Source organism: Gallinula chloropus, assembly GCF_964237585.1.
Source record: "Gallinula chloropus genome assembly, chromosome: 1".
Classification (NCBI taxonomy): domain Eukaryota; kingdom Metazoa; phylum Chordata; class Aves; order Gruiformes; family Rallidae; genus Gallinula; species Gallinula chloropus.
The window spans coordinates 85007802-85076968 of NC_140085.1; the positions used below are offsets into that span (position 1 = coordinate 85007802).

The 69167-nt window shown below is 52.0% G+C and overlaps 5 protein-coding genes across 5 annotated transcripts in view; all 5 read right to left on the reverse strand.

Annotated features, from left to right (window-relative positions):
• Nucleotides 1-595: 595 nt before the first annotated feature.
• On the reverse strand, nt 596-17025 carry PTPN6 (protein tyrosine phosphatase non-receptor type 6; the record flags this gene model as incomplete). Its single annotated transcript, XM_084272767.1, has 16 exons — nt 596-704; nt 824-921; nt 1650-1801; nt 2192-2259; nt 2554-2708; nt 2965-3096; nt 3214-3363; nt 3456-3535; nt 3909-4005; nt 4381-4494; nt 4659-4775; nt 5481-5703; nt 10861-11055; nt 11346-11468; nt 16803-16902; nt 17010-17025. The coding sequence occupies 16 exons, from the start codon at nt 17023-17025 to the stop codon at nt 596-598; spliced, it is 1929 nt and encodes a 642-aa protein (XP_084128893.1).
• A 1118-nt stretch (nt 17026-18143) lies between these two features.
• LOC311205076 (protein C10) lies at nt 18144-19011 on the reverse strand. The gene is made up of 3 exons (XM_084279370.1): nt 18822-19011; nt 18560-18736; nt 18144-18485 (listed from the first exon to the last, which is right to left on the reverse strand). Exons 1-3 carry the CDS (start codon nt 18874-18876, stop codon nt 18337-18339), a joined length of 381 nt encoding a protein of 126 aa, XP_084135496.1. The 5' UTR covers nt 18877-19011; the 3' UTR covers nt 18144-18336.
• Nucleotides 19012-19671: 660 nt separating this feature from the next.
• ATN1 (atrophin 1) lies at nt 19672-28623 on the reverse strand. Its single transcript, XM_084275120.1, has 9 exons — nt 28582-28623; nt 28260-28397; nt 27805-27918; nt 24503-26526; nt 24062-24284; nt 23235-23952; nt 21925-22068; nt 21471-21651; nt 19672-20905 (listed from the first exon to the last, which is right to left on the reverse strand). The coding sequence occupies exons 1-9, from the start codon at nt 28606-28608 to the stop codon at nt 20872-20874; spliced, it is 3603 nt and encodes a 1200-aa protein (XP_084131246.1). The 5' UTR covers nt 28609-28623; the 3' UTR covers nt 19672-20871.
• Nucleotides 28624-59133: 30510 nt separating this feature from the next.
• ENO2 (enolase 2) lies at nt 59134-64732 on the reverse strand (the record flags this gene model as incomplete). Its single annotated transcript, XM_084272880.1, has 11 exons — nt 59134-59203; nt 59555-59613; nt 59751-59859; nt 60058-60259; nt 60400-60597; nt 61046-61268; nt 61948-62081; nt 62255-62324; nt 63361-63419; nt 63688-63783; nt 64648-64732. 11 exons carry the CDS (start codon nt 64730-64732, stop codon nt 59134-59136), a joined length of 1305 nt encoding a protein of 434 aa, XP_084129006.1.
• A 3579-nt stretch (nt 64733-68311) lies between these two features.
• Nucleotides 68312-69167, reverse strand: part of LRRC23 (leucine rich repeat containing 23) — a gene marked incomplete at both ends in the record, with an annotated part of 5808 nt that continues 4952 nt past the window's right edge. Inside the window, 2 exons of the mRNA XM_084272999.1 lie at nt 68312-68350; nt 68636-68858. Coding sequence (XP_084129125.1) covers nt 68312-68350; nt 68636-68858 — 262 coding nt within the window. The remainder of the gene's footprint in view (nt 68351-68635; nt 68859-69167) is intronic.

Below are 69167 nucleotides of genomic sequence, written 5' to 3' on the forward strand. Positions count from 1 at the left end.
GCTGTGCCAGGGCAGGGTCAGGTTAGATGTTAGGAAAAAATGTTTCACTGCAAGAATTGTCAGGAACAGGCTGCCCAGGGAGGGGGTTGAGTCACCATCCCTGGATATGGTAGATCAAGTACTTAGGGATATGGTTTAGCATAGGACAGGAACAGTTGGACTTGATGCTCTTAAAGGTCTTTTCCAAGCTTGTGATTCTGAGATTCTGTGATTCTCTAAGTGACAGCAGAGGGCAGAGGTGCAGCTCTTGTAAAAAGCTTCCTTAGCACTTCCTCAAGAAAGCTGCAGCTGACACAGCAGAGATGAGTTTGGGCCCCAGTGCTCAGAGTGTAATGGAAAGAAGGGGTGTGATTTGGGGTTTTTTTCCTCCTGTTAATGACTGATGAAGGGGTAGCAGGAGATCTCTCTGGCCTGCACAGGCAAGGGACAATGAACCGGCAGTCTGGTTCAGGACACTGAAAGGTGGCATGGGAAGAGAAGGGGAAGGCCTAGATCCATTCCAAGAGCAAGGAATGCAAGACAGGCCAAGCTGGATGTGAGCTCCAGTCATGCACCCCAGGTTGAAACCCCCCATGGGGCTACTTGCAATGTATGCTTATTTTTTCTTCAGTGAGCCCTTCAGCTTCTTCTCCGAGGAGCGCTGTTTCCGCACCTTATCCTCCTTTTTCCCCAAGTTCTCATAAACTGTTGACTCCTCTTTCTGCCTGTAAAATCAGGGAAAAACAAGGGAAAAGTGAGCAAGAGGGAAAAGCCTCCCATGGCAGCAGGGAGACTACTGCCAGGGGCAGGCACAGCTTGGCCTCTGGTTTAGGTGAGCTCTTACTTGGAGGATTTTCGCGAAGCCTTGGCGTGCACGTTCCTCACTGCAGGGGGGTAGGCAATGTTCCCATACTCAGACTCATTTGGCTTGCCTTTCTGAGACTGCAGGAGAGAAGAAACAAGCTAAGAAGAGTGCGGTCTGGGAGAAGCACGTGAGGCATCATATAGAGTTCTGGCTGCTTAATCATGCTTCATGCTAGGATCTCAGTGGATTGCTGAAGTCCTTCAGCTCAGCGAATGCTGCCCACTGCTGTCACAGAGGTGAGCAGCAGGGATGCCAATGTATCCTTGTACAGGGGTGAACAGTGGGGCAACAAGTTTCTGGAGGTACTGAAATGCCTGGGAATGCTGTGTGTCAGCAAAAGTATATTAAAAAAGGTAGCAGCAGCTAGTGGATGCTGCCAGAAGCTAAAAGGAGAGAGAAAAGATGCCACTTATCAGATAGCAGAAGAAAATGCTTTCCACAAGGGCTTGGGAGGCAACTGCAGAACCAGGATGGGGAAGACAATAAGGAAGGGAGAGGGCCAAGTCTTGCCTGTCTTAGATTCAGCTTGTAACTAAAGAGCACTTGGTGCAGACATGATATAAAACGTAGCTGAAACAACAGCATTAAAACTTAGTTCTGTTTAACAAGTGGTTCAGAAGGGGTTGCTACGTAGGCTGCTAATATTGTCCTCTGAATTTTAAAGGGAGGAACAGGGACCTAAATCTTGGTGCACTGTCATACTCCATGCAGATCCCAGTGCTAGTCTAATGTTTGGGAAACAGAATGCTCAGAGCCAGCACCACGCAGGGCCTGGACAACAGGAAAGTAGAGTCCCATTTCTCACCTGGATAACTTCCAGCTTCTTCTTCATTGACTCTATGAACTGGCAGATGGCCATGTAGATGAACTTGTACTGGGCCTCCGTCTGCACCATACCTGAGCGCTGGGCCCTCACCATCTGGATGGTCTTCTGGATGTCAATGTCACAGTCCAGCCCTAGCAAGGGGCACCAGAAAATCTTACGGACCCGCTCACTGACCACCTCCCCCCACACAGTTCTCCACCAAAACCAGTCACAGTGTCAGTCATTCAAGAAGTTTCCACCTCCCTCCATGCTCTTATACTATCCTTCCTTCCCACTCAGCATCTTCCAAGTCCATTCCTGGAGGAAAAGCCCAAGCTGAGGGAAGGTGAAGCCAATGAAAGTGGAGAGGGTGCAGAGATCCAGCAGCTGCCGCATAGCAAGGGGCAGCACAACCTTCTCAGGGCTATGGCAGCATCTCTCCCACTGATACCCAACAGATTCCATCCCTTTGCAGCTGAACTTAAGGGCACAGCCCCACTGGGAAATCCAATTCACTTCAAGACGCTTTGGGGTCCTCTTACCCTTGGTGGAGATGGCTTCCACTATCATATCAATGACGATGATAGTCCCAGTGCGGCCAATCCCAGCGCTACAAGGAGAGGACAAGCAGAGGTCAGAGCGATGCAGCTCTTGGAACAAGAGGCAGCTGCTCCTGGGGAAGGAAGCACCCTTGAAACGGCTGTTTCAGCGGTGCCGCGACAGAGCCAGGGGTCCGAAAGCAGAGTTTGGTCTGAAGGCATCAGAGAGGAAAAAGCAAATGCCAGGGCTGTCATGAGCTTCACTCCCAAGTCCCAGGGAAGAGCTGGTGCAGCAGGACAGACATTCTAGACCTCCCCCTATATAGAGGATGGAGAACACTTCAAACCCCAGCCCCTGTACCAACCTGCAATGCACCAGAATAGGGCCTGCACCTGGGATGCTCTCCTGCTTCTGGTTTATTTGGTCGAGGAAGCTGAGCACTCCTCCGGGCTCACTGGGTACACCGTGGTCAGGCCAGCTCAGGTACTGGTAGTGCCAGATCTCACGCACAGCCTTAACCTGATAATAACAAAACACCCTACTAGTAAAGCTGCAACCCAGTCCTACCCCTGGCCTCTATCCCAGGTAGTGGTGAGTCTGCCCATAGTGAGAATCTCTGTCTCTTGGACACTTCTTAGTGATTCCAGCCCAAAACCAGGTGGGAACAGCAACCCCAAGAATGATACACCCAGCAGCGTCACCACAGCACCCAGCAATTCCCAGTAACCGTTAGACCCCATGGGTTCCATGACAGCCCTCAAGCAGGCACACTCACGTTATCCTTCGGGAACACACAGAGGTACCGGAGTTTGTACTCCAACGCATCGTGCTCCCCGGTGTTCTCCACGATGTAGGGACCGTATTCCTTCATGCTGCCCACTTGTGGCCAGTAAGGCACACATTTGTTCTGTGTGAGCAGAGAGGGCAGGGTGAGGATGGGCAACACGCAGGAGAGGCAAAGAGCAGAGCAGTGGTTGGAAGGGGAAAGGGGGCAGCTCCAAGACACCTCCAAGCTGTAACTTACCCGCCCTTTTTCTACCTCCCGCGTGGTCATCACGATAACGCGTGTGTTCTCCTGCCACACCATCTGCCAGAAGTCGTTGACTGTGGCATCCAGGCAGCCCTGGCTAGCAATGTAGGTCTTGGTGCACTCATCTGGGCTGATCAGGTTGTTCTGAGTGCAAGACAGGGAAAGATCAGGAGGACTGCAGGAGCAGGCAGTCCCTCACCCACTTTTGGCATAGAGCCAACCTTCGAGAGTCTCACCTTGACAAAGTTGGCATTGATATAGTCAGACCCAGGGGTATTTGGGTCCCTTCCTTGGAGGATAACTCTGGAGTGATCAACTGGGGATGCAGCAAAAGAATAAACAGAATGAGATACACTGTGCTCAGCCACATGAAGCTCCTCAGTGCCCCACTTCATTCATGTTACCCAGTGCATTCATCATGCCCCAGATTTTCACCTCTCCTTCTCTGGGGTCAGACCCATCTCACCCCATCCTCCAATCTCTCTACCCCCCAATGGACCATCAGTAGCTATCAGGTCTCATGCAATCCTCCCTTCTTCCTTCAAGGACAGGAAAAGGCTGTGACCTCTCTCATCAGCTCAATGTCACGCATCTTGTAACCTGCTCTGGAGGACAGAGCTGGCTGAGGCAGGGCCAGGGACGACTCCTGTTTGGTTTGGGTTTTTTTATAGAAGAGAAGCAAGACTCACAGGGCAAAATGTTCTTGTATCGGTTCTTGCTCTTGTTTTCAGGTCTCTGACCCTCATGGCGATCAAACAGGGTCTTGGCTTCCTGTTTTTGCAGACTCTGAGAGCAGAAGAGAGAACAGTCATGGCAACATCACAATGTATGACGGGGAGGTGGGCACTCAAAGGAACAGTGGTGACTCTGGGGGGCACATGGATATGCTTGTGTAGGAGCAGAGATGTGAAAAGCAAACCTAGACTCGCAAAGTCCAAGGTTCATGCCCTTACTGACTTGGTGACTTTCCCAACCACCAGAAAGCACATTTCAGCCTCTCTGGGTTCACTTATGACACTCACTCCTTAGAGGAGCAGGTTCCAAAGAGACTTCTTTCAGAGATAAACTGACAAGAAGTTTGCATCCAGAAAGAAATCAGGGATTGTGAATGAGGTGGTTCACAGAGATTTCCCAAACAGTCAGGCCCCAGCAGTTTCTTACATCAAATTCCTCCCAGAACCCAGCCTTGGTTGTCTCCTCAGATAGACTCTTCTTGTTGAGTTCCTGTACTCTGTTCTCAATGTCAGCAGCGTTCACCCTCGTAGCGTAGTAGGGCTGGGGACGGCAAAACACAATGGGTTAGCGTGAGAGAGACACGATGCTGGAGAGAAAAGTCCCCTCTGTGTGCTGTGGAGAAAAGAAGTGGGACACAGGACAGAAACAAACAGCAAGTGCACCCCTCCAAATGATCCCTAAGAAACAGAGGAAATGGAATTCACCTGCTTCAGGTACACAAAGGTGCCAGACGCCTCCTCAATTCCAGTCTTCTTGAAGTGTTCCACCAGATCTGCCAGGCTGTCAAACTTTTCAGAGCCTCCCACTGTGTAGCATCCATTCTACATGGAAGAAGAATGTGCAATGCCCCACTCACAACATTCCTATAAATAAAGCTGATCATGCTCAGGGGAAACGTAACGCTGGGGTATAAAGCCACAGGCACCACCCTCTGCCACCTAGAGAGGCATCTCCTCTGGCAGGGAGGCCAAAGGGTAAAACGGTCATTTTCCCTGAGAAGGCCAATTTTGCAGCATGGTGAACTGACTCCTGTTCTCAGGGGATGGAAGCTCTCAGCTCTTATTTAAGGCCAGTTGCTTTCTGACTTTGACCCCCCCCCCCCCCTTCCACTCTCTACAGCATCCCACATGAAAGAAATAGGAGAACTGGTGACAGGCAGGTTATAACATCTGTCAGACTAAGTGTGCAGGCCTTGCAGATGCCCCTCCTCTTCCTCCAAGAGCTTTCAACTCTTTTATGAAGTCCAATTAGATTGTGAATCCTCTTTTCTCTTTCGCCACAAACTCCCTGGAGTTCTCAATCACACTGAATCCTGCTTCCTCACAGGTCTGAGCACCCAGCACTGCCCATGTTCACCGAGGCTGGGGTGAGAACATAAAGAAGCTGCATGATGACAGCACCCTGACCCAAATTCAGAACACTCCTGGTGGTAATCAAGCTGACAGGACCCCTGCTTTTGAGGACATGATCAGTAGAAAACGTCAGAGACTTCCCCCCCCCCGCCTTTTGCTCTCCCAAACGCTCACCTCACACATGATCTTGATATGGGTGACTTTGAGCAAGGCCCCAGAGGCACTAGTTGCCCCGGCTGGTGGAGCATCAGCCCCAGGTTTAGGCTGGTCAGTGAGGACAGACAAGACGAAATCCCCAGGTTTGCTGAAGCTCTCCCGCACCAAGAAGGTCCAAGGGGTGGCTTTGGCCTGGAGAAGTGACTCAGCTGCAGAACCTGACAAATGCCCATGGTACCACCTAGGAATAAAAAACCAAAAGAGGGTCAGAAGAGAGGTGGAGACACCTTTGAGCTGAAGGACAGCAACTGTGAGGAATGGCGAGAAAGAAAGGAAGGGGAAGACAGAGGAGAGGGAAAGAGAGAAGGAAGGAAACTAAGGGAGGAGCAGAATCTTGGGAAAAGTAAATGAGACAGAAAGAAGTAGAGAGCTGGCAGGAAAAGGAAAGGGGCAAGGCGGAGGTAGATCACAGAATCACAGAATCACTAGGTTGGAAAAGACCTCTGAGCTCCTTGAGTCCAACCATACCTATTCTCTACTAAACAATACCCCTAAGCACCTTGTCTACCAATCTTTTAAATACATCTGGGGATGGTGACTCAACCACCTCCCTGGGCACTCTGTTCCAATGCCCAATAATCCTTTCAGTGAAGATGGTACCCAGGAAGCAGAATCATGGAATCATATAATGGTCTGGGTTGGAAGGGACCCCAAGGATCACAGAGCTCCAACCCCCCTGCCACAGGCAGGGCCACCAACCTCAGGCCTGGATCTACACAAGGTTGCCCAGGGCCTCATCCAACCTGGCCCTGAACACCTCCAAGGACGGGGCATCCACCACCTCTCTGGGCAGCCTGTTCCAGCACCTCACCACTCTCTCTGTAAAAAAAACTACCCCCTAATATCTAATCTAAACCTTCCCTCCTTTAGCTTTAATCCATTCCCCCTTGTCCTGCCACTATCTACCCTTTTAAAAAGTTGAATCCTCTCCTGTTTCTCTGCTCCCTTCAGGTACTGGAAGGCTGCAGTGAGGTCCCCCCGCAGCCTTCTTTTCTCCAGGCTGAACAAGCCCAGCTCCCTCTGCCTCTCTTCATAGGGGAGGCTGTTGCAGTTTTGTGTAGCTGGGTGCTGGGAGAGAACGAGGGGGCTGCAGAGATGGCTGCTGTAAGGAGCAGCTAGAAGCTCTCTGCAGGCCCAAAGAGTAAACTTTGGCTGATTAAAGGCCAGAGTTGCTGCTGACCGAGGCCAAGCCAATCGGTGATGGTCACGGCACCTCTGGGAATCACATTTAGGAGAAAAAAAACACAAGCAACTGCACTTTGCCACCAGAGAAGGGAGTGAGAAGATGTGATATAACGAGCTGTGCAGACACTAAGGTCAATTAAGGGGGGGAAGAGGTGCCCCAGGTGCCAGAAAGAAAGATGCCCCACGCTGGAGCAGGTGGAGACATACAGGAGATGCTGTGACCTGCATTGGAGCAGCCCCCTGCCAGCACTTGCAGCCTGTGAAAAGAGACAGAGACACAGAGAATGAGCAAGAGAGAGATTTGTGCTGGAGCAGGTTTGCTGGGGGAGGCTTGTGACCCTGTGGAGTCCTGGGACTGAGAGACATTTTATGATTTATGACTGCACCCCATAGCAGTGACCCACACCAGGGCAGCTGGTGAAGAGCTGAAGCCCTGTGGGAAAGGACTCACATTGGAGAAGTTCATGGAGGATGGTTTCTCATGGGTGAGATCCCATGGTGCAGCAGGGGAAGGGTGTGAGGAATGAATGCCCCCCCGGCTAAGAAGGAAACCAACTCATGAGGAACTGACCAAAGCCCCCATTTTCCCATTCCCTGTGCCTCCCTGTGCCACAATGTGGGGGAAGAAGGGAGCAAAATCATGACTAAAGGGAACTCTGCTAAGAAGGGTGGGGTAGGGGAAGGTACTTTGAGATCTGGTCACACTTCTCATTACCTAACTCTGGTTTCACTGTGTGTGAACTGCAGTGTAATACATTAGAGAGTTTTCTGTCCTTCACTCTGTGTTGAGTCTGTTTTGCCCGTGACGTTGGTGACAGGATGATCTCTCCCTGTCCTTACACTGACTCCTGAGCCTCTCAATATTTATTTTCTCCCCTGTCCAACTAAAAAAGGGAGTGACAGACCGACTTTGGTGGGCATCTGGCCTCCAGCCAGGGCTAAACCACCACAGAGGTGCTCCAGCCCTCTAATCATCTTTGTGGCCTCCTCTGAACCCTCTCCAACAGTTCCACATCCTTCTTGTATTGGGGGCCCCAGATCTGGACACAGTACTCCAGGTGGGGCCTCACGAGGGCAGAGTAGAGAGGCCAGCAGGGACAATCACTTCCCTGTCCCTGCTGGCCACCCCTCTTCTAATGGAGCCCAGGATACCATTGGCCTTGCGAGCTGCTAGAGCACACTGCTGGCTCGTGTTAAGTATCTCATCCACCATGACACCCAGGTCCTTCTCATCAGGGCTACTCTCAAGGAGCTCTTCTCCCAGTCTGTATCTATGTCTGGGATTCTTCTGGCCCAAGTGCAACACCTTACACTTTGCAGTGTTGAACCTCATTAGGTTCACCCAGGCCCACCTTTCTGGCCTGTCAAGATCCCTCTGGATGGCTTCCTTTCCTTCTGTTGTGTCAACCACACCACTCAGCTTGGTGTCATCCACAAACTTGTTAAGAAAGCTGGTACCAGACGACACAATGGGGAAGCACCAAGCGTGATCCAGTTGTGTGATACACAAAAGCACAGGTAAGCAATGCTTCCTGGTTTGCAGACCAGTTGGGAGAGGGTAGTCCATGGGTTTCAGCACCTCTCAGCATTATTTGGATGCTAGCATTACTGCTGCAGGGAACTTTAGAAACATCAAGGAAACAAAATAATATCCCAGAGAGTCAGAGCATCTCCCATTGGATTTAGCAGCACCCACATGGCTGTGTTGAGATCAGGTCCTTTAAAGAACCATCCCAGTGATTCCTCTTTTGGAAACTCAGTCACCTCTTCAATCAAAGAATCATTCCCATTCTCTGGGCACATCACACTGCAGCAATCGACCCAGCCATGGATGTGAGCACTAGGAGCCACCTGGAGCCCATATTCTGCTCTTGGTACTCATCACTGTTGTTGTTGCACGTACACACTCCTGTCCTCAATGCAAACACCCAGACCGAAGCTCCTTCCCTCCTTTCAGCACAAGGTGAAGAGCATCCCCATTTGACTAAGATGCTCTCTGCCTTGCTGCAGGACAGCCCCCAGGGCGCAGAGGGACACAAGCACGGTGCAAATAGCACAGCTGGTGTAAATGGTAGAGCTGCTGCCAAGCCCCTTCCCACTTACAGAGGCCTCTGTGTGTGTGCACGTCCTGCCCAGTGGGACCACAGTGGCCTGTGCAGTGTGGGGGCGAGTGATGGACACCATCAGAAGCAGGCTGGCTTCTGCTCCTACTGCAGGGCTCTTGGCCCTGCAGAAACTCCTGGTATCACCCTGGTTGTCTCTGTGCAGATTCTCCAGTTCCTCATGCCTGTCCCGAGCTCTACAGACTCTTCGGACGGTACCAGAAGGTCCTGGGGGGCACTGCTGAGCTAATGAGTAGAGTTGCGGATGGCCATGTTCGCTGCATCTCTCTCTGGCTTCCACAAAACTCACTTGGAAGCTGAAGCTTCCAAATCACAGGAAGTTGAGATCTGTGAGGTGCTCTGGGCACTGGGAAACACTCTGAATCATTCCAGCCCTACTAGTACCTACTTGCTGGCGGAATTTCTGCAGGGTCTGGACCCATCTCAGCCCAGGGGCCACCACATCCCTGCTGCTCCCGACCTGGCCCCTTCCCTCCTTCCCAGATCAGTGTTAGGGAGGAGATTTGGGCCCTTCTTCTCCAGCTGCATCCCCTGGTGAACAGCATTTCAAAAGCAGGCAGCTGTTGTATCAGAGTGACTTGCAACACCTATCCCTGCTCCCACTCATTGCTGGTACCGCAACAAGCAGCAGCCGTGCTCCATCCACACTGCGCTGCCGAGAAGGCCCAGCTGGTGCTGAGCCAGCGTGGTTGAGAGCTGTGGGATCAGGTTTGCTGCCTTGGAGCAACTAACAGTGGAGGCCAGGGGTGGTATTGGTGTCCATGGTGAGGTTGGACATGGGTGGTCTTTAGGGCTATCTGTTCCCAAGAACTGAAATGGGGTTCAGGAGGCCGTGCCCCAGTCATGGAAGCAGCCGGGGCATTCATCCGCCCCTTGTCTGGCCAGATGAACGCATTCCTCTGCACAACACCTAGGAACCATTTTGAGAGCAAGATGTGGCAGGCAGTTCTGCCTTGGCAAGTAACTTCTGTTGATCCTGACCTCACATGCTGCAAGAAATAGCTAGTGACTTGTGTGACACCCATGGATTTCTGATCCTCCTCACAAAGAAGGGTGCAGCCATCTTGTGCCAGTGCCTAGTCCCTCCCGGGGAAATGGCTGACCCTTCCTCCTCATCAAAGAGGTCTCCAGGCCTCCCCTCCATAGGTAGGAAGGGGCTAATGGGTCCCCTCCCCCCCCCCCCCCCCCCCCCCCTTCCTTCCCCCAGTAGAACCCAGATCTTCAAAGCCACGTGATGGAAAATCACTTGGGGAGAGAGTGAGAGGAGTTTTCGTAAGAGCCTTGGGGGGGGGGGAAGTTTCCAACCGCAGGGAGGAAGGGAGGAAACTGCAAGGCCACAGCCAAACGGCCTTGAGTGGAGAAGACACCCAGCATGCTGATGCCGTCTCCTCTGCAGCCTGACCCCAGACTAAGCAGGAGTGTACCCAGGCACTTCACCCAAGGCATCCTTCCTCCCTGTCCCCACGTGCACGAGGAGCACCTGTCCAACCCCTGAACGTGGCACAACCACTCCCCAAGCTGCATCAAAGAGCCTGAAAGCACATCACAAGGGCAAAACCACCTGATTTGATTTAGAAACTTAGTATCAGAGACATATGCAAAGCAGGGACAGGAAGGAGACTAAGCAGGCTAGGAATAGCAGGGGAACATGGTCCAGCTCTTAGCTATGAGTCAACCAGGTCCAGAATAACCCAAGAGGTGTGGAGCAAGGCAGAAGGCTTCCACATAGCATATCACATCACTCTATGGACCACTACAGACTGATAACTAACACCACAACCTTTGCTTTTAGGAACAGTATATAAATAGCAAAGGCAACAGGAAACCAGAAGTAAAAATAGAGCCACTAGGTCTGCTGCGGTGGGTCTAGATATTGTGGGGCTGTTGCCCCTGTAGAAGCATAGGAGGGCACAGGAGGCCGGAGACACTGTTTGCAGGGTTTGCCCTGGGGACACAGGCAAGGTAGAAAGCCCATGAAAGACAGAGGAGGTCTCATCACAGACACACCAGCTGCTTTGCTTTCTCCATACCTCTCTGTAGTGGGGTCAGAGCAGTTGAGTGGGTATCGCAAGTCGATGATGGTTCCATCTTTGTCCTGCAGCGAGCCCTGTTGCTGTGTGTAGTATTCCACCAGTTCTGACAGGGTGGCAAACTTCTCTCCTCCATACAGGTCATAGAAATCCCCAGTATTCTGGATGCGAATGTGAGTTACCTGGTCACCAACCCTGTGGGATGATGCAGGGAGCAGCCCAGTGAGGCATTTGGAAAAGAGGCAGAAAATGTTCTGCATTATCTCCTGCCATGGAACCAGCAAACCATCCCAGTGAAAGCAGATGACTGGATAGAGAGGCTCTTGGGGCAACTTGAGGGAGGATCTAGAAGATGCTCAGGTCTTTTTACAGCTTGGAAAGAACTCAAAGGAATAAGGACAAGATGAAGAAAATGCCATGTAAGGAACTAAACACTCTGCATATGTAACCCCAGAAGGACAGAAGTTGGGGTCCAAGTTACTTACCGAACTGAAAGAGAAAAGTCCCCCTGATTCTTCCGGCTGGGTCTAGCCAGAAAGCTCCCATGGACACCTCGTCCCTTCAGTAAGGCTTCAGCTTCTAGCCCACTCAAGTCACGGTGAAACCACCTAGCAGAAGAGATAAAAACAAGACTACATGAATAAAAATGGTGAGGCATTATTGTTGAATCTTGTACAGTGAAGAATGGTCCCCGGTCAGCATCCCTAGGGATACCCATACAGGTGACAGCCAGCAGCAGCATCCCTTCCCACCCGAAACCTCCCCCAGCCTATGAAAGGTTTCCATCGAGATACAGCTTCCAGGATGATCCTCCTTATGATCTCTCCTGCTTTCCTGGTGCCCCTCCCTACACACAAATGCTTCTCAGCCCCTCTTACCTCACCATTGTGGAGGGTGAAAGAAGAGGAGGCCAAGTGGCTACCACCAAAGCAACTCAAGAAGCACAGAGGAAAAATCAGTTTGCACGGGCGAGAAAAGGGAAGTCGGAGGTCTGTGCTGGAGCACCCAACACCAAGCTGTTTCTGTGCCTCCTGGGAGCTGGCCATGTATCTCTCCTGGCGTCTGCTCTCAGTCCATTCAGGCCTTCTCCATCCACCTGTTTCTGGGTATGCGCCTTGATCTCTGGCCCTCTGCACAGTGCTGCTGCTGGGCACAAGCAGGCGCAAGCTTGTGCGCAGCTGGGCACGCAAGGCTCCAGGAACAGGAAGTGCTCTGAACCATCAGCTCCCCAACCCCAAGCTGCTTTGCACACACTTCTGCTTCTCCTTTTGTGTCTTTCCTCCCCATCCCCCCTGTTATTCTCGGGTCCTTGTCTTTTTTTCACACCAGAGTTGACTCTATAAGGGCATCTTGGGTCCCGGCCATGCTCGCAAAATTCAGTTCTGCATGCCCTCTGTTCCCCTTCTTCCCCAAAAGGCCAGTGAGAAACAGGAGTGCTCCCCACTCCCAAGCCCTTTCCATGGTGCCAAGAAGATTGCAGCTGCCCAGGGTCACCCACACACCTGCAAGGCTGAAGCAGGCAGCACACACTAGCATACATTGCACAATGAAGCCTACTACAGTTTATGACCACCCAGCCCCACAGCTGGGCTCTGCCAGACTGCCCTCAGCTACCCAGCTGAAACCTCCAGATTCTGTCTTGCCAGTGAACCCCCTGTACGGCTGCAGGGGGGACCTGTGCAAAGCCAGAGTTGTAGACTTCGAGGTCCAGGCTAGCACGGTGCTGCCTTCATGCAGACAGCCTGCTGGTGGATGCCACCACGGTGATCAGTAGCTTGGAAGGGATGGGGTGGGAGGTGGTGTTGAAGCTGCCCAGAAAAGCAGGCAGAGAGGCAGGGCAGGTAGCTTCTATCTGCAGTGGGCCCACAAACCACCGTGAGAGCTCAGGATGCCAGCACAGCAGGCTGAAAGCAAAGCTGTCAACCTGGGCAGCCAGATACAAAGAAGGAAAACTAACCATTCCCAGTTACCTAGCCATTTCCAGCTAAAGCCCATGAGCACTCCTTCCCATAGCACAGGTTTCAAGGTCTGCAGGTCTCATTGGAGAACAGGAGCTAAGCAGTGGCCAAAAAAAGGCAATTTAGATGTCAAAGAGCCAAGCTGACCCCTGGAGCCATCTCAGTGACCTTGTGTCAGGCAGAAGGAACAGCAAGACACTTGCCTATTGCAAGTATCAGCGCTTGCAGACTTCCCTACGCATCATCGGACTGGGAATCTGCAAAAAGCTGAAGAGGCTGCTAGCCACGACCAAGACAAAACTTGTGGCCAAGACAGAAACTACCAACAAAGAGAAGTACAGGAGAGGCAAGTGGGAAGCTAAATTTCATTGCTAGAAAGGCAGCCTGGGCATCTCTGAAACAGCTGAAACAGTGTCCTGGTTTCAGCTTCCTTTGACGTGCTTCTAGTTTCACATACATGACAAACTGGGATGTGGTAAACTGCAGGATCCATCTGTACTGTCTTAAAACTGATACTTAAAAAAAAAAATAAAAAGAAGATACTTAAAGGAAGGAGACCTGTGGCTTAGAGGAAGAACTTCTACACAAAGTTGTGGAAGTTGCACCTAGAAGACTGCACCTAAATCTGAGCAAATCTAGCCCTGGGTACGGGGAAGAAATACTGTTTAGTGATAGGACAAAACCGACCAGAACTTCTGAGCAGAAGTCCAAAAAGATAATTTCTGATATCAAAAGAGTATTAGATTATGTAGGATTGCTGTGAAGCCACATCAGACAAAAATAAAGCCCAGGCATCCCTACACCTTATGAACTGGGGGAAGTGGAAAGGAAGAGAACGTGAGTGGGACACAGGGGAACAGGGAAGGAAGAAGGCAGTCAAGGGTCCAGATCAGAATAGAAAGGGTGAGTTATTGCTAAACGCATGAAATTCAGTATCCTCCAGTAGGACAAACCACAGTCCTGAACACCTCCAAGAGCAGGATTTCCCCAACCTCTCCAGGGAGCCACAGAAACTGCTGCCCTTAGGGGGGAACCGCGTGTGCAGTTTTTCCTGATATCTAATCAGAATTTCCCTGGCTGCAAGTTATGCCTCTTGCCTCTTGTCCTTTCAGTGAGTCCCCCAAAGAAGGATGCAGCTCTCAAACCCCTAGTCTCCCCACTCCCTACATCAGTATTTGTGTGGATACAAATCTCAAATTGCATAGTTTAGGGAATTCCTTTATACTTCTGTCTGCTCTCAGGAGAGGACTCGAAGCACACAGGTGCCTTGCTGCCTCTCATCTGGGCTGCCTAATTACAACTACTAAGGAGGAGCTCCTGCTGGTAAGGGAAGGAAATGACAACAGATTGCTTCTCTGCTGTGGTATCTTTGAGGTTGGTATCTTGAACGGCTGTGGCATGCAACAGGAGACTATAAGTGAGCCACTAAAATACTTTCCTAATATAATTAACCGGTCAAGAGATTTCAGCAAAGAGACTACTCTCACGCTGTTGTTTGGCTTTCAGTGCAACACAGATGGTAGAACTTCATTTTGCAAGTCCTTTGTGGACCCAAGCCACAGGTAGCACAGAGGCACAATTTTAGAGGAGAAGATAAATGAAGTAACTAATTAAAAGACCTCCGCATCTGGACTGCTGTAAAAACTATGCTAAGAAACTGGACAGAATCCAGCAAAATACTGTGTCCAGTTCTGGGCTCCCTGGTAGAAAAAACACAGGGATCTCCTGGAGAGAGTGCAACAAAGGGCTAGGAAGATGAATAAGGGCCTGGAGCATCTCCCCTATGAGGGAAGGCTGAGTGAGCTGGGACTGTTCAGCCTTGAGAAAAGAAGACTAAGGGGGGACCTTACTAATGTTTATAAATATCTCAAGTGTGGGACACAGGGGGAAATGGCCAGCCTCTTTTCAGTGGTCTGTTGGGACAGGACAAAGGGCAATGGCCTCAAGCTGGAGCACAGGAAGTTCCCCACCAATACGTGTAAGAACTTTTTCACAGTGAGGGTGACAGAGCCCTGGGACAGGCTGCCTGGGGCGGGTGGAGTCTCCTTCTCTGGACATATTCAAGATCTGTCTGGACACCTACCCGTGCAACCTGTCCTAGGGACCCTGCTTAGGCAGGGGGTTTGGACTTGATGATGTCTTGAGATCCCTTCCAACCCCTATGATAAGGTCACTAAGGTGGTGAGGAGCCTGGAGCACAGCAGAGACAGAGGAAGTTGGGATTGTTCAGCTTGGAGAAAAGGTGCTCAAGGAGGGATGCAACAGCTGTCTGAGACTATCTAGAGGGAGAGTAGGGGTTTGAGGGACACACTGAAAGGACAAGAGGTGTAACTTGCAGCTGGAGAAATGCTGGTTAGGTATCAGGAAAAACTGCACGCATGCTCCCCCTAAGGGCAACAGTTTCTGTGGCTGCCCGGAGAAGTTTGAAGTGTTCAGGACCCACCTCAGCAGCCTGATCTAGCTTTGGTGTTTGCTCTGCTATGAGCAGGAGGTTGTACTAAGTGATCCGGAGATCAAAATGGCAGTAAAAGGAAGGACAGAGGAAGACGATATAGGTGGAGCGACGTTTCCCACTCTACTCCCTAAGTCTCTATTTGCAGCTACCTGTAGAGTCAATGGTTAAATCCATAAAAAATCTGGCATGCTTTGGCAAAGGGTTCCACTGCTCAGCTACAGAAACATGCTCACCTTTGCTTTGCTTACAACCTGCTCCCAGCCTCAGTTTTACTAACATCTGGTTGCTGTAAAGGGGAAAAGAAAACTGTAACAACCCTTCCAAGCTGTTCAAGACACAGACCCATAACATCCATAACTTTCCTCTGCTCTTCATGAGGCTGAACCTTTTTAGGTTTTGTGTTGTACAGATCTTTTCTGCACCTCTGATGACCTTTGCTGTCCCTGTCCGAGATGTTTCCAACTCTGTTGCATTGTTTTGGAGATTAGGATAAAGGGTGGCACAGAACTGGTGGCACATGGACAGAGAGAGAGAGAGAGAGGATTTCTGCAATGTGTTCACCACAACCAAGCATTAAGGCAACAATTACATGGGCTTATGTATCACAGTCTTATTCCAGAGCAGGTAGAGTTAATTCACAGTTCACTGTTCTATATGTTGTCTTGAATTGTTTTTCTCCATTAACATTGTTCTACATATGCCTATATGTGTATATATTTCAATTACTGTTCTATTGCCCACTCATTCACCATTATAAGGTCCTTCTGCAATTATTCAGGGACAGGTTTCCACCTATTATTCTGAATAACTTTCTGCCATCAGCCAGTTTTCTCACCTCGCCACACAAGTTCTATTTTCAAGTCATTTGGGAATACAGGAACAGCATGTATTTGAGGTTAGGCCCCTGTGAACTCATCACTGATGACTTCCCTTTGCTGCAAAAACTCGATGTTTATTCCCACCTTCTATTTCCTATTTTGTACTAATCATTTACCCAAGAAAAACATCATCTTCATTCTAATGCCATGACTTCAGCTTTATTTAAAGACACTGATGAGAAAACCTTGTAAAATTATATCTTTTTAGAAATCCAAGTGAACTCTACCAGCCAGATCTGCCTTATCCACAAGCAGTCCCCAGAGCAGGGCACCTGTTCACACTAACTGTGAAGGGTTAACATCACACTGTCTGCTAAAGGGCCAGAAAGACTGCAGGGAATCAAGAAACAGCCAGGTTTTAAAAGCTTGGCCACCCCACCTCTCTCTGCGCTAACATCCAGTATTCTGGGATGCTGCAGGCTGGCAGAGTAGCTGCTGCAGGCTGGGTTATTGCTCTTTATCAAAGTGAGAAGGAGCATCGCTAACAGCAGTAACAACCTAAACCACTGTGAACTCCAGTCCTCCAGCTGTCTTATAGCTCCTATGAGGAGCTGGGCTTCTTCCCTTCTGCACTCAATTCCTACTGCCAACGTTTTTTCTCTGATGATTCTGTCCCCATCACCCCCCTCAACTAGCATCCGCAGCACTTACCCACTGGATAACATGAGGATCTTCACTCTCAGGTCCCCACTGATGGGGGACTGATAGCAGCTGGTGGAGGATGTACCACAGCCCTTAACCAGGGATCCAACTAAAGAAAATGAAGCAGTATCAGAATTACCAGTACAGAATCTATGATGGATTTAGCGGAGAGATCAAAGTCCCTGACAAGGTGGGATGGACTTGCACACTCCCAACAGATCTGGATGCTCATGGCCACGAGAGTGTCGCAGCTCAGGTGGAGCCACTGGCAGCACCTGGGGGCTGCAGCACCTCCTGTGACTCACCTGTGCCTGATCTGCACAGGCACTGTCCAAACCTGTCTGATTCTAGACAAAGAAGGTGGTAGCTCCAGGTCAGGCAGACCTCTAGCAAAGGGATTAATTTTCACCACACATGAAACACTTCCTGGGTTGTAGTTAATGAATAATTAGAGGGGTGGGGGAAAGCCAAGGCCAGGCTAGGAGGTAGATGGAAGACGGAAGGGACCGACTGTTCTTCCTGCCTCCTGTCCACTAGGCTTACGCCCTTGCTGGCCACATTCCCGCCTCGTTTGTAACCAAGAGACACAGAAGACAAAACCGGACACTGGTCTCTCATGCCTGGCTTCTTCACTCCCGAATCTGCTGCCCTGGTCTGTATCACCCTCCCCCAAAGACCTCGATGCTTCCAAGGGCAACAGGCACACAAGACAGGAGGCTACAAGAAGACTTAAGTCCCCTTGCTTGAATCAAGTTGGAAACACGAAAAGTCATGCTGGAGCAAGATGCTCTGCTAGGTTTGCATCTTTTGGGTTTCAATTTTATATTGTTTATGTTATTCTAATCCAGGTGCAGACAAATGGAGCAAGCCCAGCCTTCCCACACCATACTGGTCCTCTGCTGCCTTTATCATTAGGACTGATGTTCGACTGCACATTCAGTTGAAAAAAAATTCAGCCACAGGCAATGGTGATAGGATCTGGTCAGCTGCTGTAGCCCTGCTGGGGACAGGGCAGTCTCAGCAGCATTGATGGCACTTGCTGAACAGCACTGGATGATGTGTAGTAACATGCCTTGTATATACGTTTCAAATAGCACATTTGTAAACGCTTCCTCTTAGACAGGGCTTAACACCTCTGAAATGGGAAAAAAATAAAAGTCAGCTTGACATCAAGTTCTAGGGCTTCACACCAAGGCTTGCATAAGCAATTACATTTTTGTAGAACTTGGTACATACTGCGCCCCACAAAACATGAGCACAAACCTCATTAAAAGTGAGGTGGGGATTGCTATAACTGCCTCTGTACCAGAGAGAAGCATCTGTGCCTGGGGATCATCACTGAGCTCACGTTCATCCATAAAACAAGGGCATTTTCAAGACACATTTTTATTCAGGACCAGACACACAAGCATGCACTGAGAATCCTCTTCTTTTCAGGCCAGCGGCTCCCTTGTTCGAGTGCTGGGGCTGACAGGACCCATGCCTGGAGAGGACAGCCCCAGCCAAGTACCGCAACCTGGTGGAACAGGAGGGGTGCACAGTCTCAGGAAGCTGCCACTCCACTGGTCCCAGCCCCGTGCGGCGGCAGCGTCATGGGTGGCAGGAACAGCGCCTTGAGCTTGCCGGACATGCTGGCGATCTCCGGGTCCTGCGACTCGTAGGACTTGATCAGCCGGGCAAACTTCAGGACCCCTGGAAGAAAAGGCGTGGTAAGGAGACACCCACCCGCTGCCGACCCCTCGGCGGGCCTAGAGCTCCGCGCCCACCTTCACCGTCGTTACTGAAGCCGTAGGCTTTGATCACGTCCTGCTGGATCTGGGTGGCCACGGGCAGGAGGAACTGCAGCATCTTGCCCATGTCGTTACAGGCGTTGTCCCGAGCCTCCTCCATGCGCTGCGCGTTCTCCGGCGCGCCGAAGGCCTTGATCACCTCCGCCAGCACGGCTACGGAACACAGGAACACAGCCATAGCCATAGCCTGCATGCCCGCCCGCCAGCCCGGCCGGCCGCCCCGCATGCCGGTACTCACCCTTGGCCTGCTCGGCGCTCAGCGCCGCCGCCGCGACCTGCGCCGAGGCCGCCATGGGGCCGCGCCAGCACTGCCCTACGCCGAGCCTGCGCGGGGCGGGCGGCTCCGTGAGAGCACCGCCCCCTCTGCTGTCATTGCACGGGTGAGAGAGGCTTCCCGCGGGGCGGGAAACCTGCTGGACAAATTCTAAAAGAGCTGAAATCACTGCAGCGCCGCCCCTCCGCGCCGCGCCCCGCTCGGGCCCACACACCCCCAGGTGAGGGTGAGGGCGAGGGCCATTCCGCTCGCACCTCCCCCGCTCCTACCTCCTCGGGCCGCCGCCCCCATAGGCCCCCCAGCCTCACATCCCCCTGGCCCGGGCCCACTCTGCGCCGTCAGCGGCGGCAACCACCGTAAAGCTGCACCCTGAGTGCCGTGCGGGCTGTATGCAGATAAGCCGCTTCCCATTGGTCCCGCGGCGCGCACGTCTCCCTCAGCCGAGTTTCCCATTGGTGCCGCCGCTGGGGCTGCCGGCGGGAGGAGGGGTTCTCTGGGCGGGGGGGCCTGCGCTTCTCTCGCCGCGCTCGCTCGGGTTGCGGTAACGGCCGCCGGCGGGGCCTGCGGGGCCTCTCGCTGGGCCCTGCCGCCCGCGGCGGCGCCTGAGGCGGTGTGTGCCGCCCGTAGCTGGCACCAGCTATACCCGGCCCTTGGCGGCAGCCCCGGCTTCCAGCCCCCTCCCCCGCTGGAGCGTGCCCTTCCCTACCCGCTCCCGCGGCGGCCCCGCACAGCCGCCACCCCCCCGTCCTGGCCCCTCTGAGAAGAAATTAACACAACGCAGGCTGGTTCTGGAAGGGTTGTTTTTTTGTCTCGTTGTTTGGTTTTTTTTTTTCTTTTTTTCCTCCTCCTCCTTTTTTAAGAGGTTCATATATATATTTATATATATAAATTATTAGAGTGTGTGTGTTGGGGCTCGGGGAGGGTGTGGGGAACGTCACTGGGGTGCTTTTTCATAGCTGGGTGGTTGGTTTTCTTTTCCTTTTAATGGTTAAGTAAATATATATATGGGGACCAATCGAGAGATACAACTGTGAAATCAGACACTCACGCGGGGGGCAAGGGAGTCACAAGTTGCTACATAAAACCGCCACGTCTAATAGGATGTGCATGAGTCAAAGTACATCAATTAGAATGGGTGAGGGGAAAGGGGCAGCCGCCATCTTAACAGACAGTCCCAGGACGCAGTACGCTTGGCCACACCAGCGCTCCCTGCGGGGCTCAAAGGGGTCGTGGAGTGACTGCAGTCTCCAAAACAGTCTCCCGGTGCTTCGCACCTCACAGCCGTGCCCGTTCCTGTCAGCCACAGGAAAGCGTAGCCACCGTCTTGCAAACAGTCCTGCAGTGCTTTGCACCCCGATGGCCGGGCCCCATCCCTCCACAGGCAGGGGTGACTGCTTTTGAAGGGGTCCCAGAATGCTTTGTTTGCATCTGAAGGGATGCTGGAGAACGGGAAGTCGCTCTGGCTAGTCTGAAAATGTTCCACGTTGCTTTCCTGTATCACTAAGCAAGTTATTTTACACCTAAAAGGGGGTGGGGTGTGAGGAGGCATCTTGAAAAAAAGGCTGTGCTGGGCGTTGGCTGCACCTTCTCCTCGCAGAAGCAGAAAAGGCAGCAGTGTGTACATGAAGTCCTGTCATGCTCTGCACCTTCTATTTAATGCAACTGTTCCCCCACAACAAAGGATGGAGCTGCTGACATCTTGTAATCCCATCAGTCTTTGTCTTTCTGAGCTCTGTGCAATGCCGATTCTCTTTCCTTCAGAGCTCTGCTGAAATTACGTACCGATAGTTTCACATCCATGAGTGGTGTTTCAGTCCCTCCCTGGCTTCTCTCCTCCACTTTCTGCTCCCAGGATGCCATCCTGTTACTTTCTGTCCCGTCTTGTCGTGCACTCTACTGCATGGTGGGATCAGGATGGGTCACTCTGCAGCTTCCCCTCCCCCAGGATTTGGTTGATTGATTGCTCCTCTTGAGAGAAAGACATGATGATGTCACGTTGACAGTAGGAGTCCATTTAAAGGGGTTTGTCACTTTCTTTCTTCAGGTGACTAGGATAAAGAAGAGGAACAGGGTGAGTGTGAGAGGGGAAAAAGGCGATTTAATAATCTCCCACCACCTTTTGTTATTCTAGTCCCACATGCACAGGGACACACAGCTGGCTTGGCAAGTTCTGCAAGTCGTGAAAGTACAAGATGCTACCAAAAAGGCACAGCACTACAGCTCTCTTTCCCACCGTGCTTCCCCAAGCGCTTGTGAAAGCCCTGTTTTGGCAAAAGCATCCAACCCTTGCAAATGCTTGATATTTTGGCAGGGTTATCACAGTCATGACTGTATTAGCACGTGTGAAATGTGCAAGTTTACCCCTGGCCCCAGAGGGGAGGAGCTGGGACCCCCACATAAAGTTAGCCTCTGAACCCCCACTTGCCAATAACGACCTTCCCAGTGGCCAACCCACCACGGTGGGCTCAGGATGAGTCACCCCTTTCAGAGGCAATTGCTTCCCTGTCCCCACCGTCTCCGGCAGCCCCAGGCCAGGGCTGGACACGGAGGTGTATCTGTGAGGACCGAGCAGCCTGTGTGCCCCACGCTGCGGGACGAGCAGTGTCCATGCACCTGTAGTAATCCTCCTGTGTTGGGAGCGGCACGCCGTGCAGAGGGTGATGGGCGTGCAGCCACTGCTGCTGTTCCAGGGCCAGGCGCTGCAGCTCAGCTGACTGCGCGTGCATGGCCTGGAGCTGGTGTGCTGCTGACATGGGCGCAGAGAGAGAGCCTGGCAGGTCCCTGTAGGGTGCAGCTGCAGCCAAAGACGAAACAGAGAACAAACCAGTTAACACAACAGCTCCATCCTCACCCATGGCCCCACAGCTCAGTGAAGACCTGACTGCATTTCCTTTCCAGGCTTGCCCGTGAGCAGGACTTGCTCATCCCCTCATAGCACAGCTCTGTCCTATGCCACGCCAGAGCTCTGTTCAGTAAATCTCAGTTTGGCCCTGTGACCCCCTCATAACCCTTGGAGCTCTGCTGATGCTCTTTAGAGGAGACCAACAGCCTCTGCAAGCGTCCTTACCAAAAAGCTGGTGGCGCAGCACTTCATTCTCATGCAGAGGGTGAGGCAGGAGAGGGTTGGGGATGGTTCCAGCTGGGTATGGTATCCGGGTGAGGTGTGATCCCGAGGCAAGCGGGTCGATAAGAGGATGAACAGAGGCTGAGGCTGAGAAGAAAAAAAAAACCCACAAGTGTCCCGTGTTTTGTAAGAGGCAACATAGAAAAGGGCACATTGCAAAACAAGAAACATGGAGAGGGTCAGTGGCTGTTAGGGATAGAAAGATGTCACCACGGTATCACGTCCTTCTGAGTGTTACTCTTTTTGCCTGCACTGAACTCCACCTGAACCAGTCTGGCATAGCTCTGTCCCTACTCAGGGAGAAGTCTTGCTCCTTAAAGTCGATTCTGGAAGGACCTCCTCTGCAATCATGTCTGTACCCAGTATCATGATAGACACAGAGGACCTACTGTGTACTTCCATTCCCAGTTCTCATCCAGCAGCTATTTAAGGCTGAAATGCAAGGTACTATTTACATTAAAACTGCTCTTTCCAGTGTTTTGGACTCACTGCAACTGCTGGCTGGAGATGCCCAGCTATGGAGCATGGGGGACAATGGACATTTCATTTGTACCTGATGCCATGTCTGAATAGTAGAGTGGGTGTTTGTGACTCTGCCACCAGATCCCACTGACTGCTCACCATACCTGAGCAGACGCAGCACTTTTCCCTATTTTTACTTTGCTTTCCCCAGATTTTCGTCCCTAAACTTTTTACTTTGTTTTCCTGTAGGATGTGGGAATGAAGGAGACCACCATTCAGTTCTGAAGGAAAGCAGCCTCCAGTTCCTTACAGTAAGACCATCTTCTCTCCCGCCATCTGCTGCAAAAGCCATTGGAACAAGCTAGACAACCATTTCATTACTTCCAGGCATACTGACAAACCTGTTATCAGGGCTCCCACTCCCCCTGTGTGTGAGGGATGCAGTCCACAGCACCACCACCATGCTAGCCAGTGGAACCCCATATTGCAACCCCAGGGATCCAGAACTAAGGGGCATGGTGTGAACAATGCTGCCCACTGCTAAGCAGCAAACTCACAGGACCCCCAACACCTGCAACAGCTGTCAGCATCTTAGGTGGGATGGGAGTGAGGGCAAGGCTGAATGACCATCACGCTGAACTCTTCTGGCTAAAGAGGCAGATCTGGGGCCTCAAAGTCTAGTCTCAGCAGCTTCTGGGATTCCCCAGAGCCAGAGGGAGGGAAAGCAAGGAAGGTGCAGTAGGAGGGAGAGCAGGACTCTGTGCAGGGTACTGCCACCATGGGGTCCTTACCTGCATGTATGGCATCCTGCTGGTGGAGATGGAGGTGGGAGTGGATGTGGGAATGCTGATGATGATGAGGTGTCACATTAAGCATCTGCAGCCGGGCCAGAGGGTCATTGCTGAGAGCAGCCACCCGCTCGGCATGCTGGCGCTCAGCTGCCAAGCGCTCAGCGTAGGACATGTCAGGACGAAGGGTTGGGCCAGCTGCCAGCGCCAGCCTCTCCCGCTCCAAGTGGCCCAGCCCTGGGTGAAAGGGAAAAGCAGGATGAAGGCCAGGGGCTGTCTGCAGACTCAGCCCGCCGTGGCGTGGGAATGGATCCATGGCAGCGGCTGGCATGGCATGGAGCTGCTCCAACTCAGCTGGTTTGACTTCAAAGCCAGGCTTGAGACGTTCACGCAGGTCCCGGTCCCTCAGGTCTCGTTCACGGGCTTCCCGCTCCCTCAGCTCTCGCTCCCGTGTTGCTGGATCACTGCTGTAGATGGCTGGCACGTTGTACCCCAGCAGGCCTGGGTCAACTGCCCCCAGCGGCACGTAGAAAGGGTGGTTGCGGTTGCTGGGGGACATGACGTGAGGCCGGGCGTATTCGCTGAGGGTGCGCAGAGCTGGGGTGTCAGGGCCCAAGTAGGGGGGAACAGTCGCTACAGCACTGCCCTGCTCAAAGGAGGGGCGGTGAGGAACTGGCCCAAGGGATGAGCACTCAACCGGCCGGCCCTCCTGGGCCATCTTCTGTAAGAGAGCAGAGACACCAGCATCAGGGTCAGAACAGGGGAATGGCCAGGGGGGTCCTCAAGCATCTGCCCTGGCTGCGCTCTGGCAGTGGGACCCCCAGACCTACCACGCTCCTCTCCAGTTCCCGCTCCTTCTCCCGTTCCCGCTCCTTCTCCCGCTCCCTCTCCCGTTCACGCTCCTTCTCTTCCCGTGCCTTCTGCTCAGCCTCTCGCCGCACTTTCTCCACCAAGTCTGCCCTTTTCTTAGCCAGCTTGGAGCCGTCGAGGGGCACAAAGTACAGGTCTGTGCGGGAGCAGGAGTTGAAGCCACGGTCCAGGTGTTTGTTGAATCTGGGGGCGAAAGCACCGGTCAGCACAGAAGGGGCTGGAGGGCAGGGGTGGGGACAGGGGCGGGCAAAGCTGAGCCCAGCACTGTAGGAAAAGCACCGTGAAAACAACAAAAGGGCACAGCTGTACCCCACACTTGGGGTGACCTCTCCTTCCCCGCCCCATATGTCCCTCCCCAGCTTGGGGACACCTCCAGACCCCCTGCCCCAGCTGCCCCTCACCTGGCTGACTGGCTGGCATGGCTCGGCACATCCACCACCTTGGGGGGCGGTGAGGGGCTGCGAGCAGGTGGCACAGGGCTCTCGGGGGGCTCATACTCCTCCAGCGGCTCTTGCTTTATCTGTGCAGCGCTGAGGGGGAGCGGGGGCGGTGGAGGGGCTGGGGCAGCCATGCTTCCCGGCAGGGGTGGTGCGGCAGAGGGGGCAGGTGAGGCAGCTTTGTAGCCCCCCGCGACCGGGGAGGAAGCCACTCGGTAGCCGGGAGGGGTGGCTGCCCGGAAAGGGGCAGCAGAGGAAGCAGGAGGTGAGCCCGGCTTGTAGGGGGCTGGGGGCTGGAAGGTGGAGACAGGCGAGGTGGCCCGCTTTCCGTAGGAGGGCACAGCTGAGGGGGGTACCGGGGGCGAGACAGTCTTGTAGGGGGCTGTGGAGGTGGAGGCCATAGTGGCAATGACAGTGGAGAGAGTGGTGGCAGCAGAGGTGACCGGAGGGCCTGCCCCATGGGCAGGGGAGGGGGGCGGTGGCGGTGGGAAGGTGTAGGTGGCAGGACTCTGCCCTGGGGGGTGAGCACACATGCTGGGGTAGCTCCCCTGGGAAGAGGCAGCGGAAGAGGATGAGGAGGAAGAGGAGGAGGAGGAGGATGAGGAGGAGGAAGAGGGGGCTGTGGCAGCAGCAGAGGTAGCCTGGCTGTAAGCAGCCTGGCTGTGGGGAGGGTAGAGGCGCAGCCCATAGGTGGGATGGGAAGGGTGATGGCTGTTTGACTCCAGGCTGTGGGGGTAACCCCCGGAGGGCTGTGGTGGAGCTGTGGCTGCCGGGGAGACGCCCCCACTGCTCCCGTGGCTGTGGTGGTGCTGCTGGGGTGGCTGCTGGTGATGGGGGGGTTGGTTGGGGAAAGGGGCTGCAGGGTGGGAGCCAGCATTGCCCAGGGGGCGGCTGTAAGGGGGAGGGCCCTGGCTCCACACAGGCTGGGAGGGCAGGGAGGGCTGGGTGTACTTGGGCGGCTGGCTGGACACAGAGAGGCTGCTGGGTGGGGGGAAGGAGTGGCCATAGGAGGCACTGTAACTGGGCAGAGGCTGGGATGGTGAGGCCTGGGGGTACTGGGCTGAGGAGCTGGAGGGCGGCAGCGGTGGTGGGGCATAGGGGTAGCGGGAGGGGGCCAGGGCTGGTGCCTTGTCTTGCCCCATCCCATGCGGTGAGGGAAGGTGGCCACTCAGGGCCTGCCCCACCATGCCTGGGGAGCTGGAGGCGGCCACTGCGTTGTTGAGTGGGCGCAGGGCCGGCGGGGGAGGCAAATTGGCCGAGACATGGGGAAAAGAAGGGGCAGAAGCCGGGGGAGCGGCCAGAGGGTTGGCTGGAGGCGTCTTTTGAGGAGGGAGCCCCCCAGCCACCGATGCCAGTGAGATAGGTGTGGTGGGTGGCGGATTGTGCTTGCCACTGAGGGTCTGATCACGACCCCCTGGTCCTGGGAGCCCCCCCACTCCACCAGCAATTTTGGCCCCAACCTGGACCACATTGGCCGTAGGGTAAAGAGGAGCATGGGTGGAAGAAGAGGAAGAGGAGGAAGAGGAGGAGGAAGAAGAGGAAGTGGAAGAGGAGGAGGACGAAGGGGGAGCGGAAGGGGCTGCAACAGCAGAAGAGGAGGAGGCTGGTGTCTGCGGGGCTTGAGCCTGGAAAATGCGGGAAGCTTGGCCCTCCAGCTGGGAATGGTAGCTCCCTGCAGGGGGGGCCTGGGGGTGTGCCTCTCCTGGGAGCCCAAAGCTGGGCTCGGGTGGACGGGCCAGGCTGTCAGGAGGGGGAGCTACCGGCGGGCTCTGGGGGAAGAGCGGAGGGTGGTGGTAGGAGTGAGATGGCCCCTGGGACAGCACGGAAGAAGAGTCAGAGTCATTCTCCACACTGCCAGGGCTGTAGACACTGGGTGAGGTGCTCCTGTTATCCTGGTCAATGTCCCGTGGGTCACTGCTCATCTCATCGTTGAAGCTGTGGCCATCAAGACTGTCAACATCAGATGGGGATGGAGGGCAGGGCAACTCCTGAAGTAGGAAGGAGAGATATATTATGTGGACCCCCAGACCATACACAAAACTTTACAGGTTCCCAGAGAATTTGCTTTCTGGCCTTTGTCTGCCAAGGCAGACCCCACAGGAGACACCGAGCAACTTCAGTGCTGTCAGGTCCCTCACAAGCATCATGCACTCAGGGAGGAGGTAACAATGAGCACCTCGTGTACAGAGGGAGAGGGATGGCAGGGAACCGTTTGCGATGAGGTTGAAGGTGAGTAGATAGAAAAGGTCCTAGCGATGGGCTGCTGGCCAGGGTACTATTCAGTGCTGCCACCAGGTGGCATGGAGCTGCAAGCACCACTGCACCCAGCACGGCTCCCAGCACAACTCCCACACCCACATTTCCCCTCTGGTCGGTTCCAGCAGGGCTCTCCCTCAATGAGAAGACCCACTCCCCTCCATCCCATCACCCAAGCATCTCCTCTGGCTGCCCTACTCCTTACCTCCGATGTCCCCCCTGCACTTCCCAGTCCCTGCTCCTCCCCACCACCTCTGGCCTCAGGCAGTGAAGCACTGGTGATTCAACAGTTAGCATGGGCAATTAACAAGTCCCACTCTTGAGCCTCAGAGCTTACAAAAGAAGCTAAACTAAAAAAGCCCAAGATCAAAGTTGAGCTGAACATAGTGTCCACGTGGAGAGATTACACAGGCATAACTACCGTGGTTTAATTACAATATCCTCATAATACAGGCAAATATCCTTGTGTATGTGGGCCTTTAAGGCCAGTTCCCTGGACAGGTTAACAGGGCTAACAAGAGCTGAGTCTTCCTTCAACCATCCAACCACTGATCCAGCCCAGTGCTGGGAAAAAAAAACATTTTGGAAAAGCACAACTATGCAGAGTGTGTGCGTGAGCAGGTTTTGCATAACCGTCACTTGGACCCCACCACAACTTAAGCACCTCCATTTCAAACCCACTCTTGGGGTGCAAAAGGGGCTGAGTATAACCTGACTGGTGGCAGAAGCCAGGCTCTTGCCACTAAAGCCAGGAAAGGCAGGACACCTGCCCAGGTCTGAGAGTGCGGCAGACAAGGCAAAAGAGATGGAGAGGCTTCGCCCGCTCAGTGAGCACTCCTGGTGGCACTTTTCTAGCTGGGCAGATGTCATTTAAGTTGAAAAAGCTGCAGGGCAAAACCCAACGTGCCAGGGCTCTCAGGCAATGAGAACCTCAAGCTGCGTGGCTGTGAGCAGCACAGGTAGGGAATGGGACCCAGGACATGCCAGAAATCACATCGGGGACGACTCACCTCAGTTTTGGTTTTTTTGGGCACATTGGTGTCCTCCCCTTCACTCTCTGAGATCTCTTCGGTTCGTCCCTGCTTGCTGCCCTTGGGGGTGCAGGATTCCTCCACTCGGCCTTTCTGCAAGGGAGAAGGAAAACAGGGAGGTGGGAGGGGCACGGGGAAACTTCCCACCCTGCCAGACTTCCACAGAATGCAGCAGGACACAGCTACCATGGCACACATGGCCTGAAGAGCTTTGCAGTGCAACACTGGGCCAGAATGCAGCAGCAATTAGCACTAAAAAGGGCTGGTGAGACTATAGACCGGTTCTTGGGGGAAGATTCTGGGATGAGAGTGCTAAGGCAGTCTGGGTTCCTCGGTGGGTCCCTTCTGGTCTGCATGCCTGGACTCCCCAAACAGATCATACCCGGTCTGGGAAGTCCTTGGGCACCCCACAGTCACGTACTAGCTTACAGTACCTTCGTTGCTTGTCGGGATTTCTCAGCCTTGCCATCACTGCTGGAGGTGCTGATGCCCCCGGGAGAAGCTCGACCCCGTGACCTGAGCTCCTCTCGGGGCCCTGGAGTCTCTTTCTTCCGTCCACTCCTCATTGACATCTACGAGAGGGATCACTGGATTAGTCCTGCTTTGCCTCTCTATCCACTCCTGCCCTGTCCCCAGTCTCCCAACGCCCCTGAATCCCCGGGACACCGCTATGCCAAACTCGTGTCCACAAGCTTTTGCTGCAAGCCTCTGTCCCAAGCCACAGCATATCAGCCCCCCATCTCCCATCTCACTTACTGAGTCTTTGTTCTGTCGAGTCTTCATTCTTTTGGGTATGGGACCCCCATTCTCCTTGGCCCGGTTTGATGAAAACATAAATTTTTATCGCTCCACACCCCACTCTGGCTGTCCAGGGGAAGTGGAGACAGGCAAGAGCAGTTCTTCTGGAAAGGGGGGGGTTTACATCAATAGCACGACAAGATCCTGGTGAATCCTGAATGGTAGGGAAGGAGATGAGAGGGGAGAAAGCGTGAGTGGACTGCGGGACAGCCTTGTGTGGTCTACTATAGAAATGTGACAAAATTATTACCGTTTCCTTAGTTATTTTTTACAGAAGCAAGGGTCTTTACAAAAAAAGCAGCAAAGTTCCCCATCAGAAGGGAAAAGGTTTGGCCATTGTCACATTTGAATTCCAATTCCTAGGAGTGATGCCCACACAACAGGAGGCAGGCAGCCCTCCCAATTTTTTTGGAGGAAGCAGGGAGGAACAGTTACCAGTATGTTGACTGTCCTCTGAAATAATACTAATATTTCCACTTCCTTGGTTTTTTGATCATTAGAGAGAAAGGAAAAGAATAACGGGAAAGTGCTTTAAAATGTTCCTAATGACATTTTTTCTGACTTCCTAAATTCCACTTGTTGTCAGTGCACTAAGCTGCACTATCCTTAACCAGCCATGGGCTGTCATTAGCTAGCTCTGCTAACAACAAGCCCAGTGGCCTTTGCTGAAGTGGTATTTTACAGCCCTGCCCTCTCCAGAGCACATGCATATACGGACCAGCAAGTTGCACTGAAAATGTGACAAGTCTTGCTCGGGCTGTTCAGTGGCCAAGGTACACAAATAGCTCCAAGTAAACGCTTTTAGCTTTGATTTTGTGCAGAATCAACTCTGCTTAGCTTGGAGTGCCTGACTAGGTTTCCTCCTTCTCCAGACACTGGTTTGCTGCTTGGTGTCCCATGTCAGTCATGCCCAGAGATGCCCTTACACTTTGCAGCAGTGCAAACATTTCTGAGCTCCCTCTGAATAAATTCACAGCTCTGTGCTAAGTCCAGAAGCACTGTAGATATTTAACATCCTGTTATGCCACACAGTTCCTAGTTTAGAATATGAAAGCACCATGGCCTGGGAACTGGACTGAGGTGATTCAGGGATCCTGCTCCTGAAGCTAGTAAGCAGGTGTATCCAAAAAGAAATTGTCCTTCCCCAGCCTACAGTTCAAGCTCCTACACTCAGCCTCTGGAATGCATAATCTGAAAGATAAGGAAACATGTCCTGTGGATAAGGCATCAGGAGAAAAGACCCACATCTCCTGGGCTGTATTTTATAACTTGAAAGCACAGGGAAGTTTTGTGAATAAGAAGACTTGAGATTTGGAACTCCTAAAGGCCATCCCAGACCTGGAAAGATCAGCTTCCATCCAGCCAGTGCAGGAGATGTCTGGATGCACTTCCATTTCTCTGAGACAGGAGCTGAAACCAGGGATGACAGCAAAGGCACCCACAGAACTCCTGGACCTCCTGTGCTGCTGGACCGTATGGCCCTGGAATCCACACGGTCACTGCTTTCCACTGCCTCCATCTCCCTGCCTGTGAAAAGGGAGTAATGACACTGGCCTGTTTCTTGTGGGGTCCACATCTTCCCTGACCAACGCTTGCAGAAACACATCCGGAAGGTACTTGGGATGAGCAGGGGACTGTTTGTTTTAACTAAGTTAATATTTTATTTGACCCTCATCATGAAAGCCACGGGGGACTCATCCAGCATTAATTCCCACACACAACAATTCATTAACTGAGACCTCTTCTTTAACAGAGAAATAGCTCACAATGGTTTATAACTGACCTAATGGAGGCAGAGCACTCTCCTAATCCCTTCCAGCTGATGCATTTTACAGCTTTGCATTTCTGTCATACTCTGGCCTTTGGTTGCTAATTCAGCCAGACACAGCGATGTTATTCTAGACAAGCATCTAGAATTAAGATTTCTTACATGAAAAAAACATTGTAAGTAAGGTGATCCTAATTTAACTCAACTTCAAGGCACGCTGTGTTGCCAGCCTTCAAGTATTAGCTCAGCAACAGCACATTACGGATATGTCACTGCTCTTTACATTCAACAGGGATGCCACCCACACCTCCCACACCAAAGAGCTAAGCATGCAGCGCACAAGTCTCACCTCAGCTTTTCAGTAACCCTGCAACGACAATTACAACTTTCTTTCCAGGAAAGTAAGCCAGGGGAACAATACACAGCCGACCACATACTGGAACTTCCCTTTTAAAAAGGAATACCAACTCAGTACTTGTGTCAGCTGCTGAATACAGGGTACCAAAGCCAGAAACAAATAGGTATGTTTCAATACACATAATTAACCACTGGTGCAAGAGTTTCTATCACTTAAGGAGCGCAGACTTTTCTGAAATACACAAAAGAATTGACACACATATTATTAGGCTCAGTACAGCAACGGCTGGGTCAGAGGCAAGACCAGAGGATCACAACACTGCCTTCTGATTTTAACATCTATAAAACAAAAGCTTGCAATGTGAGCCTTGACAATTATCAAAGTTACACCTAGACCTTCCCATCACCAAAGATCCCTGTAATTAAGTCTTCTGAAGGTTTCTTAGGTCTCTGTGGTTTTGGAAAGGAAACGAGCCATTTGGCAGGGCTGTTGTCGAAGGGGTAACCTTTTCCCAGCCCCATGAAGCCCTTTACAGGTTTGACTGAGTTATGAGGCATGGTGAACTGCTATTTTCTGTTTGTGTTTCATACAACCCGACTTGGTTTGGCTTGGTCTGCCCAAACCCCTCCACATTCTTGTGTGAGCCCCAGTGCAGTCTTCTGCAAGCAACACAGGCAGCCCCACGTGAGATCCAAAATGGATCCTGCTCCTCCTCCGCTTCAAGTAATTCTCCTTGCTAAAGGTGGACTGTCCCGCACAGGCAGACAGGAGATCATGGGCTCCAGTTCTTTATCTACTGAAGGGTGCACGCAGTAGCGTGGAGCAATTCTTCATGGGTAACAAAACTGGAATCAAGTCCATCTCAAATGAGATTCACTTGTTTTAGCTACTTTACACCCTTACACTCTTAGAAAGTTGTGTGAATGCTTGTCCTTTGTGCAGGATGGCACTTACACTTTAGATTGTGTGTCTGAGAAAACAAACTTTCCTAGATGACAACAGAAGCAGAGGAAACCAGAACAGGACCAAGATGTCTGGGATGGTGTTTGGGGGGTTGGCCAGGAATGTACATGACAAATGAGTCATGCACCCCAAAGGCTTGCACATGCTGGGGTTGCACATACAGGTACACCCAACACATGTCCCAGCAGCAAGGAGGCAGCTTCCAGTGAGACAGGGAAGTCTGGGGGGCACCTCCAAATCCACAGAGGGCTGAAGGGTTTTGTCACTTTGGCTAGTGCTCAACAGCAAAGCAAACTCCAGGGCGGACAGCCTGAGTTGCTTGAGGAGGTTAAAAGTTAGCTTGAGGTCCAGCGAGCCCTCCCTGGGGCCAGTGACAGGAGAAGGGAGAGCTGAAGGCTCCCAGCATCCATGCCACTTAAGAGCAAATACCACCGCTAATTACTTCAGCAGCGTTTCTTTAGCTAGCACACGTTTAAGGCCTAATCCAGCCCTCACTGAGACTAGCTGCTGGTAGTCCTTACTTTTGTACTACTTCTGTCTTGGGAAACAAACATCTACTTGGTGTTATCTACTGCTCTTCATCTGCAGAACGTGACTATGGTACAGTACAAAGGAGTATCCCTTATGCTAGCCAGGGATGATTTAGGAGTGGGGGGGAACAACACTGATGTAGTCTCCTCTCTCTGACAGGCATTACCTTGTCATATACTCACCTGGAGGCACCGAGTGCAAAGGTGTCGAGGTGCATGGCTGGACTATTCAGTCCCAAAGAAGAAATTAGTTAAGAACTCTGCCACCCATCAGGACCAAAAACGCTGCAAGAAGGGGCCGTTTGATAGCACCTGTACTTTTCAATAACAATGGGAGAGCGCCTGTTCTCTGGTCCTGGGAGGGATTGGCATTACATAGCTTGCACACAGATGGCAAAATTCTCCCACCCTCCCAAAGGAGACAGACACATCTAACCCAGCCACTGGCAAGCAGCATGGCCCTACACTGAATCCTAAACCGTGCTCAGGCATCATCTGGGAGAGCACTTGTTGGCACAGTTCCTGTAGGAAGGAACGCCACAGCAATGGACAGCTAGCACTGTGCAGCGGTACTGTTACTACAGACGCTGCCAGCCTCATCTTCCACTAGGTATGAGTCCATGGAAAATAAGTTAGGAATGAGGAGGAACTTTTAGTTCTTTAGTAGAATCTTTAGTCTAAGTACAGTCGTTCTGAAGTTCAAACCTCTTGTTCTCTTCAGTTGGGAACTGTTGAAAGTACACAGTCACTATTCTTTAAGTAATTTCTAGAAATGTAGAAACTACATCCAAAAACCTATGTGAAATCAAATACATTTGGCTTGCAAATGCAGGGATTTAAGTCAGAGGATGCAAGAATTAAAACAAGTCTTTTTCTCTGCAGTTCATTAGCTGTTCCCATCCTGGTTTTTCTCTTTCCCCTTCTGCAATGGGGCAAGGGGTTAGCACTAGAGGGAGGAACCAGGGTGGTAAAACAAACACAGCCACTTTCTAACAGATTACAGATGCTGCGAAGTGTCCTGAAAGTACGATGGGATGAAAAACAATGGATCCCTCTTGACAGGTGAATATCACTCAGAAGGCAGTGCCCATGGGAGCAGTGTAGCTAAGAGACATGCACTGTGGGTGGCAAGTTGGAAGCTGGCATATTTATATATACCGCCCAGTGAGTAACAGTCACGGGCAATACATTTTTAGTTCTAGTCTCCATTTCTCCCATTTATAAAATTAAAAGAAAATCCCCCAAAATTTAATCAGAATAACAACAGTGTAGTACCTTGAAAACACCGAGTTTCATCCAGAGCATTACCATTGGAGAACCTGAAGTACAACAACACAGCAAAGTACCCAATTCCATATTTGAACCCTGGTGTCTTTCTATAGGGCATAGTGAAGACAGGGAGGGAAGGAAGGGGAAGGTGACTGAGTTTTGTGTTTTGAGGGGAATAAATGAATACCTCAAGGTTCAGGTTGCATGTCATGTCTTAATATCAGTCTTTTGATTGAGTGTGACAGTACTGTAAAAGGTAAGATGACTCTGTGAGCAAAGGGATTAGGATGCCAAAATGGTTGAGTACCAAGATGGCAGTAAGCAAATATCATCTTAGGGGCGATGATTCCCATGGATAACAATTTTTTTTTTCTCAGTAAATTTTAGTATGAAGAAATGTCTTTATAAGACACAAAATGAATGGTATTTTTTAATCACAAGCATTTTTCTGCTTCCTACAAAATAATTACAACACTGGGTGGATGCAGGGGCTGTGAAGTCAGGCTGGAAGGTGCAGTAATCAAGTAATAAGACTGCAGACCTGGTCAAACAATCATAGTCCAGTTAGAACTTGACTACCCAGTGGATAAGGTTTCATTACATCCCTCCCCCACTACTAGTAGAAAGCTGGAGGATCCCAGGGGACTGAAGTACTCACAGGCCTAGGCTGAAGGCAGCGAGTGTTAGCTAAAGCTTTCTCTACCTGCTCACCCTACTCCCACATGGGCTACTCCTGCGCCATGGCACACACACACCCTGCAATCAGAGCATACACCTCCCTGTCCTCTGCAGTCCCACAACACTACACCTGTGACAGGAGTATCCAACCACCAGCAGCCATTGAGCACAGCCAGGAAGAGCTGAGACCTGCCTGCTAGATGAGGTTCAAGACCACTCGAGGAACCTGAACATACACAAGTCATAGAATCATAGGAGAGTTTGGGTTGGAAGGGACCTTAAAGATCCCTTAGTTCCAACTCCCCCAGCATCGTCAGGGACACCCTCCACTAGCCCAGGTTGCCCAAAGCCCCATCCAACCTGGCCTTGAACACTGCCAGGGAGGGGGTAGCCACATCTTTTCTGGGCAACCTGTTCCAGTGACTAACTATCTTCATAGAGAAGAATTCTTTCTTAATATCTGATCTAAATCCATCCTCCTTCAGCCAACGGGTCCCAATGAGAGATATTCCATGCCCCTGAGAAAACTGGCTGATGTAGCTGCTAATCATATACTCTTCATCATATTTGAAAAGTCATGTCAGTCAGGCAAAGTCTAGAGTGACTGGAGAAAAGGGAATATTGCACCCATTCCTAAAAAGGGTAAGAAGGCAGACCTGGTGAACCACCAGTCAACCTCACTTCCATGCCTGGTAAAATCATGGAGAAGATCCTCCTGGAAGACAGGCCAAAACATATGGAAGAGAGGGAGGTGATCAGAGACTGCCAACATGCCTTCACCAAGGGCAAAGTGTGCCTGATTAATCTAGTGCCCTCCTATGATGAAGTGACCACAGCGGATGAAGAAAAAGCCACAGAAGACATTTAACAGGGCAGCTTTAAGGCCTTTGATATGCTCTGCCACAACATGCTCACACACTAAATTGGAGAGATATGAGTCTGATAGATAGAGAATCGGATGGACAGCAACATCCAAAGAACTGGTCAACAGCTGAAAGTCCAAGTGGAAACTAGCAATGCATAATGTCCCTCAGCAGTCCATACTGGGAACAATACTATTTAGTATCTTCATCAACGACACAGTGGGATTGAGTGTATCCTCAGCAAGTCTGCTGATGACATCAAGCTGAGTGGTGGTGTTGATACACTTGAGGGACAGGATGCTCATGTGAACCTCATTAAATTCAACAAGGTCTTGCACCTGGGTTGGGAGAGTCCCCAGCATCAGTACAGACTGGAGGATGAGCGGATGGAGAGCAGCCCTGCAAACGACTTGAGGATAGCGGTAGACAAAACGTTGGACATGAGTTGGCAACATGCACTTGCAGCCCAGAAAGCCTTGTCATATCTTGGACTGTGTCAAAAGCATGTCCAGAAGGTCAAGTGAGGTGATTCTCCACTCTCCAAAGGCACCACATGGAGTACTGCATCCAGCTCTGGACTTCTCAACAAAATAGACATGCACCTGTTAGAGCAGATGCAGAGGAGGGCCACAAAAGGTAGAGGGCTGGAGCGCCTCTCCTGTGAGGAGAGGCTGAAGGAGTTGGGCTTGTTCAGCCTGGAAAAGAGAAGGCTGCGGGGAGACTTAATAGCAGCCTTCCTGTACCTAAAGTTGGGGTCTACAGGAAAGCTGGAGAGGGACTGTTTACAAGGTTGTGTAGTGACAGGACAAGGGGGAAAAGTTTTTAACTGAAAAAGGGCAGGGTTCAGATTGGACATAAGGAAGAATGTCAGTAGGATGTCAGTAGTAAGGCAGTGGAACAGGTGCACTGTGGCACAGCCCAGATGAAGCTGTGGGTGAACCATCACTGGAAGTGTTCAAGGCCAGGTTTGATGGGGCTTTGAGCAACCTCTAATGAAAGATGTCCATGCTCATGGTAGGGGGGCTGGATGATCTTTAAAGGTCCCTTCCAACCCAAACTATTCTGTGATTCTGATTCAATACCTAAAATAATACCTCCCATGCAAAACAAAGACTCAACCTGAGAGGAAAGCTTTAATCCTTTTCTTATGTGTACTCATTCACTTACCTGTCTAGAGTACTTCTTGATAAATTCACTTCTCCCCAGGAAAATAATAAAAAATTCAAATTCTCACATTTCAAGAAAGAGTGCCAAATAAGCGCACTAAGAATAAACTTGCAGAGTGCTGGCAGTCTTAGAAAATAAAGCCAGTTTACACTGTATTAAGTATGCACTAATGTTTTGTTTTCTTAATTCTGCACAGCTATGAGGAGTAAACTGTTATTTTGAGTAAGAAAGCAGTACTTCTGGATCCTCCATTGAATGAAAAAAATGTATCTAAGGGGAAAAAAGTATTTTCTGATAAGCAGAGTGAAATAAAAATAATTACAGCTAAAGCAAAGTAATAAATAATAGTCATACATTTAACAATGGCTTAATTTACAGCATGGAAGAAGATAATTAATTTTTGCAGACACAACTGAAAATAAAGTTTGATTCACTAAATGGAAGTTAGATGTACTGAAGAAGGTTACGTTAATCATAAAACGATTCCTGAGGGCACACTAAAATGACTCTAAGTACGTAGCAGATTTACTTAAAAATCTCAGAAAAAAAAATCATTCTGTCTCCCCAGAGAAGGAGCCTCTGCCTCTCCCTCTCTCGGAGACACAGGCTGGCAGAGCGCAGTGGGGGAATCACAAAACACAATGCACTGGGCTCTTTCCTCTGTGAGTGGGATGGAGGTTTACAGATGCATGATGCAGGAGGAGGACACATCACTCTCTTCGTACCCACCATTTTAAGAAGTGCAATGTCTTCTCTATTTGCAATGCCTGAGCACACCTTACCTGGGTTTAAGGGTCTACTCTGATACTTAACATCTCTCTTTTTATGCACAGATGTTCCTTTACTGAGGAAAGCAAAGAAAACTACTCAAAGACATCACAGGCTAGTTGCCCAGAGACTCAGAAGATGATGTCAGCTGGAAGGGACCGACCTCTGCAGATCTCTGCTCCAAACTCCTGCTCACAGCTGGACTAACCTAACCCCAAATCTTGATGTGGTTGCTCAAGGCCTCATCCAGACAAGTTTTGAACAGCTCCAGGAGCCAAGCTTCCCCAGCTGACCTTGGACACCCATTCCAGTGCTGAAATACCTATAAGCAGTCGTAACTTCCTAGCTGCAACTTATGACTATGACTCCACGTACCATACGTGACCGTAGCTCCTCACTGTCAGTACATGGAAGTTATCCACCCGTCAACCCATTGTGGTTCTGGACTTTTGCTATAAGTATTTACTGGGAAAGATTTCTGGTAACTTTGCAGCTGCAGGACATACGTAAGAATACAGGAAACCAGAAGCTGAATTTAAAGTCAGGACAGCAACCTCATCCATCTTCTCCCTTCAGTAACAGACCAGGGAAAAGCATGGTCAACCCTTTCTGCCAAGACCTGTATCATTCTGAAGCTGGCAGAGGGAGGTCCAGGCAAGGATACAACTCTGCTCAGAGCCCTCAGTCGCAAGCAAACTAGTCAAAGTGCAGAGAAGAAAGTCAGAAGAATCAAACTCTGCAAATGGATTTGAATTAATGAATGCTCTAAGTATCAGGCTAGGTGGATGAAAGCCTGCTGGAACCTCACAAGGATCAATGTCCTACCTCCCAACAGCATTAGGTTAGGAGACACTGTCAGTATCACAGGTGATCATGACTTAAGAGAGAACTTAAAGAGAATAAAACATTAAAGAAGCAAAAGCAGGATGGATATAGAAGAGGGGCAAAGGGAAGCCAATGTGTCTGATGACAGTAAATTAATGAGTGTAGTAATGAGGATGAAAACTAACTGAGGAGAACTGCAGAAGGACTTTCCAAAAGGAACAATCGGGCAATTAAATGGCACATGAACTTCAACCTAGATAAATACACAGAGATAAAACAATTCCACCTCCACATATAAAATGATGGATTATAAGCTGACCAGTGCCACTCAAGAGTGATACCATTGGGTTATGAGAGGCAGGTCCATGAAAATGCCACCCTGGCATTCAGCAACCATCAAAAAAGCAAACCACATACTAGAAATCCCTGAGAAAGGAACTGAAAACAAAACTGAGCATGTCATTATGCTCTTGCAGAAAAACCATGTCTTTCCCACATCTTAAGCACGTGTACAGTTCTGCTCCTTCCATAGGAACTAGAAAAGGCAATGGCGGCATGACTGAACTGGACATCTCTGACCAGAGAAAAGAACTACCAAGTGAGGATAAGATCAAGGACTGTGAAACAATCTAAGAGTAGAGGGTGCATAGGTAAGGATTTTTCACAGTGCTTTCCAGTACAAGAACTGAGGACCATCAAATAACCCCACAAAGAAACAAGTTCCAAAAAAACCAAAAGGAGATATAATTCCTCTTGAAACGTGCAGCCTCAGAGCTTCCAAACAAAAGGCACTACCTGTGGGTGCTAGAAGTGGGGGGAGGCTGGATAGTTTCATGCAAGAGAAAGTAGCTGGTGCTTGCTGAACAGCAAGAAACCACATCTAGTTATGGCAGTCCCTCCACTGGCAACAGCTGGAAGCCTTAGGAGTATCAGAGGAAAACAGCTCATAAATTTGCCTTAATTCACATTCCTCCCTAGGGATTTGATCGTGACTGCAGCTGGAGCAGCAGACTCTGGACTAGTAGAGTAGGGTCATTGGTGTGTTTTCAAGAAGTTCAGTAACACAAAGTGTCAAGTGATACACTGAAAGAAAAGCCACAAGCACACACACCCCAAGAACTTCTGCTCCATTTCCCAAGTGGGCACCTGAGCCCACAGATTATGCTCAGACTGGACTGCCAGGAGAAAAGGCACGATGGCATGTGAAACCACTGTCCAAAATTATTTTGAATACCTTGGATAATCTCTGTAAAGCAGCACATGATGAACTGTGGGCTGAAGCTTGGTGCATGGCTACAGCACAAGCATGACCTGTCATGGCAGAGAGACATGGATCCACTATTCAAAAACCACATCCTCCAAAGCTCACCACTGAGAGCCCCCAGTGGACCATCACAGAATCCACTGGTAGCTCATGAAGGCACCAGATGAGCAAAGTTTGCAGAAACACGGGTAAAGTTTGCAAAGTAGGGCTGAGACAAGTGAGACAGTAAATTACAAGACAGAAACTGGTACAGACCAGTTTGCCTTACTGCTGCAAGAGTCTCACAGAAAGAGAACAGAAGAATGTAGCAAGCTTTCAAGGGTGAAGATCCAAGGATACAAAGAAGCTCCTACAAGTCTATGTAATTAAGTCCTGATCACAAACTGAATAGGCGTTCCCAGCATGAGACTTCTAGGGGAGCTACTCCTGAATGATGAAACCCACCAGTGCAGGAAGAGAGGAATACTGTTCAGGAGCAAGAACACAAGAGATTATTTTTACCTGACTATATACAGGATTGGAGGGACCGTTATGGGAGGAGCACACGACACGTTTACCTGTGTATTGCAAAAGGAATGCTGACAAACTGAAAACTACCAAACAATGATAATAAAAAAATGCTAACAAGGAAGTCTTGTAACTCCCCCCCCTTTTAGTAAGAGCCTTAAGATGCTCAATATATTTAGTTTATCAGAGAAAAAGTTAAAAGGTGACTTGACCATAGCCTGCGTACCACAAAGGAAAATTTCCGACAGCAGAGGGCTCTAACCAGCAAGACAAAGACCCCAGATCCAATGATCTAGCTAAAGCCACACAAATTCCACACAGAAATAGTGCAAAAATCTCATTTCTCCCACTTTTCAGTCACTTCAAAGAACTTGCTGGGAGATCTAGCACATCACTGGAAATCTGTAAGCAGATTTGGGTTTGGGATTTTTGTTTGCTTGGATGGTTGCTGAGTTGGAATTAATTTATTTATTTTATTCTAAAACAAATCATTATTTTCTGCAAAGACCACCAGACATTCTTTGCCACGTGCTGCACAGGAAAGAGGATCAGCCAATTCATCAAAACAGGTTTTTCAATGCTGAAGTCATTAGCAGTCATTGAGAGGTTGGGCAAGAAGTGATGGGGTCTATAGCTCTGGGTGAAAATGTACTTTGAAAGCCATGGTCTGGCAACATATGAGGAAGGCTTGATGGACTATCATGACTGGTGGTGTAGTTTTGTGTGGCTGGGTTCTGGTGAAGGAGGGGAAGCTGCAGGGGTGGCTTCTGCAATAAGTAGCTGAAAGCTTTCTGTAGGCCCAACAGAGCAAACACCAGCCAAAACTCAAGGCCAGAGTCGTTGCTGAACAAGGCCGAGCCCATCAGCAACGGTCACAGCACCTCTGGGAATCACATTTAGGTGAAAAAAAAAACACAAACAGCTGCTTCTTGCCACCAGAGAAGGGAGTGAGAAGATGTAAGGAACTGTGCAGACACTAAGATCGATAAAAAAGGAGGGGGTAGAGGCACTGGAGAGAGAGAGGTTCCTCCCCCACAGCCCATGGAAAGGACCATGGTGAAACAGGTTGTCCCCTTGCAGCTCATGGATGATGATGGGGAGCAGAGATTGCCTGCAGTCCGTGGAGAGGCTCCATGATGAGGTGGAGACATACAGGAGATTCTGTGACCTGTGCTGGAGCAAGCCCCTGCCAGCATTTGAAGCCCGTGGAGAGAGACAGAGACAGAGACGAGAGAGACCCATGCTAGACATGATTTGCTGGGGGAGGCTTGTGACTGCATGGGGGACCAGGCTGGAGCACTCTGGGCTTGAGAGACTGAGAGACATTTTGTGATTTATGACTGCACCCCATAGCAGTGACCCACACCGGGGCAGTTGGTGAAGAGCTGAAGCCCTGTGGAAAAGGACTCAGTTGGAGAAGCCCTGTGGAGGACTGTCTCCTGTGGGTGGGACCCCATGGTGCAGCAGGGGAAGGGTGTGAGGAATGTCCCCCACCAGCTAAGAAGGAAACCAACTTGTGAGGACCTGACTGAAACACCATTCCCCCATTCCCTGCCCCCCACTGCCACAATGTGGGGGAAGAAGGGAGCAAAATCATGACTAAAGTGCAGTCTACTAAGAAGGGAAGGGTGGGGGAAGGTGCTTTAAGATCTGGTCACACTTCTCATTACCCAACTCTGGTGTCACAAATTACAGAGTTTTCTTTCCTTCACTCTGTGTTGAGTCTGTTTTGCCTGTGACACTAATTGTGGAATGATCTCTCCCTGTCCTTATCTCGACTCCTGAGCCTCTCAATATATATTTTCCTCCCCTGTCCATCTGAAAAGGGGAGTAATAGAGCAGCTTTGGTGGGCATCTGGCCTCCAGCCAAGGTCAAACCACCACACTGTATAAACTGCTCTTCATGGAAAGTGGATCCTCTTAATTTAACTGGCAAATTTCAAATAATTCTGAGGAAAATCTATTCATCTATTGTACTGCCTGAAAGAAAAGCAGTAGTATATCCAAAATAACATGCTGAAGATACAATTTTTATCCAATACACTATGCTCTATGTATAAGTGTAAAATTTAAAGATGTAACATTACATATTATATAAAATATGTTACACAGACTATTATACATATTTTGTGATACACATATATAAATATATATATATACAAACATGGTATATCCAATCCACTGTCCAAAGACATGAAAGGTTGCTCAAATGCAACCTTCACTTAAGTCATCTATAACACAGAGACCTTGTGGAAGAAACAGGCTACCACCAAGTACCTTGTAAGGCAGGGAAGTACCACACTAAAATTTTCCAGCTAAACTGATCTATGATGAACAATCAGGAGACACGAAGGAAGATTGAAAGCAACCAGCTACCCTTCTTCAGCAAAACCCAGACAGATCATCATTGACTAAAATTGCTCGGAGAAGATATTGCAGTTACCCTTTGGTTTGTAGGTGAAACACTGCCACAACAATCAATCAAACATTGATTTTATTTTTTTTTTTTCACGAACAATAACAAATCAGTGTTTGCTGCCACAGCAAACACAGAAAACAGACTGTCGGAGATTTCTGCGGGAGCATTATCAGAACTGGAAGCCAGGCAATGCTTCTGAAGGGATTGCTTCCTCACAAAGTTCACTTTTGCTAACTTTTAACCAAATCCTCACCCCCAAGTGCTCAAAGCCCAAATCAGCCAACCAGACTGAGGTGAAGCTCAAATCACTTGAGCTGGAAACATCCCACTCAGATATTCAAGACCCATCCAGACGCCTCTTTGTGCTACCTGTCCTAGGGAACCTGCTTTGGCAGGGGAGTTGGACTCAATGATCCCTACAATTCTCTGGTTCTGTTACATTCCATATGCATCTTGCTGAAGAATGGGTTGTGGGCCCACGATTGCCCACCACACAACTGGAGTATCAGAAAGATTCCCTGGCTCAGCTCAGAACGTCACAAAGAGCAATGGGTGGGTTATACACCTGGCCTACCTGGCAACACTCATCTTGGGATGTGCAGCAGCTTCAGTATCTCAAGCAAGACACTGAGATGGAGTATCTCATATTCCTATTAAACCATCTGCTGCAATCAGACTCAAGCAGTGATTGTGTGAATTAATTCTGAGAACACATACCCTAGGTGCACCTCAGTTGTTCAGGAGCATGACTTTTTCAAAGATGCCTCCATCTTTAAACACACTCAGAATTTGTGTTGCCTTCTCTGTTGGCCTTTAAGAAATTTGTAAATTTCTATTCTTCACTATGAACAGTCCTCAAGAAGTACAGATGTGAGACATCAAGTGATAAATGTAGGAAAGCATTTTCACGCTTCATACTTCCATAATGTCTCTTAATGGAGGAAGAAAGATATCAGAGAATGCACTGGTGGCAAGACTCTTTTATCTTTTTTTTTTTTTTTTCAAAAAGAGGAGACAGTTGGGTTCTTAAAAGAAAAGGCAGACACCCAAAGAGGAAAAATATAAGACTAGGTAAACATTCAGGTAGATTTTTAAGGAGTGGTACAGCTGAATAAATGCTTCAGCCAACTCCAAAGACTTTATTTGCAAAGGTATCACACCCCAGATCTGGTAAATAAATACCCTTCCCTACACAGCTCTATTCCGCAGTGACTGCTCCCCTTGACTCCACCTCCGCCATTCGCACTGATGAACGGGGGAGCTCCAGGAGGAATCAGGAAGGTCTATAAGGAATGACAGAGGTTGAACTTTGGGAAGACCAAAAAACCTGCCTGATTCATTACAATTAACAAATAAAGGCTCCCTCTCTTGAAGAAAAACACAGATCAGGATGCTTTTAGTGTAGTGATCATGTTATGCTATAGAATCACAGTTCCTTGTGTGCCCAGTACTATTCTGGAATACCAGTATGCCCACAAGAAATGTGACTATAATCCCTTGTGCTGACAAACCTAAAGGTGAGAATGCCAGATCCTTTCAGAGGTATCCAAAGGGTACAAAATCTGGGGGAGGAGGTAAATGCATAGGAAGAGAGGTAAAGGCAGGCCATCGCAGCAGGTTAAACCTGTTAATCTTCTTCATTAGGATTCACTGCACATTTAATTTTCAAATATTTAGAGGGGTTTTATTGTTTCCGGCAGGAATCATAGTACTGTATTCTCACTTCTTAATGGCCATACTTCTAAAGGCCCATCACGAATCACAGTTGGAAAAGTCTCATGTGAAAGAGCAGATCATTCCCGAGGCATTGTGGAGATAAGACAGCTTCAGAGTCACCAATAACCAACATAAAAATAACAACTTGGCCAAGAAACGGGGGGAAAAGGATGAAACTCATTCTAACAAACAATTTGACCATTCACATTTACAAGCACCCCGTCCATGGGTAGGGATCTTGGAGCTCCAGCCCCTCAGGGAGGCACATGCAGCACAGCAGGGACAAAGCAATACCTTTGGTCTTAGAAGAAAGGAGGGTCTATCTTTCCCCTGGAACTGTGGGAATTGGGTTTCGAAATGGAGGTAACCAGGCACAGATTTGGCTGAGGCACTGACGCCAACACCTTCATTCTGGTGGGAAGTCAGGGGTGAACTCTGAAGCTTTATGCACAAACGTACCTGCAAGGTGCGTAACCCCGCTCCACCATTCAGCTGGACACAAAATGAATGGCATTGCCAGCTCCTCCTCCTCTACTCTCTTGCTCCACACCTTAGAATAATGACCCACTACTTTCCCCTCACTTTTTCTGCGCTGGGCAGCATAGTGCTTCCCACGCAGTCCACCCAACACAATCAGGGATAAGAGAAAGAGATTGGAGTGGCGAGCTTGGTAAGGACATGCTGCTCCCCAGGAACCACAGCACTGCAAACTAGACCCCCCTGCAGACAAAAGCCACAGAAATTCTTCCAGTAGCCATCCTAGCAAGGAAGTAACTGGCTGCCGTAGCCCAGGCGCCACAGCTCTGAGACAAATGCAGAGGCAGACACTGCCCATCTCAAAAGCAACTTCGGGAGCACACAATAGCTATCACGGCAGAACTCGGCAGCAGCTAGCAAAGGCCGTGTGTAAAGTAATGCCACGGTGACCAAATGGCTGCCACTTCCAGAGCACAGTGGCCACTCGGCGAAACACACTGGCGATTCACCGGGCAGCAGCCGCCGAGGCAGCCACGGGCCAGGAGCCCGCCGAAGCCAGCAGGGCAGAACCACTGCTGGCCGAATGGCACAGCCACAAGGACAGCACGGGAAACGCCGATGCCACTTCTCCAAAACACCTCCACGGCAAAGGGACAGCCAGCCCGACGCCTGGAGGGGATCTCAGCCAGCTCCACGGGAGCGCAAACGCCATCCTGATGCCACCCCACCGCACGGGTCTTGTCTGCTCCCCGGTCCCCAAGTAGCAACCGGGCGTTTCAGAGGCAAAGGACAGCAGGTCCCCCAGGTTGAGGCGGCACCGTGAGGGGCAGCATCCCACCTGTGCCTGCCACCGAAACGGTACGGGAGCAAACACGATCCTCGGTGGTCACATCCCGATGGAAACGTTATTTCCAAACATTATTTCCCAACGCTATTTCCAGCCGCACCTGGGAAAGCGGGGACAATACGAGGCTCCGCGGAAGGAGGGGGCCGCTCCGAAGCGGTTTTGGGGGGCCGGCAGCGCGGGAGCTGGCCCAGCAGGCAACGTGTGGGCTGGTCCCCCTACAAGCATTGTTACGCGGTCCTCCCCGCACCGCGCAGGGCCCCAAACTCCTAACTCCCACCTGGCCTCACCCCGGGCCCCCACCCCCCCCACCCTCCCCCGCCGAACTTTTGCTGCAGGGAAGGGGGGCTCCGCGGGTGGTGACGTCACGCCGGGCACTAAGCGGGGGGCGTCTCCGCCCCGAGACCACCGCGGCGGGCATGGAGCCCCCTGCCTACCCCCCCGCCCCAATCCCCCCCTTCCGGAGGGCAGGAGCTCCGCCGCCGTCCAAAGCAAACAAGCCCCGGGCGGGCGGACGGGCTGGCGTGGGCAGCGCCCCCCCGGTAATTTACGCGCGCTCCCAGCCGAGGCCGGGACCCGCTGCCGCGGGGAGCGGGATGGGGGCCCCGCCCCGCCGAGCCTCCGTGACCCACGGCGCCCCGGCGAGCTCCCGGCCCCTCGCCGCATCCACGGCGGGGCAGGCAGCGCCGGGGCCCCTTCCCCAGCGCCGCGGGCGTTAACCGCCATCCCGCCTTCCTTCCCCCCTCCCCCGCCCCCCAACTTTGCTGTCCCCCTCCTGGCAGACAGACCGGAGGGGGGGAAAGAGAGAAAAAAAAAACACCCGCGAAAGAATGCAGCGAGTGGGCGAAAATGACAAGCGGGGCGGGAGCGGCTGTGAGCGGGCGAGGGACTCACCGGCGGCTCCGGAGGGGAGGTCGAATGAAGGAAGGAATGGAGGCGGCGAGGAGCGGGGGGAAGGGATTTAAACACTGCCCCCCCCCCCTTTTTTTTTTTCCCGTTCCTCCCTCCTCCTTTTCCGCGCTCCCTCGTTTCCTCTCGCGTCTCCGGAATAACCGGCCGGCGGCGGGGGCAGCGGCTCCGGGCGGGCGGGGGGGGGGGGGGTGCGGCGGGGAACGAGCCGCCCCCCGCCCCGCGGCTCTGTCGCCCCCACTCCCGCCGCACACCCCGCGTTCAGGCGCCGCCGACTCTACCCCGCCGCCCTCCCATCGCTCAGACCGCTGCCCGCCTTAGCCACCTCCCATTTCCGAAGAGCCCAGAACAAGCCCCCCTCCCCCGCCCCTCCGCTCTGTCACCCCCCAGCCGCGCTCGCCACCGCCCTTCCCCGCCTCCCTTCCCCGCGGGGGCCCCGCGAAACACGCGCACCCCCCCCCCCCACACACACACACACAACCCACCCGCGGGGGGCGGGAGCGGACCCGCGGGCAGCGTGGGACGGGGGAGGAGACCCGGGCGCGGGGCGAACAGCCAGCCCGGCCCACACCCTGGCCGCGCCCCGTGCCCCGCTCCCGCGGCTCTCTCGCCTCCCCGCCCCGGCGCCCGCACAAAGGCCGGGGAGGGGCAAAGCCCGGAGGAGCGTTTCTAGCAGGACGGGGTGGGAGCGAACGAGCCGCCCGGACGGATGGGGGAGTGGGGGGAAAGAACCGCCGTTTGGGGCCGTGCTCCCCGCGGCTGCAGGAGGGGACTCTGCCGGCTGGCGAGGAATCGGGAAGCGGGGCCTGTGGCAAGGCCTCCCGGGGGGCGGGGGCCGCCCGCCTGGCGCTCGGCAGCGGACAGCGGGGGGCGAGCGCGCCGCACGGCCGCGCGCGCTCCTCCCCTTCCTTCCCTCCGGCCCCCCCCGCGCCGCCCGTGGTGCTGCCTCCCATCCCCCGTCCGGTTACCAGGCAACGGCACAAAGGGAGAGCCTAGCGCGGGGGCCGGCAGCGGGGCGGGGGGGCGAGGTCGCCTCGCCCGCAGCCACAGCAGGGCCGCCCCGGAGGCGGGCGGGGGTCCCGGTTTTCCCCCGGTGAAGCTTGGTCACGTCAGGCAGCGTCGGGGCTGCGGAACGCCGACTGGCGCGGACCTCGCCCGGGTGGGCCTTGAGCGCCTCCACATCGCCCCCCAAGCCCCCCTCCCCACCGCCAGAATCGCAGCCGTGGGGTGCGGCGGGGGGGAGGGGGGCACGGTTCACCCAAGCGTTAAACGCGTGAAACGGCTTCCCCCGGGGTGCTCAGAAAGCCAGCTGCCTCCCCTCGTTGGCAAAGTTAAGCCCCCGACGAGGGCGAGCCATAGCCATTTTGGAAAAGTTGCTGTCGCAGGGAGATTTGGGGGAAGGAGGGAGCCCGTGGGTTTTGTTACCCGGTAAATCAGGGACGCGATTAATCCAACCGAAGCCACTGCCACCGGCTTCTCCGGAGGCACGGCCACCTCGGGCCGGGGGGAAGCCACAAGTGACGGCGGCGTGCTGCCCTTACTGACGCCTGCGGGGCAGCAGCCAGGGCCAGCAAAAAGCAAAGCCCGGGCTGTGCGGTACAGCCGCACGCACGTCCATCTACGTATTTAAAGAAGAGGGACTTTGTGTGTGTGTGGGCAAGGCCTCACGTTGCACTCTGACAGCATTTAAGTGCAGTCACCAAGTATCTCCTCAGCAGGCCCGCGCAGCGCCAGGCTGCGCAGCACTGTCTCTGCGGGCTTTACGCAGTGGCTCTCATTGTCGGTTACATGGCTCCCAGCGCTATTCACTGCATGGCACCCAAACTCGGCACTGAATACAGATGTGTTCATCCCCCAGGCTTTTCTGTAATGCTGATCACCCCAACTCTTTAAAAACATTAATACCAGTGTCCCTGCAACACCCTGGTAGGCCCATGTGTTTGTTCCACACCCTCTTCCCAGCAGTGCTGTACCATTCTGGTGCCTCCCTGTTTATCCTGGATGCAGCGTGTGTCTCCTGGTGCCTCCCGATGCAGAGCCAGCCCCATTGGCACAGGGCACCCCATTGCACAACATAAGCACACTTCATGTCTCCGTTCTCATTCTTTCATCCACCCTTGTCCCCAACCTACCTCTTTGTCTTGACCCTTGCCAAGAGCCTCCACGCTGCTAGCAGTAATCCTGGGGTGCTATTGTTTCCTAGGACTTTCTGGTTTCCATGCATGGAGACAGGGATTGAAAAAAGCTTTGCCTAATGTTTGCAAAAGTGCCCCATGGTTTCGGGTGGCCAATCTGAAACATTTCAGAATATTATTTTGCAGGGGTGCTGTGTTGAAGAGAACACCCTGTTGATCCCAAGCCCAGAGGTATTTCCTTTACAAAGTGTCTCACCAAGCTGAGAAACAAGTAAGAGTATTATTATTGCTGTCAAGGTTAGTAGTGTTTGCAGTTGTCATGGCTGCTTCAAACTGTCACCTTAGGAGCTGACAGCCTGGCGCCCCGAGCTCATAATGAGTGTGATCCTTAGAGGCCAAAGTGTTGATTCATGAAGGAGGAAGATCTTGTCAAAATACTTGTTTTCTGGATTCTAAACAAAATATCCATATCCCTGTGGTTTTTTATTTGGGGAAAAGCCTCTGTGAAAGCTATGGTTGTTGGTATCGCTTCAGTCCTGGGGTCTTCTGGATCAGAGGGTGATGATCAGTGGAGCAGAGTATGGCGGTGTTCCCCCAGAGGTCAGTGTTGGGTCCAGTCTTATTTAACATCTTCATCAATGACCTCAATGAGGGAATAGTGTCCACCCTCAGCAAGTACACCGATGGTACAAAGCTGGGAGGAGTGGCTGACACACAGGAACACTGTGCTGCCATCCAGCAAGATGTGGACAGGCTGGAGAGCTGGGCAGGGAGAAACCAAATGAGGTTTAATAAAAGCAAGTGTAGAGTCTTGCGCCTGGGCAGGAATAACTGCTTGTATCAGTACAGGCTGGGGGATGACCTGTTGGAGAGGAGCTCTGCGGAGAAGAACCTGGGGGTCCTGGGGGATGCCAGGTTGGCCATGAGTCAGCAGTGTGCCCTGCTGGTGTCTGAGAGGGCCAATGGGATCTTGGGGCTCATCAAAAGGAGTGTGGCCAGCAGGTTGAAGGAGGTGATCCTCCCCTTCTACTCTGCCCTGGTCAGGCCCCACCTGGAGTATTGTGTCCATCCAGTTCTGAGCTCCCTGGTATAAAAAAGACAGGGATCTCCTGGAGAGAGTCCAGAGAAGGGCTAGGAAGATGATGACTGGAGCATCTCCCGTATAGGGGTAGGCTGAAAGAACTGGGGCTGTTCAGCCTTGAGAAAAGAAGACTGAGAGGGGATCTTATTAATGTTTATAAATATCTCAAGTGTGGGACACAGGGGGAAATGGCCAGCCTCTTTTCAGTGGTCTGTGGGGACAGGACAAGGGGCAATGGCCTCAAGCTGGAGCATTGGAAGTTCCTCACCAATACGTGTAAGAACTTTTTCACAGTGAGGGTGACAAAGCACTGGCACAGCCTGCCCAGGGGGGTTGTGGGGTCTCCCTCTCCGGAGATATTCAAGACCCGTCTGGATGCCTACCTGTGCGACCTGTCCTAGGGACCCTGCTTTGGCAGGGGGTTGGACCTGATGATCTCTTGAGGTCCCCTACAATTCTGTGAATCTGTGAAAAGCCTCCATGAAAACTACAGTGGTTGGTATTGCTTCAGTCCTGGGGTCTTCTGGATCAGCAGCCACCAAGTTTATTTAACCACAGAGTCAAGCATCAAATGGTTTTCATGTCATCATCTCCCATAATCAGGTCAGTTGAGCATTATTTCAAGAAGCCAGACCAAGGTGGCCTGTCTCCTGTAAAGCCTGTGGTCTTCATTTATGAAAAGACATTGGAGGCGATTCAAAAGTGATTCAGGACTAGCAGGACAGGGTAACAAACCATGTTTGTGTAATCCTGACTTCCGAGGGTTTACTTGTGAACAAAAAGTGTCATCTCCACTAATAAGGCCAAGCTTTTTGGACTGTGGGACAAAAAAAAAAGGTGAGCTACTGAAGACAAGTGCAGCAGGTCAGGACCTTTTCATAACCACGCTGCTGCTAGGTAAGCCCACATTTTTTTTTATTCTGATTCAGGGCAGTCATCATAAGCAGAAAACATACAAGAGAAACGTGGTTGTGTGTGCTTGTGCAGACAGATCAAGGTGGACTGGCTGCAGAACACAGGAAATAAAATCTCACCTTTGTAATCAAAAAATTGAAGACCCTGGGCAAATCAGGAGCATTAGTAGCTGTACCTTTTCAGGGTGGATAAATTAATCAGATTGGCAAGCAGATACCATTCTTGCTGGGGTGCCATTGCCCTTTCTTGAAGCATGGAGATGTGCCGTGCTATCTCTTACAGTCTCTTCAGCCACATCATCCCACTGTTTTCCAGTTCTACCAGACAGTAGCCTGCAAAACAAGTGGCCTTGGCTGGTACGAAGCCTTCTTGCAGAAATACAGCACAAGAGAGATGCTGATAAACCAGAGTCCTGGCAGGGGTGGACAATGAGGTAGTTAATGGGCTGGAGACCATGGCATACAAAGGAAGGCTGAAGGAGCTGCTTCTTTCAGCCTGGAGTAGGGAAAGTTTAGGGGGAAAGTAATTACTCTCCTCAGCTTTTTGTTTGTTTGGTTGGTTTGGTTTGGTTTTTTTTTTTTGTTTTGGTGGTGGGGTTTTTTATGTGGGGCGGGAGGTATAGAGTAGTTAGTGCTGAGATCTTCTGAGGGATGTCTAATGAAGTGGTTACAAAGTTTCCCACAATAGAAATTCTGACTAGTTAAATGGTAAGTTTCCTCCCTGAGAGTGGTTCAGCACTGGCACAGTTGCCCAGAGGAGCTGAGAAATCTACCCCCTCAGAGATGCTTCGGAACTCCCTGGCCAAGGCCCTGATCAGCCTGATCTAGCTCTGAGCCATGAGCAGGAGTTTGCAATGGAGACCTCCAGACATCCCATCCTATCTCAATCTTCTATGAAAAGCTAAAAATACAGAGCCCCTTTCTGACAGTGCAGACACACAGCACATAGTAGTTTCCTTGATGAAAAGAATGACCAAGCAAGCCTTCTGGTCTGCACTAGGCCTGAGGAAAGTCTTTCACTGAGCCAGAACTCAGCCAGGGCCACCCAGGATGGCTTCTCCTTATAGGAATTACCCAGCACCCAAATTTTTGGACCTCTTGTCTGAGGTTCAACAGAGGAGTGTCTCTGGTGGGTTTGCTCTGGCTGGAGGCCAGATGCCCACCAAAGCTGCTCTATCACTCGCCTTTTCAGCTGACAGGGGAGAAAATAGATACTGAGAGGCTCAGGAGTCGAGGTAAGGACAGGGAGAGATCATCCCGTAATCAGCATCACGGGCAAAACAGACTCAACACAGAGTGAAGGAAAGAAAACTCTCTAATGTATTACACTGCAGTTCACACACAGTGACACCAGAGTTGGGTAATGAGAAGTGTGACCAGATCTTAAAGTACCTTCCCCTACCCCACCCTTCTTAGCAGAGTTCCCTTTAGTCATGATTTTGCTCCCTTCTTCCCCTCCATTGTGGCACAGGGAGGGGCAGGGACTGAGAAAATGGGGGCTTTGGTCAGTTCCTCATGAGTTGATTTCCTTCTTAGCTGGGGGGGCATTCATTCTTCATACCCTTCCCCTGCTGCACCATGGGGTCCCACCCACAGGAGACAGTCCTCCACGAACTTCTCCAACGTGAGTCCTTTCCCACAGGGCTTCAGCTCTTCACCAGCTGCCCCAGCGTGGGTCACTGCTATGGGGTGCTGTCATAAATCATAGAATGTCTCAGTCTCTCAGGTCCAGACTGCTCCACATAGTCATAAGGTCTCCCCCAGAAAACCTGGTCCAGCATGGGTGTCAGTCTCTCTCTCTTTCTTTGCATGTGTCTCTCTCCACGAGCTGCAAGTGCTGGCAGGGGCTTGCTCCAATGCAGGTCACAGCATCTCCTGTATGTCTCCACCTGCTCTGGTGTGGGGCCTCTCCACAGGCTGCAGGTGGGGTCTCGGCCTTTTCCATGGGCTGCAGGGGGACACCCGCTCCACCATGGGTTTCTCCACAGGCTGCAGGGGCATCTTTGTCTCTGGCACCTGAGGTGCCTCCTCCCACCCTTCACTGGCCTTGGTGTCTGCACAGTTTCTTACATGTTCTCACTCCCTTCTCTGGTGGCACAAAGCGTCTGCTTGTGGTTTTTTTTCCTAAATGTGATTCCCAGAGGTGCTGTGACCATCACTGATGGGCTTCGCCTTGGTCAGCAGCAGGTCCAGCCTTGAGCCAGCTGGTGTTTGCTCTGTGGGGCCTGCAGAGAGCTTCTGGCTGCTGCTTGCAGAAGCCACCCCTGCAGCCTGCCCTTCTCCACCAGAACCCAGCCACACAAAACCACAACGATTCTGACAGCCTCTTGTGTTAAAGATGGTTGGTTTCCCAAGGTTGAACACCACTCCGTTGTTCTTAAGAGAGACAAAAGGATAAGGGAAAATTCAGTAGCTCTTCATTGTTAGGGCTTCCCTTTGCACTCTACATCAAGCCTAATTCAGTGACATCTCCCCTTCCAGCTCCTTCATGGGCACACACACCGATTTAGAAATTAAAGAACAATTCTTCAGGCTTCAGCAGGGGCAGGGCCAGTGTTAAATTATCCCTTTAGCAGCCTGACATTCCTTTTAAAATGCCATCTAAGCAGAATATGATTTGAGAATTTAAGAAAAGGTTTGGGTTTTTTGACCACAGGGCAGTTTACTCAGCACCTGGCCTGATGACTGCAGGTGGATTCCTCCCGTCCCAAAGGGAAAAGTGGATCCTAGCCCAGGAGCTGGCAGGGCTCATTGAGAGGGCTTTAAACTAGGTAGGAAGGGGGACTGGGAGGAAATGAGGCTCACTAGAGATGAGTCTGGGGGAACAGTGCCAGGGCTGGGGGTGAGGGCGATGGTCCAACTGAAGTGCATCTTCACTAATGTACTCAGCATGGGCAGCAGACAGGAAGAACTGGAAGACACTGTGTGGCAGGCAAACTATGACTTAGTTGCCTTCACTGAAATGTGGTGGGACCACTCCCATGACTGGAGTGCAGCAATGGATGGCTATAAACTCTTCAGAAGGGACAGGCAGTGCAGGAGGGGTGGTGGGGTATCTTTCTATATTAGAGAGTGTTTTGATGTGGTAGGCTTCAGGGCTGGGAATAATAAGGTAGAGTCCGTATGGGTAAGGATCAGGGGGAAGACCAACAAAACAGACATCCTTGTGGGGGTTATGTTATAGACAACTGAACCAGCATGAAGAGACAGATAAGGTATTCTACAAGCAACTGGTGAAAATTGCACAATTGCCAGCATTTGTTCTCATGGGGGACCTCAACTTCCCAGACATTTGCTGAAAATATAATACAGCCCAGAGGAAACAGTCTAGGAGGTTCCTGAAATGTGAGGAAGATAACTTCCTGACACAGCTGGTTAGTGAACCTACCAGGGCGGGTGACCTGCTAGACCTTCTGTTCTCAAACAGAGAAGGACTGATGGGAGATGTGGCAGTTGGGAGTTGTCTTGGGCAAAGTGACAACAAAATGGTAGAATTCTCTGTTCTTGGTGAAGTCAGGGGGAGGGTCAGTAAAACTGCTACCTTATTGGACTTCAAGAGGGCAAGCTTCGAATTGTTCAGGACACTGGTAGGGAGGATCTTTTGGGAGGCAGCCCTAAAGAGCAAAGGGGTCCATGGTGGCTGGATGCTTCTCAAGAAGGAAGTCTTACAGGCACAGGAGCAGGCTATCCCCATGTGCTGTAAGATAAGCCATCAGGGAAGAAGACCAGCATGGCTGAACAGGCAACTTTGGCTGAGTCTCCAGGAGAAAAATTTATGGTGGAGGATGGGACAGGCAACTTGGGGAGAGTACAAGGAAGTAGCTAGCATATGCAGGAGAAAAATCAGAAAGGCTTAAATCCCAGCATGAGCTCAACCTGGCCACTCCAGTAAAAAATAATAAAAAGTGTTTCTACAAATATATTAACAGTAAGAGGAGAGCCAAGGAGAATCTCCCTCCTTTACTGGATCCAGTGGGGAACATGACTACTGAGAATAAGGAAAAGGTGGAGATTCTCAGTGCCTTCTTTATATCTGTCTTCAATAGTCAGACTGGTTATTCTTGGGGTACTTAGCCTCCTGACCTGGAAAACTGGGACAGGGAGCAGAATAAACCCCCCACGATTCAGGTCAAATCAGTTAGAGACCTACTATTCCACCTGGATTGTTGGAAGTCCATGGGGCCAGATGGGATCCACCTGAGGGTCTGAGGGAGCTGGCGCATGTGATTGCCAAGCCGCTCTCCATCACCTATCACTGGTCATCATCAACCAGAGAGGTACCACATGACTGGAGACTTGCTAATGTGGTGCCCATCTACAAGAAGGGTTATAAGGAAGATCTGGGGAACTACAGGCCTGTTAGCCTGACCTTGGTGCCAGGGAATATTATGGAGCAAGTCATCCTGAGGGCAATCACACAGCACATATTTACAAGCAGGGAATGGGGCCCAGACAGCATGGGTTCACGAAAGGCAAGTCCTGCCTGACCGACCTCATCTCCTTCTATGACCAGGTGATCCACCTGGTGGATGAGGGGAAGGCTGTTGGCGTAGTCTGCCTTGACTTCAGCAAAACCTTTGACACAGTCTCCCACAGTATTCTGGACAAGCTGTCCGCTCATGCCTTGGACAGGTACACTCTTCACTGGGCTAAAACCTGGCTGGATAGCCAGGCCCAGAGAGTGGTGGTGAATGGAGTAAAATCCAATTGGTGGCCAGTCACAAGTGGTGTTCCCCAGGGGTCAGTATTGGGGCCCATCCTCTTTAATACCTTTTTTGATTATTTGAATGAGGGAATTGAGTGCACCCTCAGTAAGTCTGCAGATGACACCAAGTTAGGGGGAAGTATCGATCTGCTAGAGGGTAGGAAAGTCCTCCGGAAGGACCTGAAAGGTTGAATCCAAGGGCAGAGGCCAATGGGATGAAGTTTAACATGGCTAAGTGCCGAATCCTACACTTTGGTCATAACAACCCCAGGCAATGCTACAGGCTTGGGGCAAGGTGGCTGGAAAGCTGTACAGAGGAAAAGGATCTGGTTGGAGCTCTATGATCCTTGGGGTCCCTTCTAATCCAGACCATTCTATGATTCTATGACTCTATGATCTGGGGGTGTTGGTTGATACTCGCCTGAACCTGTGCCCATGTGGCCAAGAAGGCCAAGGGCATCCTGGTTTGTATGAGGAATAGTGTAGCCAGCAGGGCCAGGGAGGTGATCATCCCCCTGTACTCAGCTCTGGTGAAGCCACACGTTGAATACGGTGTTTAGTTTTGGGCCCCAAGAAAGACATCAAGGCCTTGGAGTGTGTCCAGAGAAGAGCAATGAGGCTGGTGAAGGGTCTGGAACACAAGTCTTATGAGGAGTGGCTGAGAGAACTGGGACTCTTTAGTCTGGAGAAGAGGAGGCTCAGGGGAGACCTTATTGGTCTCTACAGCTACCTGTATGGAAGTTGTAGTGAGCTGAGGCTCAGCCTCTTCTCGCAGATTACTAAGGATAGGAAAAGATGGAATGGCTGTGAGTTGTGCCAGGGGAAGTTCAGGTTAGAAATTAGGGGAAAATTCTTCTCAGAAAGAGTGGTTAGGTATTGGAATGGGTTGCCCAGTGAGGTGGTGGAGTCACCATCCTACGGGGTGTTTAAGAAAAAAGTTGCATGAGGTACTTAGGGACATGGTTTAGTAAGCAATGTAGGTGGTAGGGGGACAGTTGGACTGGATGATCTTGGAGGTCTTTTCCAACCTTAATGATTCTATGATTCTATGAAAAAAAAACTCCAAAAATGTTTCCCTCACAGATATTGTCACCTCTCCACCCCATCTCTGTGCTGTTCCTCACACTCTGATTGAACACACAGCAATCTGATGGAGACATCAGCTTATACAGCAGGAGACCTGAGGTGCAGGAATAGCAGAATTGTTTGGACATTTCTGTCACAAAATCAGTCACCGAATCTCTGCCACTAAGGCAAACAGAACGCAGCACACATCTTACGACGCGTGCTTATTTATGATGTATGCTTGTTTATCCTTATGCCTAAGGATAAGTATTTGCAGTGACCCAATCAAACATACCGGGGTCATATATTGCTTACATACATCGTGCCATCAGTGACAAACCCTTGATGTAGAGCAGGCACCAAGGTGAGGAGGCACTGCTATGGTGTGATGCATGGTCATCGCCTCTGTGCTGCCACCCGTCTCCTCCGACACAGGGACGTGGGGGTACCTCGCTGGCAATAGCTCTTGACTAACACATTCTTAGCACAAAGTAGGGACATGGATTCTGGTTCTCTGCCGGTGCAGCGCTGCTGCATTTGAGCAGGCAGCACAGGCTGCCGCGGTTACTTCGCTTCCTCCCTTGCCCAGAAAAGGGGAAGGCCGGGGGGAAGGGAGGTGCTCTGGGGCAGAGGAAAGCGAAGAAACTTTATCTGAGCAGACCAGCGAACAGCCGCCCTGCTTGCCCAGCGGCAGCCGGGCCGCCTGCGAAAGCCCAGCCTGCAAAACAAAGGGCAGCAGCAGCTGGGCGTGCGGCGGGCCTAAGGCAGCCTGCGCCCCGCGCCAAAGGCACCGGCCCGGCGCACGCTCTGCCGCTACACGAGCTGCGCTGTGGCGGGAGGCCGTGCGGCGGGGGGAGTGGGGGGGCACCGCAGGCCGCCGCCTCGTCTCCCTCCCCGCGCCCGCCGCCGGTCCCGGGCTGCCGGGGGCCGCCGCCGCCGCCTCCTTGCCGGGGGCCGCATTTCGCGGCGCGGCTCCGCTCAGGCGCGGGAAAATGGAGCGCTCCCCGAGCGGCGCCTGACTACAGCTCCCAGAAGGCAGCCTGGCGGCCGCCCGCAAGCCCCACCGGCCCCGGCTCCCCCCTCCTCCCCGCCCCCGCCGTGCCCTTGTCCGGGTGCCAGGCCGCGGGGCTGGCGGCGCTTCCCCAGCCGGGAAGGGCCTCGCCACCCTCCCCAGCAACCCCGGGGTTGGCGGGGACTCGTCCGCACGTCGGCGCGGGGTGTGGGGCTGGAAGCGCTGGCTCGTGGGTACGGGCTTTGAGTTTGGGGTGAGCTTTACCCTGCAGCTAGAGGCTGAGGGGGAGACTTCTCAGCGTATGGGAGAGAGATGTCCTGCGGCTAGGGCATGAGCTGTTTGTTCGCTACCACCGAGATTTGCTCTACGTTCACTGCTTCCCTAGAAACCGGCCCTGGCTCCACCATTACTTTCCCCCTCCCACCCTCTTTTCTCTTCTGGGCATGTGTGCCACAGCCTTTGTCTTCCTTTTTCCAACTTTCTCCATTTTTTTCTGCTCTTCAGTAGAGAACCAACAGTGAAATGAAGGCCACTGTTTTTAAAGGGTTGTCTTGGTTTTAAAAGCTGCATCAGGACACAGTCGAGGAGGCTGGGCAACCTGGGTCTCTATCCTTGTCCTTGCTCATTATGAAAGCAAGGCTGTGTGGCATAAGCAAGGGTCTGGGAACTCAGCTGTGGAGAGGTGGGGTGGGAGTTTTGCAGGACCTAAGTGTGCCCAAGTACATAGAGGGGCTGGTGATCTGAATCAGTAACAGTGGTTAAGCTGGTTTTATCCTTTATTCTCTTGTCATGGCTTGGGTTGGAGTTCTCACAGTAGCATCCCCAGCCTCCTGCCTTCATTGGAATCTGTTCAGAATGATGCTGTTGAGCAGGCAGAGGGATTTGCTGGCCCTCAGCCTGCTGGCGCACTGGCTGGAGCATGGGCTAGTTTCCTCAAGCACTGCAGTGTTGCCCTTGTGAAACAAGATGGAGCTGAGAGAGACTGAGATCCCACCTTCTCCTCCTCTGCCTACTGCTCTGCAGCCCCTCTTGGGGCTTTTTCTGTCCCATAGACTTGGAGTTCGTGTTTACCATCACTTGAGTCTAGTGGGCAGCTGGTCTGTGGCCCACTCTGACGTCTTTGCACCCGTGGAGTGCACGGTCAAAGTCCCTGCACACCAGATCTTCATATGACATGGTTTGGTGGAGATGGAGGGGCAGTTCCCACCTGCCTTCTCCTTGACATTCTCAGCGGGCTGGCTGACAGAGCAGTCTGGCTGTGGGACAAGGCTGTTAAAAGAGGTGGGGATACCTGGGCCTTTTCTTGCCAATCCCCTCTGCTTGTTTTTGCTACCTTTCTGCATCAGCCTCTCCTGCTTTGATGGCAAAATGTCCCCATTTCCCAAATACTGGCATGTAGAGAGAAACATCAGGTCACGCCAGGCTGCTCAGGTGTGAAATACATTTTAATCGAGTTTAGGGATCTGTAGTTTGTTGCTCAGCTGAGCATGGGCTGTCCAGAAGGTGAAGCAGACATTATGGGTTGGAGGAGAGAGTGAAGGAGCACAAGAGGGAAGGGAACAGAGAGAAAATGGTCATGAGAAGCAAATGAGAGCACGGTTTTGCTTACGGATGTGTGTTAATATATCACCCCCACAGTACTATGTGCTGATCTGGAGACCAACAGCACACACACACATGCACACCCAGCGAGGGACACTTCAACGCTAAGCGGCTGGCAAGCACAGCCCAACACAGCACAGAACTGGGGTGCTCACGTCCCACCAGGGCTCAGTGCAAACACACGCCCGGGGCACGAGGATGCCAGAGGCCAGTACACATACACCTACACACATGCACAACAGGAGCGGGCCACTGAGGACAGTCATCCAGACACAGCTACAGGTGCGACGCTTGTCCAGACACACCAGCTGATGCACATATGTTCACCGCACATGCTTCGGTGTACAAGGGAAACACACCAGGCAGCATGCCCCCATAGTCTAACGTGAACAGAGTGGCTCAGATGCAGCCCTGCACAAAAACCCAAAAGACACACAATGCTAAGATCCAGAAATGCTTATGACCCCAAAGCAAGGGACAGGGTGTAGGCCTCTCTCTTGTCCTTCACCTGGGTAGCCGGGGACACCTGAACTCGAGGGGGTTTGAGGTGAGAGGGAACTGGGTGGCAAAGGGGGGAAAAAGAGCAAAAAAGGGAGCAGTGAAGGGGAGGGGACTTCAGAGTCTGTGAGGTGGGAACGAGCAGCAGGGTGGCTGTGCCCTAGGGACAACGTTCAAAGAACACTTGGGTTGCGAAAGTTGTGTCCAGCAAAGCGTGCTTCATCACCAAGCTCTTCTTCAATCCTGCAGGATGGAGAGGGAGAGCATATGTCAGGCCCTTGCTGCAAGGGAGCATCAGAGGCACCAGGGTGCTGGAGAAGCTGTTACATTAGCACAAGGCTGACATGGGCTGGAGGACCTTGGCTTCTGCCAGCTGCTATGCCTGTGGGGCTGCACCCTTGTGCCAAGGCAGAGGGAAGGAGGAGTCTGCAACAGACATCTCCCCGGGATCCTATTGTCATCCCCAACAGTCTGTCTTGTCTTGAGAAAGTTTTTTCCATAAGCCACATCTACCCTGGGGCTTTCAACTTCTCCCACCCCATTTAGTCACACCCTTGCTCTCTCTTCCACATTCTCAACCTTGATGCCCCTTACCTCATGAGCTGGTTGTATTTAGCCAGGCGTTCAGACCTGCAGGGAGCACCCGTCTTTATCTGTAAAGCATTCCCCAAAACAGACACTGTAAGACACTGTTATGACTCGCACCAGTTTCCCATGGTGGGGCAGGGGATTATGTCTTCACATCCCTTTGCTTTCCTCCAGGCCTGTATGTTGCCTGGGTCTCACCTACCTGCCCGGTGCACAGTCCTACAACCAGATCAGCAATGAAGGTGTCTTCAGTCTCCCCAGATCGGTGGCTCACCATCACACCCCAGCCGTTCTCCTGGGCCAGCTTGCAGCTGCAAGGACCAAGAAATAGAGTCAGTAGCTACCAGACCTATAACTGCCACCCACACAGGGTGAGATCCAGGCACCTTCTCCTCCCACCCTCATCCTGGACTCTGGGAGTGACAAAAGTCTATTCATCCAATGCATAGCATGACACCCTGCTGTGGTTAATCATCAACTCTTCCACAGGACAAGGGCAGTGGGCTTACGCTTGAATGGCCTCTGTGATGGATCCAATCTGGTTGACTTTGAGCAGGAGGCAGTTGCAGGCCTTCTCTTCAACAGCTCGCTCAATGCGCTTGGGGTTTGTCACTGTCAGGTCATCTCCCACTATCTGAATCCCCACATTGGCCGTGAACTTGGCCCAGGCCTCCCAGTCATCTTGATCAAAGGGATCCTCAATGGAGACCACTGAAATGACAACAGAAGAGGCATGAGTCAAAGCTGCCTCCCTTCTCACCCCAAAAACACGGGGTGGGTGGGGTGGTGAGTGTGCCTGTCAGGTGCACAACATTGGTGCCGATTCCCTCCTGCCAAGTGCAGCAGCTCACCTGGGTAATCACGTACAAAGCTTTGGTAGAGGTCGCCCAGCTCATCTGCAGAAATGTAACGGCTCGGGTCATCTGGGGACTTGAAGTCCAGGTCATATTTGCCATCACGGTAGAACTCAGAGGCTGCCACATCCATACCGATGACAATCTTGTCTGTGTAGCCCGCCTTGTCAATAGCTTCCTTGAGGAGCTCCAGAGCTGGGAGGAGGAGAGTTACAGGTAGATGAGGCAGCCCATGCAGAGAACTCTGCCTTTCAGTGGGAACCTCCCCTGGGAGGGTCCTAAGAGAGACTGAGAGTCTGACAGGGTGATGGGAGAGGTAGAAGGGAGACCAAAGAGCAATAGAAACATGCCAGGGAGCTGTGGAGGCCATGGCCAACGGGACAAGGAGGAACTAAAACACAGTCCCACAACTCAGAGACAAGTTGGGGGAAGGTGTTAGAAAAGTGTGCACATGTATGAAAGGTTTGTGTAGAGAGGCTCTGACAGATGAAGGCTACTCCAAGGAGAAGGAGCTTAGAAACCATTCCATAACAATGATGCTGAGGCATCATATTTTGAACCAATTTTTGGGGAGTGCTGTGAGCTGGGTATAGGAAACCACAGCACTGCAGGCGGGGTTACTCCATCTCTGCAGGGTGCTCACCTTCACTGTTTTCCAGGATGTTGGGAGCAAAGCCTCCTTCATCACCCACATTGGTAGCATCTTTGCCATATTTTTCCTTGATGACGCTCTTGAGGTTGTGATAGACTTCAGCCCCGATGCGCATGGCATCACGGAAGCTCTCGGCTCCCACAGGCAGGATCATGAACTCCTGCATGGCCAGTTTGTTGCCGGCATGGGAACCTCCGTTGATCACGTTGAATGCCTGGAAGAGGCCGCAAGAGAATCAGAGCTGAAGCAGCAGATCATGGCACCACCTAGAGGAGGCTCTCAGGTGAGTCAGCATGACCATTCATCCCACATCCCACAGGGTAATGTCACAACAAACACATCAGCTACAACGCTTCAGACCCCAGGCACATAAGCCCACGGTCTTCCTTCCCATAGTGTCTCAAAGCAAATGGTTGGGGAGGACTTTCCCACCCCTTTTCCTCTCAGAGATCTCCTGAGCTCTGTTTATCTGTATGTTTAGCAGCAATGCTATGCCAAGCTTTCTTCCAGGACCTTTGTCCTTGACTCTGGGAAAATCTAGCATCTACAACACCCACTGTGAAGGAGTTTTACAGGGCAGCTACCCCTGGTCTGAAGACACATACTTCCTTGTTTTGAACTGTGCACCAGAGGATTCATATGATGTCCTCTGGTTCTTGCACTAAGAATGAGAACTTCAGTCAACCCCCCACCACAACCTCTGCTGTATCCTCCTCAGGCCCCTTTTTTCCATATGGAAACCTGACAAATCTCAGGCTTTGGTTTGCTGCTGAGTGCAGTGTGCTCAGCTGATGTTGCAGTCCCGTATTGCTTCCTTCTCTACCTCCCAACACACCCTTTGAAGTTTATTTTGGAGTTTCTGAAGGTGGATGTCAAGGATGGAGGAGTCTTACTGGCACAGGAAGGATGAGATCGGAGTTGCCAGCCAGGTCAGCAATGTGCCGATACAGAGGGACATCCTTCTCTGCAGCTCCTGCCTTGCACACAGCCAGGGAAACTCCCAGGATAGCATTGGCACCAAATTTGGCTGTGGGCAAAACCAAGGAGGAGTTAGGCTTCTTAGGCAGCAGATTCCTGCCCATTGGGTGCCCTTGCCAGCCCAGCCTTGGGCTCACCACAGCACTGACAGTGCCCCTCGCTCTAGCCCTGCAGCCTCCCATGCTCTTTACTTCCCAGGCCAAAAAAAGAAGGAGGAATTACATTTGTTCTCTGTGCCGTCCATCTCAAGCATCAGATTGTCTATCTTCTCTTGATCCACAACAGAGAGGCCCTGCAGGAAAGAAACAGTTCCTGAGAAGGGGAGGCTGAGAAGAGCTGTTGGTTCTGGAGTGCGGGAAAGGAGGCGGCAATGGAGAAGCTGGGGGGTACAGGGACCTTTTGAGCTTGTGGGGGAACATATACACACAAAGCTCTGGAAAACAGTGTCTTGGTATATAGTCAACTTAGGTAACCATGATGACGTTGCTGCAGTGCAGTGTAGATGTACCCAATGCCAGACTGGGAATCAGCTGCAGCCCAGGCAAGGCCACGCGTTGTTGGAGACACAGGACTCCCAATGGGATTTACCTAGCCTTTTGGCAGCTTCCAGGGAGCTTTGTAGTGCTGTGGCCACACAGAAGCTAGGCACAACAACAGTACATGCTCAACCCCAAGCAAGCAAATGGAGACTGGATGGAGCTGTTCCCAGGAGCAAGGTGGAGAGCAGGTTTAGGCCCAACACAGGCAGCCCTCCACCAGTCCGGGTGTTTTTCAGTAGTGGAAAGAGCTGGGCTCTCAGCCAGACCCCCTCAGGGGCTGCACAGGGTATAATGCATGGCTTCAGCTCCACTCTCCTCAGAGCAGTTTCCAGGTCTTCAGGTATAAAAAGGTTGCAGATGTGACACCATCACTCCACAAGGCTGTGCTGGGAGGGCTGCCAGACTTTGCAGGGTAAGGTCATTTCTCATCACACTGTGAATGCTGGGTGGGACAAATGGGCATGAGGCCACAGGCATGTGGATGAGATTCAGTGCCTGAGGAGGAGCACACCTGAAAGAGGGAGAGAGCTCTACAGGGAGCATCAAGGGGACTAGATAGGTGGTATGGATGCTGCAGTGGACCAGGTAGCATTAAATCCTTTCCGCCCAGAGAAAAGATCGCTGTGGACACATACAGGCATGGAGGGCAGGAGGGGTGTGCCCAGGTTCACAGAAAGCATCACTATGTCTATTAACCCAGTGAGATGAAGAAAGGCAGAAATAGAGAGCAGGGGACAGAGATGGACCAGAGTAAGCGTTGGAAACGGGAGAACAAAAAGAAATCCTTACAGAGCCCACGAGAGCTGGGGCGACAGTGCTGTTGATATGATCCACGGCCTGCAGGACCCCTAAAGAAGGGAAGAGACAGAGAAAGAGAGAGGGAGAGAGAGAGAGAGAGAGGGTAAGGAAAAGAGGAGAGCAGAAAGAGGGAGAGAGAACACCCATAGACAGAGAGAAGGAGACAGTGAGGGAGGGTCTTTCACTTTACACTAGGTGCAGTCTCCCTGAGGGCAGTGGACACATCCACACCAGGCCAGTGGGTGAGCGGTACCCTCTGGCAGAGCCCCGCGCACAGGCAGCCCCAAGGGGCAGGATGCAGAGCAGGCATCTCCCCACCTTTTCCAAGGAAACGCGACTTGTCGTTGTCTCGCAGCTCCAGTGCTTCGTAGATGCCGGTGGAGGCGCCGCTGGGGACCGCTGCGCGAAACATGCCTGGGAAACAGCAAAACGTGGGGGTGAGATGGGCGGAGGGTGAAAAGGAGGGAGAACCCCTGTGCACTTGCGTCTGTCCTGCTTTTGTGGGAAAGGATGCGGCAACTGCTTGTGCTGGATGCTCAGAAGGGGAGCTCCAGGGTGTCAGAAATACATGCACCAAGTGCTTCCAGACTGAGAAACCTGGACCTCAGCTACCCAGGGGTCCACACTGATCCCAAAACAGTGAATGATGGGTGGACATCTGGCTCTTCAACCCTCCTCCTGGTTCCAGAGGCAGCCTGACCTGCAGGTCCCAACAGCTTCCTCTCTTTCAGACTGGGGCTGAGTTTCTGCCTTGGTGAAAAAGAAGACGACTGTTGGGTGCCTGCTCTGGCACCTCACTAGCTTTGAGCCCAGCACAGATGCAGCTCTTCCAGTTGAGAAAGACCTGCACTGAGACCTTGGGGACAAACATTCCCCCACCTCATGAGCATGGCCATGGATGTCTTTCCAACTTGTACTGTGTCCCAGGACTGTAAGCATGGCTGCTGCAGGGCATCATGGGGACACAACAGAAAGGTAAATATATTTATGCTAATGAAAATTTCTGTCCCTGCTTACTAGCAAGCACATAACTCACATAGATGGCAGCCAGGTGCTTTGTGATTTGCCCATCACATGTGTGGAGATGCTGAGCGCACACACAAGTAGAGCCACAAGCAGAGTTTTGGTCCCTGCCTCTTCTTCTGGCTCGCTCTGTGCTGGCGGTTCATCAGAGAAGACCCTCTCTACTCCCAACAGAGTATGCCGGGCTGCTGTGCCACACCTGCTCTGCTGAGGTGGGCAGGACTTCCCCTCCATCTCTTGTCCTCACTCACGTACCTTTGTGTGTGTACAGGTCCACCTCAACAGTGGGGTTCCCGCGGGAGTCCAGGATCTCACGGGCATGGATCCTCTCAACAGCCATGGTGAGTCTGTGGACAGAAGAGGACATGTTCAGCTCTAAGAGGTCCCAGGATGTGATGCTCACCCTTCCAATGTCAAGATAAAACAACCTTGTGAGCTGAAGCTAAAACTATTGGCTCAAGAAAATTTAGAAATTGCCGTTAAACCCCAGATTTGTGGGAACATACCTGCATTCTGTCTTGGAACTGGTTATCTATTTGACTATTTGAATTTATTCTGTCCTTTTGCTGCAGATGACAAACGGGGACCTCTTCTCTTCCTCTGTCCCTGTGGCACAGAGGAGTGTTGCCCTTTCTCAGGGCTTCTGATGCAAGCCCGATTGGCAGAGATGCAGGGAGTGCAAGAGCATCCACAGGCAGCAGAGAGGGAGGGATCAGCTGGCACAGCTGGGAGGTGTCCCTGGCCCCAGTGCCAAGGTCAGGGCACCAGTTCCCAGCATCTCCCTTCCCCTTGCCAGGAGGTAAGGTCACTCCCAGCCAGAGCCAAGCAGTGAGCAGTCGCTGTGTCTTTGTGCTGTGGGCAGGAAGCCAGCTGGGCGTGCTGGCTCCCAGGACAGAGCTGGGCAGGGCAGAACGGCCATTCCATGGGGCCCCTCTTCAGCCTGTGGTAGGGGGAGATGCCCCATCCGGGCTCCTGCAGATCCCTGGGCCGAGCTGAGCTGAGCCCTCCTGTGAGCCGCCAGGTCAGGTGACAGGAGTTGGGAGGAGGCTAGGAGCCCGAGGAGCCGTCTGAGTAAAGGCAGCAGTGCCTCAGACTTGGGGGGAGAGGGCTCTGGAGGCAGGGGAGACCTGACCCTGCCTGAACACAGGCTGCACTTGTGTGATGGGGAAACAGGTGAGATGGGGAGGTGTCTCTGTCAGATGCGGAGGGCGAGGAAACCTGGCATTTTGGGGTACCTGGTTAAACTTAGAATGGAAAACAGGCCGGTGGGTGAGGATGACTGAAATAGTTTCCCTTGCTGAAGTTTGCTCCCCAGGGGATCTAAAACAACTAGTTCCCCCCCCATCTCACCTTCTTATTTACCCAGCTGTGGGGATGTGCAATGCTGGGTGGCTGCATACCTCTGGAGAGGGAGCAGCAGCAAGGTGCATGTCAATCCATACCCCAGTCTTGCCAGGTTTCCTCCCACAGCTCCTACAGATGACTCACTCAATCCCGAACGGAGCCAGACCCACACAAAACTCAGTGCAGAGGCCAGACCCAGGATAACCACAGGGCCCCAGACAGAATCACACAGATGCATGTGAGCATCTGGCAGGGGTACGGCCAGCACAGGGGCTCAGCGTGGGGTAGGAGGTGAGTGGGGGTGCAGCAGATAAGCACATCAGAGCACTGAGGGGAGCTAAGAAGCAGGCTGGGGCAAGCTGGAGCCGACTCCTTTGCCCCGGGTAGATGGAAATCACACGGGTGTGAGGAAATGGCAGTGTTCTGAAGTTTCAGCAAGAGCTTCCCGTACTGGGGAGTTACAGTCAGAAAGACCAGGGCTTTCTGGAGCCTGTGCTGGTCCCTCCACCATGTCCATCTGGGCTGGGATCCCCCATCAGCCACTTTGGCGGCGCTCCTCACGCCATCTGGCACACGCTGTGGGAACTTCCTCCAAAGCTGTGCCCGTGCAGCTGCGAGCTTCCTTTGCAGCAGTGCCCTGGCCATGCCCCAGAAACCTCCGAGGGGGAAGAGAGGAGCAGGACCTCATTAAAGCGATCTTTGACAGCAAGACCCATGCTAGATGCAGGGCTTCTCTGCTTACGTGGTCATGCTGCTGTGGTCACGCGCATCCCTCTGCCCACATCCACCTGCACCTGTTGGCGCCAGCTCCAGGGCAGTCAAATGACAAGCCCAAATCCAGCCTTGCCCACCCCATCACTCGCTCTCTTCTCCTCTCTAGGCCTTCACGCCCCTTTCTCCACTTGTGTCCCCTTACGTTTCAGCAGCGCAAAGAACCCTGGCACGAACTGCACTGTCCTGAAAGGAGGTCAGAGGCGGATAAGCTGGGATAAGGGATTGGGATAGAGCTATTGCCAGAGGGCTGGTGAGGAGGAGAGAGGAGCCAGGCTGGAGGCTGAACAGGGGCTGGGCAGGGCACCCCGGGAGAATGTCACTGCTGTGCTCCCTTCCTGTGGGTACTGCTTCGTAGCACTGCGTGTTGCCGGGGCATCCTCTGGCTGCTGCGATTCCCGCGGGCTGGGCACTGCTCCCAGGAAGCCCGCACTGCTGCAGTGTCGCGGCTGATGCAGCTATTGCTTGCTTGACTGTCACCTCCTCTCCCTGCTGCCGCCCCCCCCCCCTTCCCCCCCCCCCCCCCCGTGTGTTGGGGGGGCATGGGGCTGTGCAGCTAAGACAACATCCTCTCTCCTCCCTTCCTCTCCCCGGGACCCGTCTGAGCGCCCGTGTTTATGTCAACACCTCGAGAGGCTTGGGGGGGGGGGGGGGGGGGGGAGGGAGGGAAGAGTGGGGGGAGGGAAAACGGGAAGGGGAGGGTGGCGGGCTGCGCTGCACTGAGGCTGGGTCCTTTCCCTAAAACCGAGCTTTGCCTCCTCCCCTCTACCACCCCCTCCCCCAGGTACTGCTCCATCCCGCCGCACCTCCCGGCAATGTCCTTGGGAGAACCACCTAGCCTTACTGTTTGCCCCCCATCCTGCCATTCCCTAGATTCACATCTGCAACGACGCTGGCCTGGGGTAAGGGAGGAGGGAATACCTGAAATTAAAATATAAAAGAAAAGTGAGAAAGGTGGGGGGGGTGCGAAGAAAGAAGGTGGGAGGAGCAGGGGGAGGAAGTGAGGGGAGTTCAGTTGGTAATGCCGCTCACCGCGGTCCTTCTCCGTCAGGGACCCCAAAGTGCCTGCGGGCTTTGGAGGGCACGGGGTAGGGAGCAGAAACATGCATGCGGTGAGGGGGTGCTGGCCGTGGGGAGACACTTACCTTCCAAGGGCAGGGGTGAGCGAGAGATTGAGAAAGTGCTGGTAGAAAGGAGAGAGGACGAAGCTGAGGAGGGATGCAGGACCTCAAGGGGAGATGATGTGTCCTCTAAGCCAACGGCGGCGGCAGCAGCAGGATGGAGACGCCCCTGATAGGGCCGGGACAGCAGCATGTGACCTGGAGCTGCGATGAGTCAGGATTTAGCAAAGCTTTGCAAACAGCACGTAGAGGATGGAGAGAGAAAGAGAGACAGACAGGGGATAGACACAGACAGAGGAGAGGGTGAGCGAGCCAGGGAATAGGAGTGGGCGGGCAGGATAAACAATTCCAGTCACTCCAGACTCATTAATTATTTTTATTCAAATCAGGAAATCTTGTCAGATTTTTGGGAGCTGTAAATAGAGCCACAGAACCTGTAACTCTCCCCTTGCCCATTTCCCCTCTCAGGCCTACTGAGAATAGAGCATATGAGTGCACTGGCTGCAAAAACACTGCAGTACCTCAGAGTAGCTTCCAGGACCAGGGTCGGTAGCCCTCCTCTTTTCTCCAGAGGCAAAATGGTAGCTCTGCTACCTGTAGCTCTCACTTTCCCAGCCATACACGTGGGGAGAAGGTATTTTCAAGTCTTGACTGGCTCTGGGAACAGGTATTGCAATCAGGGGTCACTCATTTACATCACCTTGGAGAGATCCTTCTGTTTCCTGATGAAGAAGAGAGGGAGAAGTTAAATGACTCTTATGTCAAACTTTTTCTCCCCTTTCACCGCTCAGTTCTGCCAGTGGGGTCAGGAATGGCAGTACCACTGTGATGCTGGCCATTGCAAGCAGGTTACCAAGCCTGGTCTCTGCTGCAGGCTCCTCTGCCCTTGGGACTGACCTCCCTTAGCCTTCTCGTCATGTAATCTAGAGGAGGAGAAGCTTGATAAGCATGCCTGATCCTCTCTCTTTCCCTTCACTCCCTTCTCCTCCCCCACTGTCTGTGCTCACTTTTGCTTCTTCCTGTCTTTCCTGACGGATTTTGTTGGCCTCTGCCTGCTCATCTTGCTCAAAACACTCCTTGTCCAGGCGTTGCAGTTGTGGCAGCAGGACCAGGACCTCCAGACGGTAACTGGGTTCTTCAGAGCATGGATTGTCCGACAGCACCAATGCCTGAAGCATGGGGAGGACCTGCAGTTTTGCCACCTCCTGAAGGCTACTAATGTTATTGTTCCTGAAGAAGAGAAAGCAGAGGGGGCAGGGGAAAGAGACACGTGCAACTAGTGAGGCCCCTTCAGAACAGGAAGCTGTCAAGACAGACAAAGCAAAACTTAGCAGCATGATAGACCTTCGACCACACACCTGTGATCTAAGATCCAGATCTCTCTACAGCTCCCCAGGGTGTGGGACAAAAAGGACATCCCTGGATGTCTCCATGCTCAAACAATCCCCTGAATTGTGCAGTATCGCCATCATCCCGCGTGGCAAAGGAAAAGGAAAGGGTGTTTGCAGTGATACCCAGGACACAGAGAACACACAGAGG

What these genes read in the sequence shown, in the direction of transcription:
- LOC311205076 (XM_084279370.1), bottom strand. Translation starts at nt 18,876, where the DNA reads ATGGCGGCCTCGGCGCAGGTCGCGGCGGCGGCGCTGAGCGCCGAGCAG. An exon ending in GAGCGCCGAGCAGGCCAAGG is followed by an intron (nt 18,737 to 18,821) that starts GTGAGTACCGGC and finishes TGTGTTCCGTAG; the next exon opens with CCGTGCTGGCGGAGGTGATC. An exon ending in CTTCAGTAACGACGGTGAAG is followed by an intron (nt 18,486 to 18,559) that starts GTGGGCGCGGAG and finishes CTTTTCTTCCAG; the next exon opens with GGGTCCTGAAGTTTGCCCGG.
- ATN1 (XM_084275120.1), bottom strand. Translation starts at nt 28,608, where the DNA reads ATGAAGACTCGACAGAACAAAGACTCA. An exon ending in CTCGACAGAACAAAGACTCA is followed by an intron (nt 28,398 to 28,581) that starts GTAAGTGAGATG and finishes TCCCTCTCGTAG; the next exon opens with ATGTCAATGAGGAGTGGACG. An exon ending in GCAGGATGCCATACATGCAG is followed by an intron (nt 22,069 to 23,234) that starts GTAAGGACCCCA and finishes TTTTCTTCTCAG; the next exon opens with CCTCAGCCTCTGTTCATCCT.